Source organism: Coptis chinensis, chromosome 8 (assembly GCF_015680905.1).
Source record: "Coptis chinensis isolate HL-2020 chromosome 8, ASM1568090v1, whole genome shotgun sequence".
NCBI lineage: Eukaryota > Viridiplantae > Streptophyta > Magnoliopsida > Ranunculales > Ranunculaceae > Coptis > Coptis chinensis.
Genome location: NC_141463.1, coordinates 49,231,074 through 49,303,162, shown reverse-complemented (window position 1 = coordinate 49,303,162; position 72,089 = coordinate 49,231,074). Strand labels below are relative to the sequence as shown.

Genomic DNA, 72,089 nt, shown 5'->3' with positions numbered 1-72,089 from the left:
AAGAGTTCTTCCAAATCACGAGGTGGTTTCCTGGAAAGGGACCCGAATAAGGCGTTGTTTTCATCCAACACTTGTTTGCAAGTGATTATAGCAGTCTGTTCGTCACAAGACTCTATCTGGATTGAAATTTCCATAAACCGTTACATGTAAGATCTTAATGCCTCTCCGTCCTTTTTCTTAATGTTGAACAGTGCATCGATGAAGGTTCTAAACAGCTCTTTGAAGGACCAGATCTGCCGCTCAAGTCACCTGTGGTACCACTGGAGCGTGGATCCAGACAGGGAGGCTTTGAACTCTTGATACATGACGTGGTCATACTTTTCATATTGTCCCATGGTGGCACAATATCTGAATAAGTGGTCTACTGGATCTGACTTGCCACTGAAGATATTGAACTTCGGTTGTCTGTAACCGCGGGAATAGAGCTTTCTCATTACTCGTGATGAGAAAGGAGATCTACCTGTCCCCATTATAGCAGATTGAACAAGGGAGTCTTGCATTTTTCTTCCTTTACCAGTCAACCTGCGCATCTGATAGATCAGGTCATTTTTCTCAGTCTCCTATGCGCTTTCTTTGGTAGAAAGTTTCTTGTTCTAGATTCTTTTTCGGTGTCGGGGGTTGACATCACGATCCTGATCAGTTGATTCTGACTCTGATGCCGTATCCGAGTTCTCATCTGAATTATTGTACTCTGATTATGATGGTTCACATCGAACTAGATCCCCACGCCTTGGGTTCCTAGCTCGACCGCCCTCTGGAGGTAGTCTCCATCAAGATGGATGAGCGGCTCCTTCCCTGCAAATGCCTTAGCAGCTGCACCTCGCGCTCAAGGTTGCTTCTTCGTTGTTCCAGAGCCTATACCGCCTGGCTTGCCTTAACAGACTCTGGGTTGGTAAGAATAACAATCTCCCCATTTTGCCGTTCTCCTTGAGCATCATTTCCAGGGCCTGCACCGGGAGCAACTAGTCCGTCGGTGCTAATTACCTGTCCATGAAGGGGATTACTCGCATCCTGATGATCAACATTCTCCCCCTTGGGCATCGTCGTTTCTTCTCTCGACAAATGCGGCGATCTTTGCGGGTGGCAGCACCACCTTTTGTTTTCTTAGTTCCTGCCATCATAATGGTAAGAGTTTTTAAACTAATTAAGTCATTGAAACGAATGTTTACCTGCTTTCGTCCCCACAGACAGCGCCAAAAGATGTAGGGGATTTTCTGATATCCCCTGATCCTTTTATGTGCCTTGTGATTCAAAATCTTTTTTTTTTATAGAGAAAGGATGAGATGATGTAGTATTCAGGGTTGAACCGCCTGGCGGCTGTCTACGTATCTCCTTGTTTATTTAGAAAAAACAAACCCTATTTTGCGTAGTTCCTAAGAGCGAATTCATATTGCTTATATAAAAAGAGTCTTGAGAGTCCTAGGATTAGGGTTAACCTCACCACTTGTGAGTTCCTATCCATTTTTGGATTCTTCCTTCCTATTAGGAATCCTCTCCTTATGGAAGTCTGAATCTGGACCATTTCTTATTAGAGGTAGGTTTCCTTGTTGGTCATAATATCCCATCGCTATGGGAAGATATGTCCAAAAGGTAACTCTTAAAGATATGTCATTCTAATTCCTTCCTTATCACCAAAGATTGCCCACTTCAAATTCCTTATGTTCAGGAATAGCCTTTATCAGTTCCTAACGACTTAGAGAATTGGCATATTCAGAGGCGGTCGTCACATGACTAGCACATGCTTACGACACACTCGTGATAAACACAAGATAACTTATTCCCAGAACTAATCCGTTGGATCCTGTCTTAATCCAGGTATCCATAGTCCTAGGTTATTTTCCACACACGTGTCGTCTAATCAATGACCGGAAATCCCCCTTACAATATATATAATAGCCCCTCTCATATCTTATCCAACAAGTAACCTAATCTAGAACCTTCTTGTGCCTTCTATTAGTGGATAAGATCAAGCGTTGTTGGGCCCAAGCCCACGTCTTTGAGAATTTGAGCCCTATGGTCTTTTGAGGCTTTTGTGCTTAACCATTGTCTTGCAAAAGGTTGAGTCCTTGGTCCTTGAAGCCTTGGAGTGTTTCCTGAGCTTTTGAGTTTTTGGACCTTTTAGTTGACTTTGACCCTTGACTTTTTGGCACTTTTTCTCAGTTGTTCCATGTAGGGCTGTGCATAAAACCGACCAAATCGAACCGAACTGGTCAATTATGTTTATTATTCGATTCAGTTCGGGTCAGTCTATGTGAAAAACCAATAGTGTCAGTTCGGTCGTCGGTTTAGTCCCAAATCCTACCCGCCATATATAATATATACTAAAATATACATATTTAATAGATTAAATTTAAAATATATGAAAACCGGTTGGTACGGGTCAGTTAATATCTGTTAAACCGTAACCCAGCCGATTCTGTTCAGATATCAGCTCAGCTAGAATTTATTTCGGTTCGGTTTAGTAACTAGAACCCAGCCGTTCGATTCGGTTCCAGAAAAACATAAACCAATAAGGTCGATTTAGTCGTCGGTTTAGTCTCAAACCCGACCTGAACCGACCCGTGCACACCCCTAGTTCCATGAGGTCCCTTTTGTATCCTTTTTGGTTCTAAAACACGTCTTTTAAGATATTTGGTTCAAAAGAGTCTTGTATCCTGAAAAATTAATAAGAATATGAGTTTTCTATATTATTAGTCATATAATTTGAAGAAATTAATACATTAAAAGGGGATAAAAATGCATATTTGAGGACTGATCACCCTAACCAACATACCTATTTTGTGGGCATATATACACTTATATATGTGTAGAGATGTACATAATTGCCCTTTTCATATCTTATCCAACAAGTAACCTAATCTAGAACCTTCTTGTGCTTTATTTTAGTAGATAAAATCAAGCCTTGTTTGGCCCAAACCCATGTCTTTGGGAATTTGAGCCCTTTAGTCTTTTGAGGCTTTTGTACTTAACCATCGTCTTGCAAAGTCCTTGGTCCTTAAAGCCTTGAAGTGTTTCCTAAGCTTTTGAGTCTTTGGACCTTTCAGTTAACTTTTACCGTTGACTTTTTGGCACTTTTTTCCGGTTGTTCCATGTAAGTGTGTGTATAAAACCAGTCAAACCGACCGAATCGAACCGAACCAGTCGGTTTTGGGTCAGTTACGCTTTTTATTCGACTCAGTTCGGATCAGTATATGTGAAAACCGATAGGGTCGGTCCGGTCGTCAGTTTAGTCCCAAATCCGACCCAAACCGACCTGCCATATATAATATATACTAAAATATACATATTTAATTGATTTAATTTAAAATATATGAAAACCGATCGGTTCAGGTCGGTTAATATCAGTTTGGTTCGGATATCGGTTCAGCTAGAATTTATTTCAGTTCGGTTCGGTTCAGTTAGTATAACCCAACCGGTTCGGTTCGGTTCTAAAAAAACATAAACTGATAGGGTCGTTTCGGTTGTCAATTTAGTCTCAAACCCGACCTGAACCGACCCATGCACACCTCTCGTTCTATGAGGGTGTGTGTTGGTTAGGGTGTAGAATAAGGCGAAAAAAGCTTGTTTTGTCTCTAATGGGAACCTTTAAGGGCGATATTAGGGTTGAGAGGTAATTCAGTCATTTGCCAATAAAAATAGAAAAACATGCCAATTTCAAAAGAATTTAGGGATTTTGCAGCCGCACTCAGCACACCAGCTAAGGAGTGCAATGAGGGAGATGAGATTGAGAGCAACACACCAACAAGTGAGGATGCGGAACTCGAATTTGCTAAGTCGGTACTTGTTAAGAATTATGGAGAATGTTCGCTGGAGAGATTTAGGAAAAGGCTAGATCTAATAAAAGTCGGATCTGATGGGAAGGGGGAAATCAATCAAGATGGCCGCAAGATAAAGGAGGAAGCACTGGATATTGCACTAAATTTGAAGGGAGAACAAGCAACTAAAGAGAAGGATGAAGGATCAGCAGGAGAGGAGGACGAAGTGACAATTACGGGAACCGTAGATAGTCGGGAAGGAAAGCATAGCAACTCATCTACTGGATTCATCTTTTGAATATCGATTGATGAATCGAACTTTGGATGCTAAAAAGGGTGGAAATCAGATAGAGTTTATACATAACAAACTCATGGAGGTTTTTGGAGTGGGCAACAAGGAAGGTATGCAGGAGGGGTTTACAAACAACAAAAATGAAGAAGAACTGATCCAAGAGGCAAAGGATTTGTTGGTGTCTGTTGGTTATGGCATTGAAGCTACACAAGTGGAAGATGGTAGCTTTACTACGTATGGAGACCCAAAACAAGATGGGGTTGAAGGAAAGTAAATTACATCGGGTACAATTGAAGAAGGTGATGCAGGCATTAAAGGTGGGAAGAAAAGCTCATGGGTAGACATCCTTGGACGTGTGTTGGGCAAGAGACACTCAATTATATTCCACCAACTCTAGTAAATGGCAAGCCAGTGCTTCATGTAAAGGCTTCCCAATTCGTGAATGTCAATAAGAAATATGAGAAATTCATTGTGGGCAGTTTTGTGGGCAGAAGATTGGGGTTCAGTTATGTCAAATATATAGTTCAGAGAACATGGAAGGTGAAGAAGTTCATCATGAGAACCTATGGCGACAGCATGTTCACTTTTGAGTTTGAAAGAGATGAAGATAGAAGCATGGCTTTGGACATCGGTTCATTCCATATTGCAAGTCATTTGTTTGTAGTCAGACCTTGGAAACCTTTTGTTGAAGCTGAAGCAAATGAACTGAAGACCATTCCTATATGGGTAGTTATGAAGAAATTTACAATGGAACTATGGAATAAGGAAGGGTTTAGTAAAGTAGCAAGTGTTATTGGAATGCCAACGTTCGTTGATAAGCCCACTGAATCAATGGTAAGAACCTCTTACGCAAGAGTGTGTTTTGAAATAGACACGGATTGTACTTACCCTGAAGGACTACCAGTCATTGTGAATCAGAAAAGAAGTTTTACTATACCATTTGAGTGCAACTGGAAGTCGGTAAATTGCGCTTGATGTAAGGTGTTTGGACATAGTGTTTTGCAATGCCCAAAGACCGAACATGAGAAGAAAGTAAAGCATACAGTATGGCTGCAAAAGGAAAAGGCTACTCAATGCAAGGACACGAACAAATAATGCAGCAGTGGGGATGATTAGGGAAAGAAACTAGATGAGGATACTCTGGCTGAACAAGTGAAACAAATCCATAGCTTGGAGCAAACTGAAGACAAACAAGAAGGCCATCAGTGTAAAAACTCTGAAGAAGTTAAAGAAGCTCACAATGTCCAAGGTGATAAAGAAGGTGAGTGGGAAATTCCTAACCGAAGACACAGTGAGAGCCAGAGAAGGTCACCACATGATTCAGCAAGGGATGGGGAAAGTGAGAACAAATCAACAAACCCGAAGCACTAGTCCAAGAGGAATTATTGGAAGGGACTCGAGTCCTAATACAAGAAGCAACAAAGGAAGAGGGTCAAGTGGCGGTGTTTGCTCAGGTTCACTAGGTGACCCAGATAACACTAAAGGTAGTCATGTTAAATACCATCAATCTCATCAATGATAGATTCTGTAGGATGCACACTGGCGAAGGAAATCAGATTTAGGAGTATTGGGCCAGAAACAAGCCTATTAAATGAGAATGTTTATGTTTATTTCTCTTTAGTACATGTGTATAAGGAAAATAAAAAAATAGCAGAGGCACTGGTAGGAAATGAACCTACTGTGTGACTTTCCTAGATATTATACCTAGCTCAATTGCTGAGGATGTAAGAAAAATTGCAAATGAAGAGGCAATATGAATGTAATGACAAATCTTTTTATTATTAATGAAAAGGGGAAGGGGACATCTCTAAAAACATCGCTTGCCTAACAAAAACAAAAGTTCCATGAGGTCCATTTTGTCTCCTTTTTGGTTATAGAACACACCTTTAAAGATATTTGGTTCAAAAGAGGCTTGTATCCTGAAAAATAAATAAGAATAGGAGTTTTCTATATTATTGATCATATAATTTGACTAAATAAAAGCATTAAAAGGGGATAAAATTGCATATTTGATGATTAATCGCCCTAATCAACATACCTATTTTGTGGGCATATCTACACTTATATATGTGTAGAGATGTACATAATTGCCCCTCTCATATCTTATCCAACAAGTAACCTAATCTAGAACCTTCTTGTGCTTTATTTTAGTGGATAAGATCAAGCCTTGTTTGGCCCAAACCCATGTATTTGGGAATTTGAGCCATTTGGTCTTTCGAGGCTTTTGTGCTTAGTCATTGTCTTGCAAAGGGTTGAGTTCTTGGTCCTTGAAGCCTGGGAGTGTTTCCTGAGCTTTTGACTTTTTTTATCTTTAAGTTGACTGATAAGAGCCCAAAACTGTAGTTTTAACCCCTAATAATATTACATTTAGACCAATTATGTGTATAATAAATAAGAGTTAGTACTGTTTAGGTGTTTTTGTATATTTCTGGTATTATAGTCAAATATTAGAAGAAATATGTCACTTTTGCAAGAGAAATGAGCAAAGGTTGGTTGCTAAAAAGTTATATGTTTAAAGCCCAAGTTTTAAGGAGAAAAGACATTTTTAAATCTCAGTCAAAGATGAAAAGTCAAAGTCAACGCGGGTAAAAAAATAGCATAAAAGTCAATAGAACTTCCGCAAACCGTATCTTTAGACTCAGACCTCGAAATTGGGTCTACTATATGTCAAAACGACCGGCTCGAAAAGAGTTTTCTAATGGTTCAAATCTTAACCCAATCATAGGAGTAAAAGTGGACGAAAAGACTGTTGCAATAATTTCCTACATAGAAACCCTTTCTGGACTTAAGTAATTAGGTTTTGGTCTTGATTTAATGGCCCAAAACATAGCTCCAAAGCCCATGCACGAAATTGTAAACCTAACCCTCTCCCATATAAAGAGGGTTAAGGCTAAACAAAACTTGGCTACTCCCCTCTTTAGTTTAGTTTTAAATTAGGGTTCTCTCTCTCTCCCCCTTTTTAGTTTAAGTTATGTTTAGTTAATTAGTTTAGTTTGTAGCCTCCATTAGAACCTTTTAATAAAAGCTTTATATTATTCAATTTAAGTATTTTAATAAAGTAGTTCTTCATGATGTCTTCTTCTATTTATTATTATATTTATGATAGTCTCATGATTCATTGCTAAACCTCCATTAAAGGGGTTTGATGAAGACTTGATGTGTTAGTTATAATTATTGCTTATTTAAGAGTTTCACTCTAGTAGATTAGTTTATTCACCATGAGAATGGGTCAAACTTCCTCACATGCTAATTACTAGTTGGTAGAGATTGCCATGAATAATTAGGGATCAAATATTTATTCTTTATTGGTTAGGATTGCAATAATCTACACTAACATATTACGGATTTATCTAAGTGGAATCAAATTCCCCTAATCCTTTCTCCCTATTCACATCTTCATATTTAATTGCTATAGTATAAGTTAAAACATCTTAATTAGTTCAATCACCATATTAGTATAATTACAATCCATTATTCTCATTAATTTTGTTATAATTGATTAAACTAGTGAAACTTACATCTAAAACAACTATGAGTGGAACGAATTCTCTACTCCACATATTGCACGATAAACGAGAGTAGAATTTTGATCATAGAGTAAATCTATGTTTTTACTTATTCCTAGCATAATTAGTTAAGAGTAGGTAAAACGATAGTTTTTACATTTATCAAATGATGTCGCTGCCATCTTAGATTTGTTTAGATTCATTTCCTTTAGTATTTTCGATCCTACCAAAACCCTAAACCCACCCACCATTGTTTGGTTCTAACTGTGTTTGTTTGGTTCAGAAAATAATTTTTTCGAAATCTTTACATTGACCAATGGCAGCCTCTAGGTACTTTCTATTTCTAAGCAAGACCACCCTTAGGTTCTTGGAATTCATGTCGCAAGAGAGCACTTTGCTTGTGTATTATATACTTGAAGCCTCGCTTCCTTATACGAAGAAAAGCCCTATTTTAACACAGGTTAGTTATAGAACATCTTTTCGTTGGAAATTATTGTTTATTCAATGTTCCAAGCTTCTATAGGACACTGAGATTCGTATTGCAGACGCTATTCATAAGCGTAGCAAGTAGGCATTCAGGTTTTCCTTCTTTCACTCCTCATTTCTTCTGTCAGAGGATTCTATTTCTAGTAATAATCAGGCTAATTTTTGCATGCTCATTAGGAATTGTCTATTAGACTTAAAACTTGCATGAGATTAAGATCTAGTACGCATAAACCTGCCATATTAGTTTCTCGTAGACGCATAAATAATCGCCTATCTTGAAATTTATAGTTAGAATTTCATTTGCATATTAATTGTCCTAGAATATTTTTTTAAAACCAATATGACATATCAATATGTAGACCAACAATCATGTGGTTATTATGCAAACCCTTCACCATGTTCATACTATGGTAGTCCTTACCATTAGGCTTCTCATTGCCCATTATATCAAGAGTTTGAGCCTACTATATGATATAATAATAATTATGAGCCTCAATTTTCAAATTTTTATAGTAACCCATACAATCAAGAGTTTTCTAGTCATCCAAACAATACATGGAGTCAACCAGTGTCATCTACTTCTAGTTCTGTGATGAGTGTGTACAACGAACCAAGCACTTTTCTGTGCACAATTTGTTCAGATCTAGACCACACTGCCCATTCATGTCCCATATTTATTCAGCCTCAACCTAACCCATCACAATACGCAGTCAACGAGTCACTCAAAAGCCATATCCCAAGAAGGATTCATATCATATCCATTCACCAATAACTGTAACTATCAAACACCATACCAACCAGAACCACACAACCAAGTTTCCCCTCCGCTAACAACATTCGATGAAATAATGGCCAAAAATGAAATAATACTTCATAACCTAAAGATGTTAAGCTCACCTACGCCAGACATTTCCACCATACCAGAAATTCTCTACTCCACACATTGAACGATAAACGAGAGTAGAATTTTGATCATAGAGTAAATCCATGCTTTTACTTAGTCCTAGTATAATTAGTTAAGAGTAGGTAAAACGATAGTTTTTACATTTATCATTGACTTTGACTGTTGACTTTAACCATTGACTTTTTGGCTCTTTTTCCTAGTTGTTCCTTAAGGTCTTTTTTGTCTCCTTTTTTGCTCTAGAAGACATCTTTTAAGATATTTGGTTCAGAATAGGCTTGTATCCTGAAAAAATCAATAAGAATATGATCACCCTAACCAACATACATATTTTGTGGACATCTCTACACATATATATTTAGAGATATACATAATTACCCCTCTCATATCTTATCTAGCAAGTAACCTAATCTAAAACATTCTTGTGCCTTATGTTAGTGGATAAGATCAAGCCTTGTTGGGCCCAAGCCATGTCTTTGGGAATTTGAGCCCTTTGGTCTTATGAGGCTTTTGTGCTTAGCTATTATCTTGCAAAGGGTTGAATCCTTGGTCCTTGAAGCCTTCAAGTGTTTCTTTAGACCTTTCAGTTGACTTTGACTTTGATTGTTGACTTTTTGACACTTTTTCTCAATTGTTCCATGTAAGGGTGTGCATAAAACCGGCCAAACAGATAAAACCGACCGAACCGAACCAAACCGGTCAGTTTTAGGTCAGCTATGTTTATTAGTCAATTCAGTTCGGGTCAGTATATATGAAAACCAATAGAATCGGTTCGGTTCTTGGTTTAGTCCCAAATCCGACCCGAACCAACCCGCCATATATAATATATACCAAAATATACATATTTAATTTATTTAATTTAAAATATATGAAAACCGATCGACTCGGGTTAATATCGGTTAAGCCGTAACCTAATCGGTTTGGTTCGATTCCAGAAAAACATAAACCGATAGAGTCGGTTCGGTGGTCGGTTTAGTCCCTAATCCGACCCGTGCACACCCTTAGTTCCATGAGGTCCCTTTTGTCTCCTTTTTAGCTCTAGAACACGTCTTTTCAGATATTTGATTAAGAATAGACTTGTATCCTGAAAAAACAATAAGAATATGAGTTTTATAGATTATTGATCATATAATTTGACTAAACTGAAGCATTTCTAGGGGATAAAAACGCATATTTGAAGAATGATCACCTTAACCAACATACCTATTTTGTGGGCATCTCTACATTTATATATGTTTAAAGATATACATAATTGCCCCGCTCATATCTTATCTAACAAGTAATCTAATCTAGAACCTTCTTGTGCTTTCTGTTAGTGGATAAGATCAAGTCTTGTTGGGCCCAAGCCCATGTCTTTGGGAATTTCAGCCCTTTGGTCTTTTGAGACTTTTGTGCTTAGTCATTGTCTTACAAAGGGTTAAGTCATTGGTCTTTGAAGCCTTCGAGTGTTTCTTTGGACCTTTCAGTTGGCTTTGACCGTTGACTTTGACTTTGACCGTTGACTTTTTGACACTCTTTCCCAGTTGTTCCATATAGAGGTGTGCATAAAACCGGCCAACCAGATAAAACCAACCGAACCGAACCAAACCGGTCAGTTTCTGGTCAGTTATGTTTATTAGTCAATTTAGTTTGGGTCAGTATATATGAAAACCAATAAGGTCGATTCGGATGTCGGTTTAGTCCCAAATCCAACCCGCCATATATAATATATACTAAAATATACATATTTAATTGATTTAATTTAAAATATATGAAAACCGATCGGTTCGAGTCGGTTAAGATAAGTTAAGCCGTAACCCAATCGGTTCGGTTCGGTTCCAAAAAAACATAAACCGATATAGTCGGTTCGGTGGTCGATTTAGTTCCTAATCCGACCCGTGCACACCCTCAGTTCCATGAGGTCCCTTTTGTCTTCTTTTTGGCTCTAGATCACGTTTTTTAAGATAATTGGTTAAAAATAGACTTGTATTCTGAAAAAACAATAAGAATAAGAGTTTTCTACATTATAGATCATATAATTTGACTAACGGCTTTTCTACGTAGTTTTCCCTATTCTTGGTGCCTTTATAGACTTTGTTCACAATGATAACTTGCAAGCAACTATGTAGTCCTCACTAAAATTTGTGAATCAGAATGATTATCAGATACTGGAGCTTCACACTATTTGTAATGCGAGATTCCTATATTAATGGGTCAATCATTCATTTTTGGGAGAAGCAACCATTTCATTCATCCAGGTGGAAGGAGGTGATAACCCCGCCAAGTCAACTTTTCATATAGGAGCTACTCGGACTATATTATCTATTAAAGGGCATGGCCGAAAATATCATCTGATATATCAGCGATGTATTTCATTTTTTGAAGGGTCCGAAATAAATCTATTGAGATAAATCGGAAAGATATATTAACACAATTCGGATCTGATATATATTGGATTTTCCTATATATCGCTATATATCAATCTATATATTCAATATATCCGATTTTGATCTTTGACTTTGTTGCCTTTAACCAATTTTTTATTGACTTTTTATTATTTTTTCCGATATTTCCAATATATATCACTACATATCAACGATATTTCCCGATATATTGACACTATTTTTTTTTGGTCAACAAAAAGAGATATATCCACCGATATATCAATATTTTCGATATATTTCGTTTTTTTATGGGTCCAAAATATCAAGCGATTTCGAAATATTAGGCCTTGTTAAAGGGAAGCACTTTCCTCATCAGAGAAAAAATTCCTTGCACTTCTTTACCAAATCACGTTCTTAGCCCATCTAAAACTCAAGTAAAGTAATAGATAGTAGTACTCCATAACTATATAATCAAACATCTAGCAAGGAAGAGAGAATCTTAATGTGACAATTGATCTATACTACGCAGTTTACCTTAAAAAAAAACTTCTGGGAAGTAATGAGAAGACAACAAAAATGGTTGGGTATCTGCTGACCTGAATAATGGGGTGATAACAGATTTTACGAAATCCCACGTGTATCTAAACCTAAAATTGCTGGACTCTTTATCAACATTTGTGATTCCAAAGTCATCTTGCATAGTTAAAACTGCACAAAATAAAAGAAGCAAAGCAACATGAAAATAAGTTAATAAATGTAAGAGCAAGTGAAAGTCATCCAGAAACAACTCTGAACAAGCAATTGCTCAATGTGCTGCCTCAATAGGGACCTATTTCTACACTTACAAATCGTTTCCTGCTAAAAAGCGGCAAAATTGTACAACGTACAAATGCAGTGTCACAATGTCAAGAAGCATTAGGTCATAAAATAGCTCATTTTCAAGTAGCAGAGCTTTAGAACATATACTCCTTTTTGTATGGGCGATAGTATTCTGAAGGATCACGGTAAGACAGGAAGCTCGGTTTTGTTGAATGAAAAGAAGCTCACACGCCCATGCTCTACATTACAAATCTTGAGGGGGACACCATTGCATCTTCTTTCAAGATTTTCAATCTCAATTTTGGATGGTGGATCCCTACATGTGTGAAAGCCAACTAGAGATTTAGTATTGGGGAGAACTCGCGTTCCAAATGAACATAAGTTGAGTAAGTTAAAAAAAATCAGGGCAAAAAATCATAATTAAACTACGAAAATTTTGAGGCCAATGCAGCACTTCCTGATGCAAGACTTAACTCTAGCTACCATACCAGATATGAGCACAACATTCCTTGTTTCCTCTCATGCTACTTTTACACAAGATTGGCAAGGAGTGATTCTCACTCACAAGGAATAAGCTTAAATGTGCCATAAATATCAGACAATGTAACCTACTACAATTATAAATATACATATTATGACACTCCATTAGGCATCCCAACAACAATATAATCACGCAGAAACTTCACTCGCAGGGAATCATGCAGAAATCTTCACTAGCAAGGAAGGATAATATAAGATTATTCATGGAAGGAAAGTGAACTACCAAAAGTGTGTGTATCCCTCCTGACACAATTGAAGCACGTGAGGTAACAAAGACTAACAACTTCGACTTGCAATGGTTTTGCTTACAAGTGGAGTGTCCTCACACGTATCAATAACATAAGGAATGTGAATATATTTGCTCTCTTAGAAGAACTATCCATGCCATTCAATTTGACGGACAAGTATGCTTGCTCTTTTGGAGTATGATTCTTTATCTTCAACAGCATGTATGTCCAGTTATGACAAAGATAATTTTGTAAAGATGGTATGCTGCTGATGGAAATTACCTGGCTATACATGGCACAAAATTAGGATCTCCAAGAGATGATATTCTGAAATTGCTATTGGGCAGATAGACATCAAAAGCTGGCTTCAAATTGTTGATCTGCATACTTTGAAGTAGACTGCTAACTGAAGTAGTATCTTTCATTTCCCTGCCTGACACTGCGTCGCTTTCAGGAATGCCCTGAGGACGAGTAGGTTTACAACTTTTGTTATCATTCTTCGAAGTCCAAGGAACTCCATGCCGCGCAACAATATATCCTAGGGACTTTAAATGCCTAAAAGCTTTAAAAGATTCCCAACAACATCCATCATTTGCCTCTGCAACCATCTTATATATATCTTTCTGGGAAAGAATTGTATCTTTTTCATCCTGTAGAAGTAAGGCCCCTCTTTCAGCCAAAAACCTACAATCAAGTAAACAGAGAGAATCAGATCCAACAGTAAGAAAGCTTTAATTCGTAAAGGTAACAGAACTGGTCAACTTAAAAAATTCATAAAACAAACAAGTTACTTACAGAGTTTCCTCAATCGAGAAATAGTGCTTGCTCTTACGGAATATTCCCATAGTCTTCCACATTACACCTTTCTTTTCTATCACCTCCGCCATTCCTAACTCCGCATCCCAACGAGCCTTGTAATTATCCTTCCTGTCAAAAAAAAACGGTGAATAATAAAACTTCACCCAAAATAACAAACCCCAAGTCCCATCTCAAAACTAAAAGATATACCTGAACTGTAACTTGGGTTCCGAGTTTGACAAAGAGAGTGCCCATCCTCATTCATCTCCCAACTGATTTTTTCATTACAAAAACTCTCCCCACTTTCTTCTTCACTCTCTATCTTACCAGTTAGGAACGCACCTACGGTTGAGTTTGAAATATTGACATGAATATATCGGTCAAATATTTATGATATATCAAACAAAATCAAAATTTAAGTGGAATTTTTGTCACGCCCAAAGTTTCATAAATGACTTAATACCATAGACACGTGGCATCTACAGTCATTAGGAAACTCGAGACGTGATACGGATCAACTAAGCAAAACCCAAACTATACTAAGACAGAAAAATCCTACAAAAATTTCGGCAGAGTCTCCTCTGTATTTTTGACATTTCATAAACTTAATTCCTGTCATAACCTGAAAATCATAACAATATATATCTTATTGCTCCACCTAGTTACTTAATCGTCTCGACGAATGCCATAACAGTTAAGTAACCCTTACGCGTCAAGACAATTTAGTTTTTTTCCCTCATAAGGCATTAGTTTCTCTAGCGCTTCAAAAATCTAATAAAAAAACCATTTCATAATTTACATCAAGACTGTTAGTTCCTCTATATATTGTGAGGCGTCCTTTTATCAAAGTTAACCAACAAATAAAATAAATTTATCTTGTTCAAAAATCTTTTTATGGTAATCCACCCCTACAAGAAGGTTAGTGTACTTACCATCCTGCAAAACATATTTAAAACGAGTGAAACTATCTAACATTTATAATAATTCAAACGTAACTATATAATCTAAATTCATTATAATATTACACACAAATATCCCTAGCCACGACCACAATAGTCACCTTTACACATTGTTATGACTGACACATATATCCATCTGTGTATCCTTGCATAACCAACACCTCCTCCTAGTAACAGGCGACTATCTCAATCGGGATATTGACTCATGCCCACAAAACGCTGAGAAGACTGGATTTATGCGTTCGCGCGCTATATATCATATCTCTCGCCTACTCTTGAGGTCGAGAATTCAAAACAACCACTCTTTGGGCTAACGGGCTATACCTATCCACCTTGGTGATTAGCCAAGAAATTTTTCTAACACCTTGAACTTAACAAGGAGTTTTAACAGGCATTCTCATTAATGCGAAGCCCAATAAAATATATCAACTTAACAGACAGGGGTTGTTTTATGACCAACGGCTGGGATTCAATCTAACGAGGTATAAATCTAGGGTCAAGACTCAAGACACGTGTGGGAACAAAATTAGAAAAGAATTAATAATGAGTAATTAATTAGCACGATTAATTTGGTTCCAATAAAGCTTTATCTATATATATATATAAAAGCTCGCGCACATTCTCTCTCCTCACCAGATCGCTCTATTTTGCACTTAGAGCAATATGATTGGCTCCTAAAAAATTGGATAGAATAATAATTAGTCACACCTCCCCAGATTTGTTTAAATCTCCCTAATCTATTTTTAATTTTCTATGGACTCCTCAAAGTAAAAAAAAACAATAAATTAAATAAACCTTATACAACCTCCTTGTATTTGTTTAAATCTCCTTTCTCTATTAAGTAATAATATTTATCTCCCTAACAAAAAAACCATTAAACCCCACAGGCCCACACTACTGCAGAAATTGGAAACCCGAAAGTCAGAAACTCCGAAAAGTGATCAAACCTAAACCTAAAAAAACTCTGCGATTTAAACCAAAAAACTTTGATCTGAGAAAAATCCTTCTTACGCTCCGGCCTCCCAACTTCTCTCTCTTTCATCTCGGATTTCAGTTTAGTGGGTAAACTTGCGTAGAACTGGCTATATACCTCGGTGGTAACCTATCTCAAGACAAAATGGGGTTATTAACATTCCACCACCAATTCGAAAAATCCCCAAACATTATTCACGCTAACAAGACCATTACGGGGAAAAGTAAGCGAAGGTCCAAGATACTTTAGTTTGAAGATGTCCATCCTTCATGAAAATACCAAGCATACTTCCATTTTAGCCCGGACCCTACCAAGATAAGTATCATCGATAAGAAATTTCCAGTCTTGACTTTTTGGTTTGTTATTCTTTGCTTTTTCTTCTACTTTGGTACTACGACCAAATTACACAACAAACAACACATTTCAAGCTGATTTCAAACATCCGTATTTCATCTATATCCCCATTGTTGGTCTGTTACGGATGGCTATGGTGCTCATCGACACTTCTTTTCGGATGCATTGAAAATGAAGCAGAGATTGAGCACTTTCGGCAGCTTTCCCACCTTTGTCTTCTCTGTCTAATCCAAAATCTTTCATCCAAGAAGAACTTGAGAAACTAGATGACAAGCAATCAAGGGTCTTCATCATTGTTCGGTCTTCGTTAGAACTAGCCACCCGGATAATTCTGAAAAGAAAGCGATCTCATGGGAAGGGATTCAGCTGGATCACGGCGGACTTCGATTACAAACCAATTTGACACGGTTAACTCATTAGTTATGTTCTCCATGGCACGGAAGGCGTTATAGGAATCAGAACCCCTTTCTCCGAAACTAACTCTCGAAACTAACCGTCATTAAGACTTCTCTATAAAATTTCAGAATCTTTTTCGATCTATGTACCCTCAAGAAGACAACTCGAACATCAAATATATGCTCTCCATTCATATGATACACTTTCCACTCTCCTCCACTATGATAATTGATTAGAAGAAACAATTATCTTGACTCTGATCACTATTTCACTAAGTCTTTCTTGAGCCTACCAAGAGAAGTATCACCATCATCGAAATTTCTAGGATTGACTTTGTTGTGACTTTTCTTCCTCAAGACTTTGCAAACCGATGTTACTAAGGTATGTTTACAAGGAAATTACACAACTAACGACACATGAAGCTAATCTCAACATTTTACTTTCTTCTATATCCAATAATCTCAAAATAAATTGATTTGTAATATGTAGAAAACTGGCCCGGTATTCTATCCATCGAGTTGAGGTTGAAAGAGAATCCCACTTGAACCCGTGTTTTCTGCTATTTTTATGAGATGTAGGTGAGCAAAGGTATGTCTTTGTCTTGGAGGTGAAAGTCAAAGACATTGAGAGTCAGTCAATGAGTACTTTTGGAGTAAGGTAACAAATTGCTCCTTATAACTTTCTTGGCATGGAATTGCATATTGTTTCTGAAATTAAAGATGCATTGTTGAAAAATTGAAAATATATGTACAAAGTGTAAGCGTTGCATTACATTTTAAGAAAATGAGATATACCTTTCAACTTATCTCTTGACCAAGTCTCTCCGTTGGATTTATTTTCGGTAAGACCAAACTAAGTATGAATAAAAAAAAAAAGAACAAGAGAAATTCTCTGATCTTCCCTTCAATGTCTCTTGATTAATGCGTAAAGGTTGTCTTCCTTTCCCTTTAAGAAATTATGGAAATCTACAGTTAATTTTTGGCAAGTAGGAAAAATGAAATAATTTATTGTATACTTTTTGTGATGAAACATAGTTTTTAGTGATGAGTGTAGTGTTATTAGGAGAAGTATACATGTTGTGGTAATGTCTGCTTGAAAGCATACATGCATGAACAGTAGATCCCACCCTTTACTTGCAGTGCATGTATTAGTGCACCAAAGAGTTGAGTAACTTAAGTTCCTCTAACTGTGAGTGCCCTTATACATCCAATATTCATTTTCTATCTTTTTTTTGTTCATAGAAATTTCAGCACCAACGTTTTTATATCCAGTATGTGTCTTGGCGCCATAATCTATATCGTCTTAAAATTTGGTAAATGTTTATGAAAAAGATTACATGATTATTAGATTCTATTAAACTCTTCATGTAGGATTTGATTAGGATTTACAAAGAGACAAGAAATGGAATGTTAGGACCTGATTATTCAACAAAATTCTCTCTTTGGCTTGCATCGGGATGTCTTTTCTCCACGCCGGTGTTTGAGGAGGTAAGAGATGTCTTGGCAATACTTGCTTATTACATATTTCATTTCTTAATGATTTTAATCGGCTTATGAATCCCACAAACCGATGATTCAGTATTATTCTCTCATGAAGACGGAGATGATATTTTAACCTCTTAACTTTTGTGCAAAGCGAAGTTACTCTTAGTATATATTACTAACTTATTTGAGAACTTACGACAAGGATTTAAAGGCTCACGTGGTTTGTTTGTCATTTGTAAAATTTCTAAACATTGAAGATCTTCAAGGACACCAGAATGGTCGGTAATTGTTTTACTTTGCTTTCTAATGCAATGCAAATATTATTCAGATAGTTTGCCTATTTTCTTTTGCGTTCATCTATCCGGTTAACAAATTATAGATTTTTTGTTTTAAAGAAACTAAAGATTTTTCTCACTCTCTTATGGGTAAAATAGCTTTAATACGCAGGATACTTGCATCTGCACAAGGTCAAACCTTATTAGCAGCTCAGTTTGGTAGTTAGTTGCAAGAGTAGTTGCATTGAGTGGTGGAATTCCATGACCATCTCTAAGACCACCGAACCGGGGTGCTAAGGTTTGTCCTTTATCTTCGTTTAACAGAATCTTGGTATTTGAGCTCATATATTGGATTGAAGCATTGCTCGTTCCACCGAGCGTGATGAATTGGTATATCCTTCTTGATTAACCCCTCCTTTGTGTGGAGCATTACGTGTTCCAATTTGAGGTAGCGTGGTAGATCCTTTCGCATTACCCGTTTCAACAAAAGTAGTAGCATAGAGTAGTGGACCTCCTTTACCTGCGGTGAAACAACCACTTTCTAGGATGTGGCCAATAGTACAAACTACAGAACTGTAAGGATCACTCCTAGAGCCTCCGGGTTCAGTACGAACTACAGAACTGTAAGGATGACTCCTGGAGCCTCCGGGCTCATTACGAACTACAGAACTATAAGGATGACTCCTGAAGCCTTTGGGTTCATTTCGGCGTGGACTGGTATTTTGAGTACGTAAAGGTCCACCAGCCCCTTGAGAATATGTTGTGGGCGGTCTAGGCGGTCTACTGCGTCCTCTTCTATAATTGTGGTTTCTCTGTGATGTGTTGTTATTAATTGCATCTCCAGTTACAGATTCTTTTGACCTATCCATCCTTAAAAACAAAGAAATAAGCTCTAGAGCCTCTCAGCACCTCTTTCCAGACACTAGGAGAATCAGCCTCAAGTAGGAAGAACTCTGCAATCAGTGACATTTGAAAGAAAAAGGAAAAATAAAAAACCATCTAATGGAAACTAGCATAAGGTGTTGCAGTAAAGAGATTATAGCTCCTTCAGCTTTTTGATTCAAAATATACTCTTTGATTCAAGACTAATTGTCTGTAGCATTCTTAATAATGGACACATGATGACCTGACCCATCTAAAGCTAAACTTGGATCTGAAGTTTTAGTGGCGAAAATATGAAAACTAAGAAAGTATGAATTTGCAGTGTAGAACCTCTCTTCGTCCAAGCATGGGTTCTTTACATTTGATTTGTATACGGTTTCTAAAAAGCAAGTGTAGTTCACGGGTAACCTGTTTGGTTCATTTACTTTATTTTTATTTTCAGCTTTCTCTTCCAACCAATTGTTCATGTAAAAATCTTCAGTTATGATATGTTTATTTTTATTATTTATTTTTGCTTCTTATAGAATTTGTATTGCAGGGAGCCCACAGTATGCACAACATTCCAAGGGTGTAGGCTTAAGACAATGTACTTATGCATAATGTACTACTTGGACGACTGAGAATCTGTTGTTTGACTACCAGTTTTGCAAGACAGGGGTACTTGATAATGTCAAGAAGGATTGGAAGAGGGTTGCTATCCTCAAGCATCATCTTTCTCATCTTCATCATTATTAGTCATTCGACAAAATATTTGCAAGTATGTCTTCCATTACTTTTGTTCTGTCACAAAATGATTACTTTATCCTTATTTTCAATTCATAAACAAAACCTTTTCTTTTCAATATTTTGTTTATTTTATTCAGTATTTATATATGTTTTTGCAGCTGATATCAAGTTTGTATTGGCAAGAACATCTAGGGACTATTTCATGCTAGGTGTCTTATAGTCCCCGACTTCGTGTCAACTATTTGTTTGAGAAAAAATCTTAAGAGATGTCTAAAGATGGGTTTCAATTTTGACTTCGTATTTGCAAAAAGACAAGGTTATTGGGTGAGATTTTATTTTTCTTTTTAGAAATTCCAACACCACTTTGTGTAGACACCAAGTATATCAATCTCACATGCATGCTTTTGTTGTTTTGCCAAATCAAAAGTTCGTTTATAAAGTGTTCCCTTTCTCTTTTTTTTTTTGCTTTTTTTTCTTTCTTTCTTTCTTTCTTTCTTTAGTTTTCCCCGGGACCAAGGATTATATATTCAACAAATGGATTTAGTATGTGCAATAAAAACTGCATTATATGTGGGCGTCAAAGTTAGGACACAAAAAAAAAAAAAATGCAACTTTCTAGATTACACCCACTTCTCTCCGCGACTTTGACATACAGGTTTGACTACTTCACTAGACCTCTTACTTTGGTCTTCCACTCTGACTCTCTATTTCCTCTATTGAATATATGATTAATCACTTCAACGCCACCTGCCTACTTTTGTTGTTTAATATATGTTTGTGTTCATTTCTTGGTTTTGTTGATTTCTCAATTTTCAATCATTATTTATTTTTGAGTGTTGGAAACTGACGTGAACAAGTGATCCTATTTGCAAATTGTTGTTTTCCTCATAGACTCATCAATTATTTATTAAGGTTTTGTTCCACACTAATGAAACTAATGAGTCACTTCATGTGATTTGTTGGTTAACGAGTAAATGGTCCATTTGCAGTTAAGATTATCGACCTATAAATTGGACTTATCTGAGATCAAAGTTTAGTCGTTAGGTTGTTGTTTGCCCTGTTTGCTAGCCTATTTGATTTTTGTGTGTAGTGAGACCTTGCAAGTGGAAAATGTTTTCAAGTGATTTTTGGCTTTAGTTCTTTAAGATTTAGGATTTATTACCTAATAGTTGTGTACCCCTTTTTGCAAAGAGAGAATGATGAGTACCGATGCTAGCATTATCAAACCGCAAAACACGATCTCCTCACTTCTCTTAGAGGCTTTAGGTATTAGTCGTGATTATCTTTGAACACATTGAATAGATGAAAAGTGGGTCATTGCTTGGTAACTACTATCCCGCACTTTTTCGAGCCGGATCCTACTTTAATCACTATTCTTCTACAGTTCTACTGATTCATCATCAAAGTCAATCGGTGGATGTTCCTCCTAGGCAAGGAGCTCTAATAGTGAAAATTAGGGATCTTGTACAGGTATGATTGTACATAGATTCTTGGAACCTTTACATTCCAAAACTTACCTGTTTGTTGTTTGTCAATTATGTTCTTAATTAAAAATGACAAGTTCAAAAGTGTGGAGCATAGAGTAGTAGTTGGACACTTTGTTGAAGGTTTTGGTGACATCCTTTTCTTTTCGAATGGCACTTGAATCACAAGTATGGGGCTATATATGGGCAACGGGCCAATAAAGGAATCTCTTTCATAAGATAATCTATCAGAATATAGGGAAAAACAACCCTACCTGATTTTAAGATATGTCCACACCAGTGTGAGAATAGCCAGGAGGATATACAAATCAATTTTTGTTGTTCTAAACATTACACAGATAATGATTTTTGTTTTAAACTTTCTTCATAGTAATAGAATTTGAAAGTGGTTGATCAGCCAAAAAACTAAAACTCGGAGTACAAGAGTATAACAAGTAGCTAGAATATGAGAAGCTGAGTTTGCAGTTCGTTGATACTGGTACACACATTGGTAAATAGATTTTTGATGCTCCCTATAATAATTAGCAGGGAGGAATGGGTCGTGAGAAACTAATATAGGTCTTTTTGCATGAATGAGATGGAAATTTTTGTGCGATCACATGAAGAGATGATTGTGAACTTAGTATGTGTTGGCTTTCTTTTCTGCAGGTGTTACGCAACATGCAACCACAGGAAAGAGCTTTTGTAAAGGCTTTGTTGTCACCAGAATCAGAACATGCAGTACGTAGAAACAGGGGTGGTTGTGACTTCTATTCCAATTGCCCCTTTTAATTTTTCAAGGTACATAATGGAATTCATATAATATAACGATTCAAGTACGCTCATCAACTCTTATGAGTGACCTGAACCAAACCTCAATTCGTTTAGGTTTGGGGTTAACAAGTACTTAACCTACCATAGTTATGAAAAACAATGACTTAATTAAAGAATTGGTTTGCCAGGTACATGAACAGTATGAAAGGGAAAATCATTTTTACATTCTAGGTACCCCGTACTCTGTACATGAAATTACAGCACTAACTGATGGGTTATATGATGTTTTGGCTCTCCATATTGAACATTTACCTTACTAATTAAGAGACAAGTGAATGGATGAAAGTATAAGAAAGTTTGTGCAATCATTGAGCCATGTAGAATATGAGTCTATCTCACTAATACATTGAAATTGAACTATTTTAGGTGGTTCAGCATGAAGGTTGTGATTGGTTATTTGCTTTGATTGGTGGTACTGGAACAAACTACAAGCATTCGTTATGCAACTTAGGTGGTATTCGAAGGTACTTTGAATAATTGTGTATATATCTGCAATCCATATAATTGATACTTGAAATAAGAAAATCATTGTTACAATGTAAATGATGGTAGACTATGTAGTGAGAATCTTTTAGGAGTTTCAAGGCACAAACTAAAACTTCATGTTAATGAGTTGCTTCTTTCATCATCAAGAACTGGTGGTTAGTTGCATTCTCCTTTGGCATCTAAGCATGTGTTCTTAAGCATGTGTTCTTGGCCTTTTTCAGACACCACAAGAAGAACACTGCATCGTATACGAAGCTGATGCATTACAGTTTGGTGGTGATGAATAGTGATGGTGAGATGGTAATCGTCAATAAATGTCCATTGATTGATTAGGGTGACAATACTGGGAGAATCTCCACCGGTGCTACATGAACTTAATGTGAAGTTAAGAGATATAAAGGCGGAGCAGACTAAAGAGGATTCGTGAAGACATAAATATTCTATCACGAGGACATAAATATCCTTACTTCATTATCAACTATAACCTTTTGTTTTGATTTATGTGTTGTGCCGGACCGAGACTGTACCTAAAATCTCAAAGATATGCCGACATTGACTTCTTAATTGTATCAACTCTCAACTAGACTCCGGTGAGATCGAGGAAATTTAAGTCTCACTTTGAGGCTAGGGAGCCAATTCTGCTAAGGTTATTGCATAAATTAAATCTTGAGTGAGCTTTTCCATGAAACTATGCTTTTGTTTTGATGTATATTAGATTTGACTTAGAAAAAATCTCTGCCTAAATATCCTTGCACTTTCATAGAGTTGTGGCTTAACCGAGTTGCGTGTAAGTGTGTGTTTGATTAGGATTAGAGTAAGTGTGTTTGATTAATCGGTTTAAAAAGCAATTTGATCGAGCTACTGAGGATTGAGCGAGAGAAACATTCACCAGGGAATACTTGGCTCAAATCAACGGTATGATTACATGTATGCGTACTATCTAATTTGATGTAACACCCGTGAGTAGTTCTTGATAATCAGCGACGATACATTTGAGGACAATGAGAGGCGAGAAGAAGTCATAGATAAAATTTGTCAATGCAAGCCAATGATCTTCAATGACTTTTGGTAGCTACTTTGACTAAACCTTGAAGTGGTGAGAATTGGATCCATGGGTCGTAAACATACCGAGAACTTCGCACAAAATTATTTGAGTGTTCCACGTGGAAAATTACTACATTTGTTTGCAAGTGCACTTGGTAGGGATGAATGACTAACCAATAATTTTTTATTTTTTTTACATATATTTTTCACAGGTTCTAACTTCAATCAAAACACTTCTTTAACTTTAACAATTTATTAAATTTCTGCAACAATGAATGTGCAAACTAAGATCCTATATGACTCTAAACTCTCAATGTGTAAGTTTGAAACTTCTCATTTTCTCCTTGCAGACTTTGCCCGACAATTCTATTGAGTGTATACTGCAAATGCCTCACACCTGTATAACTGAATTTCATGGATATCCCCAATTAACTTAATCGGGCTTTCTCATAGACTCCTAAAAAAACACCCATTCATACGAATCCTAATAAAATAAAAATTTTAAAACCTACTAAACCAAAAACTCGACTTCTTATATCAAACTCACTCTTCTCAAAACTTAGCAAACAAACTTTCTTAAAACTCTCAAACCTAGCAGCCGAGTTAGATTTTGAAAGCTATCAGCATTCAGAAAAACAAATTATCAGCCACCTTCCTATTCATGTAAGTTGTTCTTTAACACATTGTCAAGCTAGGTAATAGGGAATACACTTTGGTAATATATTGAAAGCTACTTTTCAGTCTCTCACACCACTAATTAATTGATGTTATGCCATATAGCAATTTTAATATGCACACATATATATTATAATTGTATTATGAGGCTGTCAGGACACTAAACTACGAATAATGAAATCCTTTTCATTTAAATTTGGTGGTGATTTTATAGATGTACAATACAAAACAAGACAAATTCAAAGCATACCAGGGGGTAAAAACGAAGAGTCAAATCCCAAAAGATGGTATACCCACCCATGGCTCAGCATAATTTTTCTTTTTCTTCTAATGTAATAAATACCCCACCCATGGCTCAGCATAATCTTTATTTTTCTTCTCATGTAATAAATCTGACGACCATCCGGAGAGGGGAACACCAAAGTTATATTCACTAACTTTATCTGGTTAGATGGAATACCGTAGTGGCATCGTGGGGAAAAAAGAGTAAGAGACAATTGCCTCGGCAGTTCCATGAATCAAATTCCAAAAGGCGGTATACCCACCCATTGCTCAAAGATAATCATTCTTTTTTATCCGGTTAGATGGAATACGAGTGAAAATGAATTTTGCCTACCATCGAAACAGGACCTTTAATGTTGAAAATAAAGAGAGACCAAACCAAAATTACATAGCCCATTTCAAAGCTCATAGACAAGTGTTTACAATATGTCTTATTTTCAAACCCAATGAAAAGTTACACCCACCCACTAATTTAACATTTTGGCCTACTATTTAAATCTATTGATGTGTCAAAAGTCCTAATCATTGATTTACATAGAGATACATGTCCGTGTGTATTGCAATGCAAACCAACATTATCCAAATAATCGGTCGCAATAGTATGTCTAAAAGGAAAGTCTGTGTAACACTACTCCATTAAAAGAACTGTTGAAAAAAAAATCCAAAAAAATATCATGTAACAAAAAATTGGAAACTGGATCAAATGCATTGAACTAACCTAAAAACTTAATTAAAATGGATGCAACTATACTTAACTTAACTCAAAAAATAATTAACGAAAAATCGGAAACTTTATATAAATGCATTGGGTTTTTTTTAAAATAAACAATGAGGCCAAAACGATTTTATGGACAACTCGATGTTTAGACGACTACACCATCACAAAACTCCAACCAATTAATGGACCATGGGCCAAAGTTTGGGTTTTCGTAAAGTACATACATATTTAGAAGACTTTGGGCTTTTGACGTTATTCGTATATTTTTTGGGCTTAATACACTATTTATACATACAAAATACACTCTAACGCTTTGTTCAAACAATGTTACAGCATATTCAAACAACATTATGCAAAGTTGCATACATGTTTGTAATATTTTAACTATAAATTCCACAAACGTTGACAAATAATAGTTCGGTTAATACAAGTTTTATCGTTCCAATTCTTTGATTCTTCTTCCATCACAACTTAACGATTCAATAAGTGCAAGTTTATATATCAATAAAAAGTTCTTAATAAATAATACTCAGACCAAGGACACATTTAAAAAAAAAAAAAATTAAACTCAACCACAATTAAATGAGTTAACAAACTTTATTATAGGCTATGTCTAAAATGCAATATAGCCCTAAGAAGTGCACTATGGGCCTAAGCGATAAAATTGGATTGTATGCATCAATTTAGTTCGTATTACAGATTACCAAATGGGCTTATGACTTAAGTACACATTTGTATACAACCCACATTTTAATATAGTTTTAAAGTAATATTTTTTATACATAATAATAAAATGGAAAAAAAATCATATAAAAATGGTCCCCGTTCGTTGAACGGGTCCAAAAATCTAGTTTATTCCAATAAACCCTTCGAGTTCTCCAAGTTACTTTCTATCTCTATACGCGTTTACTTTCTTCAACAAAACATCTAACCAAGAAGAAGAAATTAGAGAAATAAATTTGCACCATTAGAATTAAAGTCTCTTAATAAAGTTCATTGAAGTAAAGCCCAACGATCTCTATGCATTCAGTTTCAGTGCGAATGACGTTTTTTTAAGAGACTCTACAACTTCATCTAACAAAATATAGTTCTCCTTTTTTTCTCATCTATTTTGGTTATGACAATCTCTCACTCTTAAAACCCCAACGTGAAGATGAAGAGAACTTTCTTGGAGAAGTTTAAAGAAAACCCACTCATTGCTCGGTACTCTAGCAATTCTCATGTAAGTTTCTAAATTTTTCATTTTCATTTTCTGTTTTTCTTTATAATTTTTAAGGAAAAAGGAGGTGAAATAATCTTCAATCTTATACCGTACGCAGATTCTTGCTTTTGGAAGAGAAAGACAAAGGTTTGTTCATACTTTCAAATATGGTTAATTAGCAGTATTTATAATACGCTTATAAAATTGTTAAGTGTTTGTCTTTCCAAACCTTATGGGTTCAATTATCACTTCTTGCAATTCTCAAGTTGGATTTTTTTTTATCACTTATCTCAGCCTTTGTGGCTCTTACACCTCTCTTTTCAATAGGTTTCCCTCGGTTCATAAGAACTTTTGATCTTTATAAATTTATATCCAGTTTTTAACATAGTTGACAGTCATCATCTGTAAATAGTTTTCAATGGATCTTTTGTCGCGGGTATTTCTTTCTTCGAGGGAGTCAATTGGATATCCAAAGGAGATGAGACACGGTGACATGACATGACATGATAGGTTTACGTGTATTTAAATAATCCTGCTAGACAATCTGCGTATTTTTTTCTTATACATGTATTATAATTTTTTTGTATGTTGTTTTGAAACTATTATGCAGGTCATGTGGAAATTTTGGTGATTAGTGATATTCCCTTTACTGCTTCGGAGAATCCTCATTTTCACCTCTTTATCCTCAATCAATTTCTGCAACCCAGGTATGTCTCATTAATTTTTTATCTTTTTAATTTTTGCACAGTTTTAGTTGAACATGGATTTCAGTTTTATGGCCAATTGAATATTTATGTCTTCTTCCGAAATTTCTACAGCTCTAGCCTCCTAGCCCTTAAGGTAATTGTTGTGCATTCTCTGATTTTTATGAACTTTATAAGTTGAATTTTCAACAAATGACATTCTATCTAAAACAAGTAGACTTCGAGTGCATATTGTTCTTCTGGCAATTGTATAAACCATACACTTGCTTGCCTCGAACTATAGTTGCATGATTCAAAGTTAAAACGTCTAAAGGGTGGCTGAGCATAAAGGAGTTTAACCAAACTTTGGTTTTTTCTGCAGGCAATAAAACCTAGAGAAGAAGGATCATTGCCCAATTGTCTAAGTTATGTTTTGAGTCTTCGTCCAATTGCCGCAACGCTACTGAAATTGTGCAATTTTCAAAGGTATATTGAGATTATATAAGTTTTGGGTTATCGTCTTCATCCATTTGTATCAAATAGAATAATGAATTGTGAACAATCTTTTTAGATAGCCCACCTTTCTTATGAACAACTATGATAGAAATATAATGATGTATAGAGTCATTCTAAAAAAAATCTCGCAGCCAAGAGAACTAAGTGTTGTGAATTCTATGGCTTCAAACTCTATTCCATTTTTTGAATCATTTTAATAAACCTTTTCAAATTGTCAGTTCACCCTTGAATTGTTTGGAGAATAAGCACGGTTGGAACATCATTTTAAGCCAATTATCAAAAGTAATTTTGATTTCATGCTTTCTTCCTTTTGAGAGCGCTTGATTTTTCATGCATTTAGGTTGTATTAGCAATCATATAGCATTGAGCTATACTTCCCTATTCATAATAAGAAACATAAATAAACTTTATTTGCTCTATTCATCTGTTATCAGTTTGTTTGTAATGGGCATTAGACATAAGGACAAGAGGTAATTAGTCAGTTTATACTTTTAGCAACCTAAGTTGGATCATGTACAACCAGATTAACAGTTTAAATCGGACAATTGAAATAAGAAAAATGCTCTATATGAACTAAAAAGCATTACACAGCTATTTCAAATACTCATCTATCATGTGATATCTTTCCGATCGCTCGATAATGCATAACAGAGGCTTCCAGGTAGGATTGTAGGAAACATTGAGGACTCTTGATACCCAATTTCAAGAAATTGCTACCCATTTGCTTCCATAAGTATGCATTGAATACACTTGAACCTTTGTATTAGCGATTGCCAACTAATTAGGCACTTCATTTATTTTACTAAATAAGTGAATATTGTCCTTCATCAAGTTATTGGCGCTCGCTCTGTTGCTCATAATTCATTGTAGTTTGGCCTATTTCAAATAAAAGGTTATTCCCTTTACAAATAATTCTTTCTCATTTATTCTCACCATACTGCATTTTTCCTTCTCCCAAGTCCAATCTCTTCATTTTTTTTTTATTATTTAATTTTTTATTGTATTAATTCAATGGTGACTGTGTTTGAATTGATTTCTTATCTCATAATTCGCTTGGTTTTTGCTGACTTTGCCTTTTCTGATTGACCGATCATTTCTAAAGTTACATTTTTTTAATCTTCGTTACACATCCTAATTTTTTAAAAATAATAATAATAATTATAGTTTATTGTTTTGGCAAGATATGTGTAGGACGTGTCAGTGGCTTTCTACGTGTTGTTAATATACAATAATTTCTAAGAGGTAATGAATGGCTTTATAGTAGTTTTGAGCTCACGACAAACTTTCCGTGGATGAAAGAGTGTCATTTCCTGATAAACAAAAAACAAAGTGTGTCATTCAATGTTTTCAGTATATAGAAAACACAACTTTATCTGTGTAAGCAATGGTTGGAAACTTTTTAAAATGTAAAGTAGGTAGATGATGGCCTTATTTGGGTGCACATCACTCATCAGTGAAGTAAGAATTTATTTTTTACTTTGACTCAACTTTTTTGCAAAGAAGAGGTAATAATTATTCAAATTTATCATTGATCTATCTGTAAGAATGATAGTAGCTTTTGAACGTTTTCCAATTGATCCTTGAACTGATCGTTTACTATAATACATCTCGTTTTGTAGAGACCTCTTCGCTTGGATTATATTATTAGTTCCCGGTATGTGTTCAACACTGTCAACGTTTATATCCTTTGATCATCTGCTAATTGTGTTCAACATCTAATATCTTTGCAAGTGATTATTTCTTCAATGATTTAGGTAAGAACTAAGCCAATTTAGTCTCCTGTATATTAAGACCATTATCTTGCCTACTTTGTGTTAAATTATTTTGCCTAAACTAATTAAGCCATAATATTCTGTACATATCCCAATCACTAGATGGCATTCATTTTTAGATTGATTGGGTCTTATGGCTGAGATTAACAGTTCAAGTATTTGATGCCACATATTGTTGTTGTAACATTTGCACGATAGGATTTGTTGGGGATTTTCAATATGGGTGTTAAGGGGTGTGGTCTGCAATTGATGTCGCGTTGGGAAACCCTTCTTCTCCATATCTGACTTAATCATTTAATTGGATAGCTAGGAAAGCTAGAATGTATCGGGTGTGATATTCTTTTTCCTTCTTATTATACATTTTTTTAATGTGAAATTGTGCATTTGCACGCAAAGTTCTTCTTTACTAGCTCTAATTAATTTTGTTGAGGATACATATGTATTTGTAGGTTTATGAGTCTTGGATTTGGATACTGGGTTAATTTTGCAAATAATTATTGGGTAAGAGGGAATTGTAGACAAGTCGTTCACTCTCACGTCTCTACTCCTCTTTGCACAATGAGTTGAACTTGACTAATTGGTAGGATTATCAACAAAGTTATGTTGTACGTAACTGAAATAATACTTGAATATTATTTGGTCCATGATTTACTTTTCGAATTTTATTTACATGTACAAGTAACTAATTCTATGTTTTGTGACAGTTTCATCTGGGTCGAGGTCTTTGTGCAAACTACTCCTCAAAAATGTCATGCCTATCTTCAACTTGAGATCTCACAAGTTCGTGAAAGGATGTGGCAACAATGGATCCTTTACATCATACATGTTGGAGAAGCTTAAATAGTCATTATTTTTGAATATATGTCATTTTAAAGTCTTAGGTTTCCCTTTATACAAGGGATTTCTAGAGTTATTTATGGCTCCTGTTACGGTAAAAACGTCCAATGTTTTCCACCAAAAAGATCTCTTATAACACATAAGCCCTGTTATGTATATATACTAGTTAATGTCCATGCCTTCAGCACGGATTTCATGAAGTTATAATATATTGTAGCCCCCTGAGATTATAATTAGGCAAAGGAAGAAATTTTTTTTAATTTTTTTTCTTGGCTTTTACACTTACTTGCCTATGGATAGACTTCAACTTTGCAACAACATCCAAGAGCTATACCTCTTCCTCCGAACACGATAGTAATTAACTATTAGAAGTAATTAAAAAAAATTGAATCAGCAAATACTTGAACATCACTGAGAACTGTGTACTCTTCACAAAGTACTATGTTTTATAGCAGTATGTAAAAGATCATTATCTTCTTTAGTTTCGTTACTTTTTGCATCTTAATCAGTAACTCTTGGTGATTTTCCAAGTAATTCTTTGATGCTATGTACTTATAAGTTATGTTCATTTATGTCTACATGGTAAAATCCAGCTAAATATTGTATAGTGATGAATTTGTGCAGAAGGCCCCAACACCTACAGTGAATATCATCAGTGGTTGCTAGTTGCTGGTACTGGAGAAGTGTAGATACTCTCCATTGTTCCAACAGTTGGTCTGTGTGATGGTCAAATACAGTAGCATGTAACCATTCAATTGCTCGACAACTTTTCACAGACTACAGATACATTCAAATCTTACAAAAAAAAAATCACAGAATAGAGATTGAGTTGAGCACAAATTACACTGGATCTCACTCACTAACTCACATTTTAACTATTAAGTGCTAGCAGTATCTGTATAGATTAGCAATCATACTTTTACTCTATAAATCAATTTCAAAGAGGAAGCATATTTTCAGGTAGCAACGGCAGTACCAGCCCCAACACCAACACTACTTCCAATGCCGATTCCAATACCTCCATCGCCAACGGCAATGTGAAAGGTGTAACAATCTAGTGAATATATTTGATAATAGTATGCCAAAGTACCGAAGTCAGAACCAGCAACCACCAAAATCAAAACAAACGACAACGCAATAAATGCATCATTTTAGACTGTTAGATGAAAACAATATATGAACTAAGTAGCAATCAAAAGTGTAACATATATCAATTTATTAACTGTGCCTATATTGCTAGCAGCATAGCTATCAAGGATCAGGAACAAATGCAACAACATATAAGTTACTTGGTCAAGCGGTTTGATCTACAAATTGTGTAACATTTCACAGCAGTGCAAGAATTTTTAAGCAATACACTATGCCCCAAAGAACAACCTATAATATGCCTCATTTCCTTGAATTATTAAAATGAAAAAAATGGGAAAAAAAAATATTTGCCATGCAATACAACGTGTCTAAACCTTAGCAAGAAGCAAGAATAACAAAAACCAAACAATATGCAAAAAAAAAAATCCTATTAAAGACCATATATGATTCTTACTATGCAAAAATGGAATAAACATCCTTGTTAACCTACACAACTTTCATCTAATCATTGCGTGTGTAATGCGCTTAGCTAAGATAGTCTTCACTAAAAGAGCGATGAAATGCTTATAAATAGTCATGCCAAGTATACATAGATTGGTGTCTTGGCATCAATAATGTTAATTTGATGAACATAAAATCAGTGCACATTTGCAATTTGGTCGAGTGGCTTTGCCATACCGCTATAAGTGTACGTTTTTCCTAGGCATTACGACCTTTTTTATGTATTTGCACCTCCATTTTAAAACACAACATGAAAATAAAATAAAATACCCGAATAAGGTGTACCTTTGTAGCACCTCCTTATTGTTTATAGAGCAATACAAACACCATTCACCGGTGAAAGAATTATAAAGTACCATACAAATGGAAAAGAATAGTAATAGAAACAACAAACACAGCACGAAAACAAAAATAGCGAAAACACACAAATACAAACAAACAACGATTTCTCAGTTGGGAGGACAAAGAACTAAAATTAAGTACATAGAACTTAGATTACTTTTAGAATTAGTGTGGAATGATTGTTGGGTCCACTTGGGATTGACTAAAGAAGTTACACAATCGGATGTAACTAAATGAAATAAACAAAAGCAGATAAAAAACCTACAATGTAAAACTATTACAGTCTAAAAACAGAGATGAAGAAACAAAGTGCAAGGTTAAGATAAACAAAGTGAAAAGTTAAAAAAAGGCACTGGAGCATTAATAGCGTGAAAAGGATATTACATTGGTGCAGACGTGCAGTTGACCCAAATGAAAGAGATGTGACTTCAAAGTTCTGCAATTGGCAATGAAATCATATTCACCTAAGTGGCCTAAAATGAAGGTACAACCCGTTAAGCGCGTATAAATTTTAAAGGGATTACAGAAAGGTATAATACCTCAAGTGTAATCAATGTCTACCTCAATGACATAACTGAAAGCCAAACAAAAATATTGACTAAATTGGTATAAATCTTAACACACACGATTATGCAATAAGAAATTAAGTTTATTACAGAGTCCAGGGAACAACATGGATTTACAAATTTCTTTTTTAGGAGGGGAAGGTATCAAAAGTTAAAAGAGAACAAAGTGATCGACATAGGTAGTTGGAGAATATTTCAATTCAACATGAATGTATATGCAATATTAGTATAATGATACCAGTTTGTAATGCCCCAAATCTCATGCAATTACATACCTAAGATACGTGACTTTTCTAGTAAAATTTTGATAGAGTCTCCTTTGTATATTCGACATTTCATAAATATAAACCTATCATATAACCTAAAATTTTAATAAGAATACATCCAAACCAAATATAAAATCTCATACCTCAGTCGTAAATTCAACTACTAAAAGATATACTAATTCGTAGAACCAGCTACTTAACCATCTTGACCAATGCCAGTTAAGTCAAGTAACCAATCCTCGAATAAGAAGAAAACTATAAATATACAACATCCCAGAAACCCTAATACACAACTTATACAGTGCAACTAACATACATACATCTCCACGTTACAGATACATTCAAATCTCACCGAAGCAAAAATAAATAAATAAATAAAATTTAAAAAAAAAAAAAAAAAAAAAACACACACACACACACACACACACACACACACATTTCAAATTACAGATTGCACTGAGCACAAATTACAGTTGATCTCACTCACTAACTCACAGTTTTACTATTAAGATTGTGCTAGCAATATCTGTATAGATTACTCTATAAATCAATTTCAAAGAGGAAGTAGATTTTCAAGTAGCAATGGCAGTATCAGCTCCAACACCAACACTACTTCCAATGCCAATTCCAATACCTCCATCGCCAACGGCAATGTAAGAGGTGTAACAGTCTAGTGAATATATTTGATAATAGTATGCCAAAGTACCAAAGTCAGAACCAGCGACCACCAAAATCAAAACAGACGACTCCTAAACCTAAGCAATAAATGCATAATTTTAGATTGTTAGATGAAAACAATATATGCACTAAGTAGCAGTCAAAAGTGTAACATATATCAATTTATTAACTGTGCCTATATTGCTAGCAACATAGCTATCGAGGATCTAGAACAAATGCAACAAAATATAAGTTACTTGGTCAAGCGGTTTGATCTACAAATTGTGTAAAGCATAATAACTGTTTCTATGTATTTGTGGATCATAGAAAGAGTTTTTAGTTTTATCAAATTGTGTGCAAATTTGAAGAATATAAATGGAATCTTAAGTCAGTTTGGCCTTCTCAAAATACATACACAGTTCGAATGAACAACTAAGGCGGCATCACAACAAAGAAAAAAATGGAGTTTAAGGAAACGACATTCTTAGAAAGTCAGAATATATACTATATGGAGCTTGGATCTTTAAGTAGCTAGGCTTACAGATGGATGCCATTAAGCTTAGGAGAAGGTGGGCGAATGAGAAACCAAACTAACAGAATTTTCTATGAATGACTTTATTTACCACCTATTCAACTAAATCCCTCCATTCAAACTCAGCAACTCTATATATATAAGCATAAAGTCAGCATAACTCAATTTGAAAATCACAACAAAAAAAGAATTAAGAAAGATTAGGAAACATATATTTTTTTATATAATTCCATACAATGCAGATCAAAGTTAAAATTTTCAACACAACAGCTTAAAGATAACGTTATCTTATTCTGATATAGATAAAGTGATAAACATGGTTACAAATTGCAAACCTATTTCAAAAAATGTAAATAAACCCCAAAGTAAATCTTCAATGAAAAAAACCCCCAAATTATGTATGAAAAAAATAAAAATAAATAGAGGAAATAGAATGAAAAAACTTACCAGCTTCGAGTACAATGGGTTGCGCTGTAACAAAAAAATGGTCAACCTGATACAACAGATTAGAAGAGATAGGACAATGGTATTCCAACCCATCAGAAGCTTTGTAGACATCTGATATTCCCCAATGAATTATAGGGGGTATTGTTTTGTGGGTTTTGATTGAGCAAAAGGGTTTTTAACCCCTTACAAGCTGAATAAGTTGTTTTTAATCTACAATCTAAACGAAACAAAACTAATAAGAAAGAAATCACAAACATTAACAAAATTGAGAGATGGTTACCAGACAGGCATGAAATGAGAGAGAGAGAGAACATGTGTACATGAACGCAAGTGCGAGGATGTTAAAAGTACGAAAAAGCATCGAGTGTCTTACAACAAAGAAAAAAGATTACAATAATGGAACATGCATATTATACACTGTTCATTTACTGACCGGAACAAACATTGTTCGTTTACTTACAGATGATATTCATCAAACTACATGTGCAAACATTGATCTAGAGAATCACCAATAAGACAATCTGATATTCAAGAGAAATTCATTTAGCCATGAGAAACACACAATTGAAAATAATTAGAAGATTAAAGAAAAATACTAACCTGTTATGTGAAACCTGATTACAGACGCAGCAAGAAGCACTATATTAGAAAAAAAAAATGAAAACTATGAAGCCAATAGCCAATCCAATGAAAGCCGATCAACTGTAAGAATCTCAAAAGTTGATTTACAGAATCCAAACAAATAAAAAAAAAACATGCACAATTTCAACTCAACAGTTTCACAGTTTTAGCCAAATAAAAAAGGCAATAATTTGGGAAAAAATAACAACTGAAAAAAAAAAAAAGTGAGGAAGATAAAAATTTTACCTTGAAATGTGTGTGTTGGCTTGGCGTGATAGAGAGTGTATATACACAGAGATCAAAAGTGGAATTGATCAGGAGTAGTTTGGAGAAGACGAACAGAGAGAATGCTGGAAGCATATCGAATTCGAGGAAGAAGAAGAAGTGGGAGGCGAAAGGAGAACATATTTATTATTTGTTGTTGTAAGGGTAGAGTGAAAGAGACGGGAAAAACTTTGGAGAACAAATGGTTTTGAGCTATCCGTTTTTTTTTTCTCATTTAATTTTAGTTTAAAACCTTTGAGAGTGAGATCGAAGGGTTTGCCAATTCTTTTCCCTTTTCACAATTAAGACCACTAATTAATTAATTTCTAACCTCTCTCATACTGTGGCACATTGGGGACCCTCGATTTATACTCCCTGGAAACGAATCCCAACTGCGAGTCAAGAAACTGAGTTGTTTTGTTAAGTTGATGGGGATGCTACTATCTGTGTTGACTATGGCAAACCCGATCATATTAAAGCTAGACGTTCCAAGCTCTACTCACATTTTATCTGTTAAACACTTCTAGATGATCCTCTTTTACTTCTGCAATTGTTGAGTCTCCAGATTCCAAGTGTACTTTTTCTCTTTCGCCTAATAGATTTCAAATAACTCCAAAACTGTATTAATGTGATACTCAGAGATCATATTTGCCCCCAGGCTACTACCTCACCATAAGCTGTATATACTATTACTTCATCAAGCATCTCATCTTCCTTCCATATCAACTCAGGCTAGCAGTGTCTCCTACATTAATCAATAAAATGCAACACACCATATGAGGTGAGACTTGGTACTTCCCATCTACAGTACTGTCTTTTATACCGCGCCAGGTGTGCTTTACTGATAGTTCACTTACACCTATCACCAGCAAGGGTAATGTCTGCTTGTCCCTTGATGTATCATTATATTTCATTAATCATGCTGCTCGGCTTGCCTTAGCCCTTAAGCCTTCTCTTTGATAGTTAAGTGATTTTTCCCAGACCACTGTTCTAAGTCCAACTTAGTCTACGTTTGATGTCGTTGCAAATTTTGCAAAATATTCCTACATAGAATTTGAAGAATAGAGGTGATTTGAGGACATAATAGCCAAAGGTGAGATTTGGAAGTTATCACTCAAAAGCAAAGCTTGGACTCAATTATCATCTTCTTTGGTATGTAATTAATGGTGGAACAACCTACCATACCCTTGAATAAGTCCACTCTAATTCTAAAAGATTTCTGTTCTTTATCCAATTTAAAATTCTTTGACAAAAAAATTCCAAAACACCTTCATTCTCAAATGATTCTAATTACCATGAATCTTTAGATTCATTTCACCCATATACTCTATCTATAGGAACCTTTAGATTCATTTCATCCATCACTTCTTACATACTATCCTTTCTACTATTCCACCTTACTCTTCATACAACGCTTACCCAAAGAAGAGATTTAACCTACAACATGAACCCCAACCCTGAGATATCTGATAAATTAGTAGTAATTTCAGTTAATTTTGCTTTTTCTAGTTATGCTGCTGTTAGTATGACATCACCATAAAGAACACCACCTCAGCTTTTGCTTTTGCGAAGAGTATCAAAGCAAGAATGCAAATTGAGTATACTACAGACAAAATCACAATTGTATAAGAAACTAAAAATTAATGTTTTCCATATTGATATAAAGTTGAATCGCGGATAATTATAATTCAAAGTAGTTTTACCAAATTTGGTCCAAATATGTTATTTCTATTGTTTATACGACAAAACGAAACAATTTTGAACAATTCGACCATAAAACTCAAATCAATTATATCGAAGGATAGACTTACTTGATCAAAGTCAGCGGCAATATAAGATCAAGCCTCATAGGCATAATTAAAATCTAATGATTCCCTAGGAAGAGAAATTGAGAAATGAAACCTAGATACGTGTAAGATATTTTAACAGTTAACTGTGGCCTTTTCTGGGTGGTCTTTTGGCTAGTTTCAAAATTCGAAATCTAACGCCTTCACTTTTGAGTTATCCATGTGTGACGAATTGAAGCGTGAACCTGAATACTACTTTACATTATCAGCCTTGCCTAAACTAATAATAAACAGGAAGCTTATATAAGATAAAAAATTAAAAATGATACTTGTATTAATAGCAAAAAGGTTGTGTTACATAGTGTTAAAAATATATATCAAGTTTCAAGGAGAATTAAAAGGAAGCTTTGTTAGACTTCACTCTTTTATATTTAGCTAAAAAATCTAAAATAAGTGAGTCCATCTTGTTCGGAATCCAGGCTGACCTTCCCACCATTGTGCAGTTCCTTTGGCCATGGCTTTGATGCATAAGCCCTCTTCAAGTAAGGCTAAGGAGTGCATGAGCTAATCTAGTAGTAGCAGATGCGTAATACTCAAACATAAGTCCATATTTGGCATGAGTCAATAATTCCAATTAGAGTAAACTAACCGAAAACAACATATCAAATTTCTAATATAATAAAGAGTTCATGATAGGGTGGGCAGTAAAACTCCGAGCAATTTGAATAATATCATATCATTAATAGGAAGATATTAATTAATGAGTGAGTGGGGGCTGCTGATCTGACAATTATTCCAAAAAGAAAGAAAAATAAAACATGAAAGCTGCCTACACGAAAATGCAAAAGGAATAATGTTAAGATCCAACTATAAAGTCATACCTAAAGCCACAAACTCATACCTGTAGAAGGCTACAGACTTTTTAGACTAACTGCTGAATCTTGATTAAAATACTATGATCTCCTTATATTACGCAGTTGCGTTTATACAATAATACCCATATCAAGAAGTTGCTCCGTAGGATTATGGATTGTAAATCAGTGCATGATAAAAACAGGTAGTATTGAAGTTATGAACACATTTTTCTACACTCGCAAATACCAAATAATATCAACGACATCATATTGTCCCTAGAGGAAGAATATTATCACCTTTTTTTTTTTTTTAAAAAACAATTCAACAGATAGTGTATGGTTTCGACGTGTTTAGTCGACCAATACCATAATACTAAAATTTTAATTAAAAGGAAAAAAAAACAATTCAGCAGACTACCTATAGTGATGAGACAAACTTTACCACCTCTCCTTTAGTAGAGTTGCCAGTCTGCCATTAGCATACCCTAATTCTTTCTCTCAATAAAAGCTAAAATTTTGATAGTAAAATATTTGACTGGTTCTCAGTCTATGACCTTGTTAAAAATGTTCGCTAGAAGGGACATGAAAAAAATGACAAAAAAAATCTACAATACTAATCATACACCCTATATACCTAATTAGAATAGATAATATCGACCAATATGAAGATAAATATTCACTAAGAATATTTACCCATTGAAACATCACATAACTACACAATAGCATTTAACAAAAATAAGCAATGAATATGATTGCTTTCTCAATAGTGGGAGCATATTTGAACACCTTCACACAAAAAGAAGGGAGAACACAAATGACATCCACAAAAAAGCATTAGACATTTCATACCTAGATGTTTTCAATTTATTCAAGAATTCTTGCAACAAAAGATTTGTCATCCTGAGTTCAATGAAGAATAGCTTAATCAGTAATTCAATATAGATTTGATTGTGGTGTGGACTTTCAGGTGAAAACATAACACATAAGAGGAGATTACTTACTTGTGAGAATACCTTCTAACAATGGATTGAGATAAATTGCAAAAGAGAGGGGTGAGATTTGATCTAAAGATAGACTACTTGAGAAAAATTATGACTTCAGGGTTCAGGCTTTGAGACGAATTTCAATGAGGAGATTGTAGAATACAACTCATTTCCAAAAATAAATCAATTGCAGATAAAATAGAGAATTTGATGAGAACAAAAACGAAAGAAAGAGAGACACTTCCAATTTTATTCCATTCTTAGTTCAGTCTCCAATAAAACAATGAAAGTAAAAGGACAATTACAGAGCATGACAGTAAAGAAAGATAAATTACCTGCCTGAAAGAGGGGGGCTTCACAACTGAAAACAATAACAATGAAGAAAAAAGAATAAATCACTATTAAATAGAGGAGATAAGATAATAATATTCGAGGGAAAAGAACAGTACCTGAGTGGAATACAGAGAGAGGTGTACTAATGGTGATTCAAGAAAGATAGCAGAAGAGTGGGAGACAAAGGGTTTTTAGACTTGATATAATTATGCCTAATTAATAAAAGAACTTTTCAATTATATAATCGTTGATAATTTCTAATCTTGCACACACTCACTATAGTGCGTCCTGGCCTTTGATTTACCCACCCTTACCCTTGGATGGAATCCCAAGGGAAACTTTTCTCTTTGTTTGGATTCCATAATTAAGACTGGTAATTAATATATAATCCAACCAGCTGGGGAGAAGTAGCAAAAGTGAGAACCTAGGGTTTGCACTAAAAAGGGTTTCACAATTATGACCTTTAATTAATTCCTAATCCACGTGGCGGAATGGTGGCCCTCGATTTATACCCCTTGAAATCGAATCCCAGCCGCGAGTCAAGAAACAGCCCTGTTTTGTTAAGTAGATATTCATTTTCTTTATTTTTTATTTCGAGGCCTTAGTTTGTGATTTTCTCTAAACATAGTTTGAAATGTTACGAATTGCATTATATTCCCATAGTTATGTGCCCATCAGCCCGTGGACAAAACTTGCATTCAAGTAAACATATAAGTGTGATTTGAACTATATTAATATAACATAATAGAGTAAGGCGACAACAAAGATAAGTCACACTGATTTAGACTAAGGCCACAAACAAAAAATGAAAGTAAGCTCTTGGATATGTAACAACAGAAAGACAAACCTCACATAACAAATTGCTTTTGCACTTAAGCCCTCGATCAAACAAAACTCACATCTTGCGACCAACGTGCAATTTAAGCTGCAAAGTTCAAAATTAAAATTTGATAAAGCAATAAGGAATAAGGTTACCCAAACTGTTACCATCGAATTTCTCTTATCAACCAAAATCGAAAGGAGAAGCCTACTCATACATCAACTATAGAGGATCGAACCAAGTAAAATAATTAGTCGTTCATAAGTCATAACTATAGTAGAATTATTGGAATGGAAAAACACAAAAAGTGGAGAACGATGAAGAATGATACCTGGTTAAGATTTTGTGGAGCTCACTTGATCTCAAAGAACCCAAAAAAAAAAGAATGGGGATTCCATTACTTCATTTTTAATTTCTATTGTTTCTAGTTGTGATGTATAAACCGATTGTAGAATCTCTCCAATTGTGGACGATGAAAAAGAGAAAGGAGGCGCACACTATTTGGGAGGGAAAGAGAGAGCGAAAGGATAAGCTAAGCATAGTACACGAAGGGTTTCTGCCATTTATTGCCCACAGTTAAGTTTCTAATTAATATCCTAATTAATTTCTAATGGGCTCTGTCTCTCATATTGTGGTGCATTCAGGACCCTCGATTTATACCCCCTGAAATTGAATCCTAGCCGCGAGTCAGGAAACTGAGTTGTTTTGTATGTGAACTGATGAACAACAGTCCCACAGCTGAAGTCATAGATTAAAAACATAGTCATTCATCCCAAAGGACGGTGATTCCACTCTTTCTCTTTAGACCCTTGATTCAGAAATCATCTTCCAAATGTTGGAACACCGTAGCCATTTGTTTTATGATCTAATTGAATAACGAATTGGCATTTAGTTATTTAGAAAGAACATACGGTTTTTTTGACAAATGGCAAAATGATATGGTTTTTTATGCTAGAAAATCTCATACATTTGGGATTAAGAATTATTCATGTTCTGTTGAAATGTAAGGAAAACCATTACATACCAAAGGGAATGTTAGTACACTGTTCCTAATAAGGCATGATATTCTAGAACCCACAGCACCCTCACCATAACCTTGAACACTGCCAAGACCTCCAATTGCAAAAGCCTTGTATAGAGCCATGTCCCCAACAATTGACCCACTTGCTAGGCTGTCAAAAGAAAAGGCAAGAGAAACGAATAAATTGAGAGAAAAAGTGGTTCCCCTAATCATCTTCTCAAAAAGCTAAAAAAACATTACCTTGTCAAAAAAATTGCAGGCTCGAGTCTAACAACCTTTCATGCAACAAATTTGAACCTGTTGAAAATAAGATTGAATACTCAACTGGAAAACATAAAACCTCTTATAGAAGTTATCTAACTTTAAAGTGGCAAAACAAATTTGAATAGAGAGTGATGAAACAATTATATTACTTGAGTGAAACTGTGATCATTGGCCTTTGCATAGCGTGACTCCTGCTTCAACACCACCATACTATCATGGGTACCTCTGCTGCACAATATTTATTTAGAAGCATCAGGAAACATTTGTATGCATAAAGGATAAATCTACGGTAGAACTTTCTTGACTTTGAAAAACTATTAACGTTCTTCAAACTCTTAAACTGCAAGGGTTTTTGTTTTGGGAGTTACCCAATGTATTTTTTCTTCTTGCAATTGGAGAGGAGGAGAACTGATGAAGATATAATGATCTCTGCAAGTACGCGCCTTTATTTTATTTTATTTTTGCCTTCATTGAGAATTTCGAGCTCTGGAGAACGAAGGGTTTTTGTGAGCTTTGGAGAATGAAGGGTTCTTTTGTTAATTTTCACGATTAAAGTTTTGGAGAACTCAACCGAAGGTTTTTTTTTTTATTTAATTTAACAATTAAGCTCTTTAATTAATTCCTAATCCACGTGTCAGAACCGTGACCCTCGATTTATCCACCATTAGATTGAATCCCAGCCGCGAGTCAGGAAAGCGAGCTGTTTTGTTAAGTTGATTATCAGGGCATACTGAATCCTTTTCTTTTTTTTTTTTTTCTTTTTTCTTTTCGATGAATTGTAATATTGAATCATTAAGGATTGAATTTATTGATAGTCTATGATGTCTCGCAATGTTGTTGTAAAAAGAAATATGTTGGAAAAGTTTTACTAATTTTATTTCTTTGATTTCTTTATACAACCCAAAAGCAATACGTGCCGAAGGCACGAGCATTAACTAGTATAATAACAAAACCAGGAGTCGTGGTGGACTAAGGACAGCACACAACATACAAAATTTTCTTATACGGTATATAAAAGTTCAAGAAAGAAAAGTCCATAACTTATATCAAGCCATTAAGCAATCCACTTATAATTAAAATTCTCAAGGAACCAAATAACCATATCACAACAAAGTAAAATGAAACCAATATATATACCGATGCCATTTCAAGCCTTTTCAGGGTATACTTACAATATCCATTTATCTATACACAATCCAAGCTTCATCAAGCTTCTTTAGGTATATCATTCAATACCCATTTACAAATAATAATACAAGCTTCATCCATTTCCATTCATATATCCTCGTCGGAACCCCTAAGTTCCCGTGGTAACACCACCACCAATAAATATTAAATTTCCACAAAATCCAAACGTGATCACCATCACATATAAATATAATACCACAAAACCACCGTTTAGCTTAAACAGTTAAAAAAAACAACAATACTATATAACCCCTACGTACATCAAGACGAGTAGTTCCTCTTACTTTTCGAGACTCACGGGATAGAGAGGCATATAGTTTCTTGACTCGTGGACTCACAGGATAGTTTCTAGTTTAAGTAGAGGCATATAGTTTCTTGACTAGTACGTAAAACACAAATTCATATACAAATTCATTTACGGATACAACATCCATCGCACACATATATCGGTCGCAAAAACTAAATATATAATATGTATTATAGTGGTTGCACCTTTACATAAGGCTGCCTACGTATCCAATCTTTCAAGATTAGAATCAAGTCTTATGTAGCTCTTAACCAAAAGCATAATTTCAATGCAAAGCCATGCTCACAATAATCATTATTCTCATTTAATATATATAACATATCATATTCGGAACCTCACATGTTCCCTTGGCATATCTGCCACTAGCACAGTGCAACCATTCCCAACAAATTAAATGAACAATCATTATCAATCATTTGTCTTATTTCAATTCTAGAATGGTTTTGGAGCTCCTATTGGAACCCTAAATACAAGGCAACCTATAAAATATACGTACCAAATCCAAACAAGATAATTTATCAAGTATTACACTTAAAGAAACCAACAACTTACACTTGATAATATCATAACACTTACACTTAAAGAAACCAACAACTTAGATTATCTCAAAACGAATAAAATAAATTTCAAATATTGCCACTATAAAATAAATGAAGTTCTAGCCTTGGTGATACAAAACGAACCTATAAGTCAAAATTGGTCAAAAACGGATTTTACTATACTTTCGGATCACCAAAAACTCTTATGAACCATATCATTCCAAATAAAAAACCACTATCTACAAGTAGGTTACAAATAGAGTACAAAATGCCAAGGAATTATTTAAGCTCTTAGCTCATTTCTAGAAATATTCTCTGAAATAGGTCTGTGCACTTAGAAAGAGGACATGATAGGTTTTCTATAGCCAACTTGTCAAAGCAATAATTTTTCCTACCTTCATCCAAATGACATGCAAGTTGATTATTTATAAACTAGGATAGGTAGAGTTGCTATTTCATGTAGGACTCGAAGTCCTAACCTCAGTACATCCAGAAGAAAACTTAGGTCGGAAACAATAAAAATTTTGATTTTCAGCAAACTAAATTTCTGACAGACTATCTTCGGGATAGCACAACTCTTTCCACATAAATCCAAAAGCAACTAGGCTTTTTGCGTTGTAAATATAATACATAGACCTTACTTTTTAATGTTTTACAAAAATTCTCAATCTCAATCTAAATATGTTTAAACGGGGATCGAACACAGTGCGCAGAGACTGATTTCCGACACTATTTTTCTGCCAACTTAACTTCTAGACACCGTAACTATCTCCACAGACCTCGGAATGTGACGAGGCCAATTGGGATGGAAAGAAGACTCATAAACCTTACTTTTTCATGTTTAAACACAAACCTAAATCAACACTTAACATATGAAAACATGAGTGCACTGAAACTGTTTTCTGCAGTCAGAAAACTCTGCCGACCTAATTTGTCGAAACCCTAACTTTCTCCCCACACATCCAAATGAGTTGGGGCTTTTTGCGTTGAAGAAAGGACGCATTGAAATTTCATTCCGAGTTGGATTCAATGAAAAATAACAAACGTTCAATTTTATACGTAATATCAAAGTCAGAGGCAGAAGCATAAAAATTCTAGTTCATCCTTAACACTTTGCACTCAATTTAAATTCAACAACTACACAACACAATCAATCTGATCTTAAACATGTTCAAATAATATAAAAACAGAGTTAAAAGATGATTACTCACTTAAAATAGCAAACTCCCATCTCTTACAATCCACACTGAGCTCCTGAGCTTGGGTTCAATTCCGTCGAAAAGCCGTCGAATTCCCCGTTTTCTTCTTCTTTATATTTTCCTTTACATTTTATAACTTTCTCTATCTTTCACTCTAATTCTCCTCCTTTCTATTACTCATATCAATCTCCTTCTCTCCAGGGGCGGCCTTGAGTTTTGGGGGGGCCTAGGCAAGATCCTAAAGTGTGGCCTCTACCGATAAATGATGAAAAATATAGAAGCCAAATTTTTTTCGTATTTGATCACAAATTAAGTCCAAATTCCTTCGTATTCTTTCGAAATCAAATGTGTGCTTAACATCAATAAATTCACACCAAAATTTAATTACAAAAACTAAGCACTATTGAAAAGTTAGTCTTCTTATATTTCTAGCTGTGAAATCACTAATTAAGTCTTCATAATCAAGTTTTTCTACTAAAGACTTTTTAATAGATAACATAGCTAATCCATTTAATCTTTCTTGATACATGTTGGATCGAAGGTAAGATTTGATCAACTTCTTCTTTGAAAAACTTCTTTCTGCAGATGCGATGGTAACTGGTATAGTCAACAAAAGATAGAGGAATGGAAACCATGGAGTGCAAGTTGGAGAACTGGAGAGACCGGGAGATTGAGAGAAGTGGAGTTATGGAGAACAAGCCTCTGTACAGTTTAGTATCGATGTTTAATGACTTATGTTTGGGCCAAATTTGGAGCCAATGTTGGGCCGAAAAAAGAACAATAGGATGTTTGTTTGCTAAAGTCTTTTTGGGCCGAAAAAAAAAATAATTGACCACAACTGCTTTCAACTATGGGGGCCTTAATATTTGGCCAACTTTCAGGGCCCCAGCCGGTTGCCCGTGTGGGCTGTCCTCAGGGCCGGCCCTGCTTCTTTTTTTTTTTTTTTTTTTTTTTTTCCTTCTGAAACAAATCCCTTCTTGTTTTATTTTAACATCCCTTACCTTGTTAAATTTATTACTAGATCCCTGTCAAACTAGAAACTTTACAAAATGTCCTGAAAATTTAGTGGTGTTAGTTGCTAGTTAGGTATCTTTTAAAGCTTTTAGGCATTTAAAGTCCCTAGGATATTAGTATAAATTCCACGATTTTGTACTTAGCAGGATAGGGTTCACTATTCATGCAGTTACAGTGCAGCTGGATCAATAAATAAATAAATAACCTTTTTGGGGGAAAAAATAGTTTGTGCAGTGTATGCCCATTATATTTTGAGTTCTGCTCTATTAAAATTCCACATCATTTTACCAACTGATTTTTTCATTACAAAAACTCTCCCCACTTTCTTCTTTGCTCTCCATCTTACCAGTTACGAACGCACCTTCGGTTGAGTTTGAAATTTCATTTAAAGATTTTGAAATATTGACATGAATATATCAGTCAAATATTTCTTATATATCAAACAAAATCAAAATCTAAGTGGAATTTTGTCTATTTCTGGCAATATATGTGAATGTCGTATGCAGACCACCCATTGATACATAATACAACACAATCAAAAACAAAGATTAGATTAAATAGAATAACCCAAAAAATTAAGCCGTACGAGTATGGAAAGTAATACTAAATATGAATATTCACTCGCTAGATAGTCTAAAGCTATTAGTGAGTCAATTATTGACATATAATATGAGAACATTAAGGTAAACTACAATCTTTCATATAAAGATGCAACATTTGGCCATGATTGACAAATAATTATACTAATTTATTATCGAGGTCGGCCCTAAGTTTCAAGGGGCACTATGTGAGCTCGTGAAAATGGGGTCTTATGTAAAAATAAAATACAAAAATAACTCAACAAAATAGTTTTTGTGTCATAGAAAAAATGAGAGAAATATTGCTCTGTGAATTTGAGAATTGGAATCGACCTTCAATTTGAAGACAGAAAAAAAATGTTAAGTTCAGTATAGATAGTGAACACAAGCTTTGGGGTTTCAGTTTTGAAGAGTGTTTTCTTATTTTATCGTTTTTGTAACCATAGTTTTGTAAAAGTAGAAAGGTGTCATTGTTTTCTATTTTTAAGTGGGCTTTTGTATGGGTGGGCTGGGCCTTCTAATTCAACTTGATCCAATTTTTTTTGGCTCAAAAAGTTTAAAACAGTATAGTGGGATTATGCTAAGCTGGGGCCCTAGTTTTTAGTTTTCATTTGGGTCGGGTCCTATACAAGGCCTTAGACTGCATAGGCCCAGGGCCGGCCCTATCTATTATTAACACTCACCCTAATAATCTTACTAGAAATTGGGCTCTAGACACTTTCTATACTGTCATTTTTTTTTTGAGAAACGCCAAAATTTTCTTTTGATATTACTCCAAATTTTTGTGACATGTCAAATTTTAGTATATTAACGAAATCTTATTTTTCTTTTTTACCCCTGTCCTTGTAACTGCCAATTTTTTTCGCACATCAAAAAAGAAAATTCTTAACCATAACCACGATGCTCTTTTATCCCTCCCAAAATAAATTCAAACAAAAATTAAAATTTCAAATTTGGCAGTTTATTTTCCCATTATACTGCTGGAGTTTCACAAAATTTCATTTTTTTTTTATCTCAATGAATACATGAATTCTTCTTGAGATATCGTATTCGATCTAATTGCAATAAAAAAGGAGGTAAATTGTTAGAATTCAATCTACTATTGTTTGATTTTAACGTTTTCAATTACTTTTGGTTATGTATATGTCTTCATCCATATTCGTATTTACAATTTCTTTTTTTCCTCAGACTTTTTCTTATTGTTTTGTTAATGGACTTTTCAGTGGTTGCGGTGACATTGTATAAGAATGAAAAAAATTCTGTTCGAATTGGGTTGGATTCTAGGATTAGTGAAGTTAAAATCATTATATGTACAAGATGGCTTGATTTTACTCCAACGACATGTAACTTATATGTGTTTCGTGAAGAAAAAAAAACGTTAATTGACACTGATTCTGATCTGCAATCTCTAGCATGTTTTGTTTATGCTAAAGGATATGGTTTTGTGGAGATGTATGTTGGCATGGTTGAACAACCACTTAGATTAAGGATAACAACAATTATCATAAGAATACCAACTACTCCGTTTCCAAAAAAGCATTGGAACTTGATTCAATCTGCCAAGTGCAAATATTGAACTTAAGACTTAACTTCCAAGTGCATATATCTATCCAATCCCCTATTCCTCCGGACACAAATAATAATAAGAAAAAAAATTCAGCTACATCCTTCTTTTCAAATATCATTGCTTTTATTTGACTTTGAAGGCCAACTTCTGTACTTGTCAGACAAGATCTTGTAGGCAAATTTTGCACGAGTCTTTTGGATTTTTTCTTCAAAGTTGCCTTCTTGGAACAAGAACTTGTTTTTTTCCTTGTATGACCACTGCATGAAGTTGCATACATAAACTGCACTGTCTTCCCTGTGAAGAAATTGATATTAAGTCCAGTTTAGAATAAATATATTTTAATTATAAAGTTGTTGAGTTTATCCTCTTACGGTGAACATTGTTGTGGACAGTCCATAAGTTGAATTGGGGAATCTGTTGGCAACAATTTTTTGCCTTCTCTATAGCGTCGTTTGTTCACCAACTCAGTCACTTTATGTCTCTGTAAATTCAATTATTTAGTTAGAAGATGAAATAATACAAGAAACAAATAAGTGAATCTCTATCTACTGGGTTCAAGTAGGGAGGACTTGGTCACATGATTCGCAAGGAGAGGCCAAAAACAAACTATTTGGACTTTGTGAAGATAAGTTTTGAATGCAATGCTTTAAGGTTAACACAATGAAACATAATAATGTATTTAGTTACAATGTTAAACCACACAAAAAGAAGCAAGTAGAGGTGCATTTAATAAGGTCACTAATCATTAGTTTAGCGTCTTTTTTATATTTGTCTTTTGAGGTCTTTCCTGGCAGCAACGCATTGAAATAAATCCACTCCCAAGTGTCATAGTCCAATCTCAGAAGTGTCCAATGGTAGTTGTCCCTTGAATTTTTTGTTTTGGGTGTGTTAATCGGAAAGAAATAGAACATGACATCTTCTTCAACTTCTTCCAAAACATCTTCTAGAAAGGATCTCACATTTTTTTTTTTTGTTCTCATCTGTTATAAATGTCTAGAAACAAGATGTAACTATTTTAGTTGACCCCAAAAAAAAAGGAAAAGAAGAAGATAACATAGATAAAAAAAATATGGAATTGGTAGAAAACATTTAGCTTACACATTGAATGGAAGAATTTGCTCTTTACAGTATTTTTGTTGTTTTCTCTCAAATATGACATGAACCAATCAATGATCTACATGATTCATGAAAACAATAACAGGTCAACAATAGTTAGTGCTATTGCGATTAAATGCTAATCATTTTATGGGGAGTTTTACTATAATGCATTGTCAAACATTACCTTGTTACTTAAAAATTTATTAAACATTAGATCTTCAAGTACAATTCCTTTAATGTTGAAATCATCTCATGTCCATGCTATTATGCTGCCATAATGATTGTTCAATATAATGTTAGAAAACTATTTATAAACAAAGGAAAATAAAGCCAATAACCCAAAAATGGCAACGCAAAAACTGAACATGGTACTCCTTATTTTCTTTGTCCATATTATCCTTCTTTATATTGCTTAAGATTACTGACCATATATGCAACAACATTGGCTTGTGTATCACATGGACTAGGCAATCCTTGGAAAAAACTGAAGTTGGATCCTCTAGAGACCAAACCAAACTAGGCCAATTGCTCTACCTCTAAGGGTCTCGGTTCTCTATTGTTTACTACTCTTATTTTATTTTTGGACTCATTTACGACACACAAGCTAAAATAAATGAAAGAATTATGACTTAAGCAAAAGCAGTTAAAGCATCATAACCAAACAAAAACATGCGACGGCAAGGTACATCTTTAAAATATATAAAGCTAACCTAGAAAAAAATAAAAACCTTCTACATAATATTGTATTACTAGGTGAAGTAATAAAAGGGTATGCCATTCTTATTCCATAAACTATTATCAAATACCTTTTAGAAGCTTGATTGAAGAAAGTTTGCACCGCAGCTTTTTGGTCATCATCTAGAAATTTCCATAGTGGGCTTGTAGCAACGTCTCTCAACTTGTCTTTTGTTAGATTCTCCAATGGCATCGATTCTGACTCAACTTTGATTGTAATTTTCTTTCCTTTTCCCTTTGCATTTGCAGGGTTGTCATTTGTATATTCTTTTCTACATGTTTGACACTAAAAGCCTAGATAAATATAGTCTATTTCTTGTCGCTTCTTCCCCATTCCAATCATATTTTCAGTTACACTTTCTTTATTGCTCATTGCACCTTGTTTGTCTTTCAGCTCCATTATTTCCTCATGACACAATTTAAGTTGTTCTATCAACACGTGCTTTTGGAATTGCAGTTTTCCAATAGTAAGTTTCAGTTCTTCAATATCTCGATTGTCACTATCTTCTTTTGTTGCCTCTTCTTCCTTTTTAACATCTCCTTTCTTTCTATCCTCTTCAACCTTAATATTTTGTTTCTTTTTTTTTTCCAACACATTCTTCAAAATCAGAGTCAGAATTGCATTCCTCTTCTCTGTCAAATAATACAATTGTCTTCTAAAAAAAACCCATCTGTCCTTTCACAATTTCACAATTTGAATTACATCAAACAAAGCTTAAACATGTTATTCAAAATTATCAGAGATGCATTTTAAATTGCTAAAGTTGTATTGAAATTAGTTGTAATCAACATACCTTTTTTCCGTTTTTGAAATTGATGTTTTCCACATTGTTTTGGTCTCCCCAGAAATTCATCTCACTTTTAATTGGAATTTTGTAGATTTCGGATGAATTTTAGTTATTTTGATTAACCCACTACTCTTTTGGTAACTGATTTAGTTTGTAGCCTTTTTTTTGTTGGTAGTTTGCTTCTTTAGTTGGGACTAATAAAAGAGGTCAAAATTGTAAAATTCAGTCTAAAATTTGAGACAGATGTCAAATTTCAGTTTTTATGGAGGAAAAACGAAAAACAAAGTTTGATATTTCCTTTGAACTTAAGAAATTTGCGGCTGTGTACCTATACCCAATTTTCTGCATAATCTTACACCTAGGTTTTAAAGGCTTCTTGGTTAGGTGAAATAAACCTAGGGAAAAAAACTCGATCCTATTAACTAGGATTTTAGAGATGACCTTGTAAGAGACATTGCAAAGGCTGATACGACCACTGGAACGCTAAGGTTGTATCAAAAGGAAATGAAACAAATATATGATGATGGATTGACAAGGAGTCATACTAGGAGGCTTATTACGGGGCTCTGGAGCAATATGAAACTTGCGATAGTTGCGAAGAATTTCACAAATTTCAGCTGGGCATAACCTTCTCATTTGTGCTTCCAAAAGTATCTGCTCAATGTCTGCAAAGACGAAGGAATTTGGAACAGGATTGGTTGTAATAGTAATAAGTTGAGGTAGGCAGAGAAAATGGACCGCAATGATGGGCAAATAAAAAAGGTGTCGCACCTAATTGATTACCCAAGGCATACCGCTGATGCTATGTCATCATCAAACAACCAAAACCCAAAGCCCAAGTGAGGGTATTTTGCTTGGACGTGAGTTTTTCTTTTTTTCTTTTTTGACCATTTTTCTTATGTTGAGGAAGAATAACTAACATATCCTTTTCACGTGCTTTTATCCAACGGTTCTATGTGAGCTGGGCAATTTTGCTGAAGTGGCCAATCAATTCTGAGGTGGCCAATTTTGCTAAGCTGTAAATAATTAAACAATTAAAGGATTTAAAAAATATTTATTAATAAAAGATAACGATAAATTTGGACGGAAAGATAACGGATTACCCATATTGAGGAATTATTTAAGTACGTTACCCTAATCGACGAAAAAAAAAGTATGTTACCTCAATTGAAATTTTATGATAAGTTTGTGTACCTTTTTGGCTATTTTTTCCTTAAGCAAAATAAACTAAGATATATGAAGATAGATAAGGTAATGGAGAGAGGAACTCCACTGCCCAAGATTACTTCATTAATAGACTAATTTAAACTTGTTTGCAATACAAAGGATTCATTCTACAACCAATTGCTTTACAACCTAATTATATAACTCACTTTTGTATGATTCGCTTCAACTTACCAATTGTTTTACAACCCAATAAGAAGAATTAAACCATTTAACTTATTCACTGAATACCAATTGCTTTACAACGTAATATTGAATAAACTAATCCCCTAGATTGAATTCTCTATCTCTATGTCAATTGAATATAGGCATGTATAACTACTAAGTCTTCTATCCCTATATGGATCGGATTTAGTAACTCATAGACTGACCTCCTACTTTCTATCTTTATATTAGCATGAGGAAAGTCTTAATAAAAATAAGCAAACAACTCTAAGTTACTCTACTAATTTAGTCCTCACGGGGGCTTCATTCAACTCCCCATTAGGAGGTGATTAGCTCATGATCATTGGACTAAAAACAATAATGAAAAAGAAATACATAATGGGAAACATAACTAAATTACTCTAGAAGACAATAATGGAAATTAAATTAAAACTAAGAATTATTTTCTTAAATAAAATCTACATATGTTGCCAATTTTTCACTACCCCTTTTATAGAGAATAAAGGGGAGGAAGTACAATGCCATAAACATGGCTAGATACATTCTTAGGAGCTAAGCAAAGAGGATGAATGATAGAGTAAGACTCTTCATCCTTATTATTTACCTTTATCTCCAGTCTTTATCTTTATCTTTCATTGTTATTTTCTTTTGACTTCTAGAAGATCCCAAAGGAGGTAGAAACCCTAAAAAGGATGGGCTTTGTGGGCCAATTTTTGCTGATTTCGGACCTGTACAGAATTTCGACCAAATGTTCTGTATTAAACACTATTTTGTGATAACTCATAGCGTAGATCTCTTCATGTTGATGATTTTGATAGGTCACACGCCCCAAATGGAGTTACGGTTCAAAAGATAAGCAATTCGGAAGTTTTGCCTCTTTTTTTCACATATAAGGACCAGTTTGACCAAGCTTTTAAGGCTTTACTTTGACTTTCTTGGGCTTATCTTGGACATTTTTGCTGGTAGGCTTGGCCTACACCATATTCCTTACTAAAATGTTGGATTTTGTTGTAATTTCACGGAATGAAATATGAAACCTACAAAAGCAAAGAAATTGTGTTTATTCATTATATTTATTCACATAATTGGTCTAAATGGGCCATTATTAGGGGGCTAAATAAGCATTTATGGGTGCTTATCAAACAAACTACCCCCAAACAACACTTTGCTTGTCCTCAAGCAAATATGAGAAAACATATAAGTGACCAAAAATGTGTCCTAATCTAAATTTTGTTTCACGGAATGCGATTGCATCGACTGTATGTAATAAGGCCTTAAACCACTAGGAATTCCCTAGTTTGCGAGTTGTAGCCTCTTGAGGGTTTTCCAGAGAAGATACCCACAAACTTTGACTATAATACAACGACTAGATAATCATGACTTTTTCCCCTATTATTCTTAGAAATCCTACATCTTTAGGCTTGTGGACTTAAGACTTAACTTCTTGAAAAATCAAAACTAAATGGATCATAATAACTAAAGCATTCAATCACAAGTCTCAAGACAACATCAGCCAATGCAGCATGCATGTAATATATACTTCTGGAACTCTTAGAAAAGACTCCTTAACTTGGGTTCTCATCGGGTTGTGTTTGGGCACAAACACTCAATTTTTCCACTCAAGTTGTGATCACTCGGTGTGCTAAGGCACAACCAATCTTCATATACTCATGTGACTATCCAAGGGAGCCGAGGTCGATTATCAAGTCAAATACTTACTATCACACCATATTTATTTCCTAGTTGAGCTAGAGGTATTTTATTGGGTTATGACTTAGCTTAGGTGGGTGATAAAAGAAATGGATATGGATTGTGTAAAGGTTATATTTCGTTTAACCTTACTAGTGTAGGCAAGTTGGGGGAGAAGGGTTGATTGATTGGGTTTGACCGAGTTTGTTTGGACGAACTGCCTACGTATCAAGTTCTCTCTGCTGGGGGGAGACTTGAATCAGGTCAGATGTAGTTCCTCATCCTCTTTATATAGGCAAGGTGCCCACGTCTCGTGCACTCCCACGTCAAGTCAGATCCAGGTCTTCAGGTCACTCGCCAGCCATGATGGTGAGTTATGGACATTTACTGTGATGCGTACCTGAAGCTTCGATCTTGATGTCAGTCATAAAGACATTCGTTACTAGCCATTGAGGGACGGGGAAAATGAGTGCTGAAGAGATCACTTCTGAGTGAGATCATATACTCCACTCAAGTCACTTTGGAGCAAGATCGAAGGACGAGTACCTGAGGTCCGTTGGATGTGATATCGCTTTGAGCGCGAGTTGCATAGGTCACTTGCTTGAGTCGAGTTGCTATGAAGTGAGCTTGGAGGACGAGGATATCAGGTCGGTTGGTAGTTCTGTATATGCTGGACACGTGTGTGATATTCACGGGATGTGAATATTACTCCCTCACACAGCCCTATCTCAGTGGGTCGCTTTTTGCTGGGGAGCGACCTTCTGAGAGAGAACGATAACACGTGTTTTAGCACATGTGATGATGCGAATAGCTGTGAACAGAAATAGCAACCGCCTCGTTTTACAAAATTTGAAAAGACACTACATGAGGGTACGTGTCAGTCTAGGGCTCTAGTAAATCATAACGTGCCTTGGGAATTGAAGGGTTTTTTCTTGAACAAAACCGCATCTAGAAAACTGGAGAGCCACTGTTTTGTCATTTTTCAGAACTTGCGAATGGTTTAGAGTATCCAGATTAGTCTTTCCGCCATTTTTTGTTTTCTTTTCTTGCTTTGAAGGTTCTTGTTTGTAGTATTGTTTAGGTTGTTTTGTTGTAAGAAAAGAGATAGAGAAAAAGTGAAACATGTTTGACTCAGATGACACTCGCTCTAATGAAGTAATAGAGGAGTCGTTAGGGTTTGAGAATGAGGAGGTGGTAAAATTGGACTCTGTAATTGCTATATCGAGCAGTTCTGGTCATGAAGAGGCTTCTGTTTCAAGTGGGTTCCCCCCTAGAATCGTAGATAAGCGTGCTGTTAAAAGCTTTGTAGATTTAAGGGAAGCTTATGGTATAACGGTTAACGAATGGAAATACACGAACTGGGGGAGGATGTGGACGTTTTTAGCAATGCATTCGTTCCGCTGGGTTACAGGGTTGTTATATGTGAGGGGCAGTTGCTAGCTGGTATGAGGATACCTTTCTCAAAACTTACATGTGAAATTTTGAATTTCTGTGGGAAAGCACCCTGCCAGTTCGTTGGCAACACTTGGCGTTTGCTTAGAGTTTTTGATTTGTTGAATGAGAGCCGGGAGTACCGCATTGGGGTCGCTAATATTATTGAGCACTTCACTGTGAAGCGATCTCGTGCTAATAATTTTAGCTTGCAGACGCTAACGAGGAAATCGAGCCTTCTGGGCGGTGTGAGCAACAAGCCTTGGGAGAAAAGGTCGTTGTTGTTAATTGGAAACTATTGTGCTAGTGGGTTTGTTGTGCATACTAGGGTTTGCAATTTTGCTAGTATGTTGTAGTGTTCTTTGTTTTGTATTAAGAAATACTTGTTGTTTTGAATTGACTTTTGAACTGCAGAGGTTGCTATTGCTAGGGGGACCAAGCATTATGTTATTGAGAAGTTCGCCCGTCTTAGCCGTTCTAAGAAGCAAGAGATACTTCCTGAAGTAGCTCACTACTTCGTTGAAAGGGGAGGACGGGAGATCAGGCAAAGAGGAAGAGTCAGAAGAAAAGAGCGCGTGCTTGAGCTGATCGTGAATCTTCAACTGAATCTACAATGGATAGGGGAAACTACGGTCTTGTCACCAGGGAAGAGAGGAACAGAAATCGAGGTGGGGGGTCGGGTTTTGGAGGGGGGTCATTAAGGCGACCTAATGGGGGATGGTATGAGGCTGTCCCCAGGGGGAGGATACCTGAGGGTTGCCCAGTCGACGTGGAGGACATCTCGTTCATTCCTCATGATCGCAGCAAATCACTGAAGAGGAAGGCCGATGGGTTTAACCCGAGAGATGCGAAGGTCGCTAAGGGGTCTGAGCATGCTCTTGGGACCAGTTCTAATGCTGGGGATGGTGAATGAACTAGTGGGAAGGCAGCTCGGGTGTCCAAGTCGAGAGCACAGGTCAACTTCGGTTTCCTTGGTTTTGGGGGCACTGAGACTGGGCACCCCGTGATTTGTTAAGGACGATGCCGGTGGTAAGGGGAAGGAGAAACTGACTATCAGGGAAGTTGGTAAGGGTCTGTCTGCTAGGGGTAAAGACGACTTGGAACGCAACCTGGTGTATATGGATGAAGGGACTGGGAAGAAACAACTTGTTAAGAGGTCGGACTGTAGTTACAAGTCTGCACCTATATCGACCTATTTGCAGGAGGGGATGACGCTGGATGGGGACAGGAAGGACCTTGATTCTAAGGACCTGGCAAAGAACCTAAGGGTGATGGACCTAGCCCAGATACTTCACAGTTTGATTTATCCTGGTTATCTGTGTTTCTTGTGTTTGGGTGTGTAATCATGTGTAATTGGTTGTAGCTTATAGCTGGCTACCATAAACTGAAGACGACTGCTCAATTTGCTAAGATAGAGAAAGGTGAGGTTGAAGTATTGAAAGGCGAGTTGGCTAGTGTTCGGGAGGTGAAAGAGGCTGAGAAAAAAGAGTTGGACGCTCTGAAAGCGCAGGTCATTTCATTGACTTTGGAGGGGACGATGGCGGCTAATGAGTTAAGCGAGCTGAAGGGAAAGATGGTCATGGTTAACGACTTCGCCCAGAAATGAAAGGGGATCACTTTACAGGCAAAGGAGGTGTACAACGATATGTGTCGTGAATTGTAAGAGGTGGAGCAAAAGCATGAGCAACTAAAAGAAGAGTAGGAACATGGGGCTTTGAGTGGACGAGAGAACGACTTGGCCGAAGATGCAAGTAATGCTCTTGGTATGGTGCCTGCTGTTGTCGCTTCTGTCTCTGTTGATCTACCTCTTGTTGGTGGCGAACTGGAAATGAACAATACTGTCCCTCCTGCTGCGACCTCCAAAGAACCAGTCTCCTTTCCTTTGTTGGACCCTCTGCAAGACCTTTGATCATGTTGTCTAGAAAGTTTATGTAAGTAACTTTATTTGATTGGCCTTGGGCCGGAAACAATAGAACTGGTTTCCCGGGGTGACCTGGGCAGTTCGTTTTATTTATTGTTACATGGCATGAGCCAGATACATTAAAAGATGATAACCTAGGGCAACCTAAGTAGTTTGCCTTTATTATATGCTTTTAATTTTGGTACTTGGATGAACTGGTTTCCTAGAATGTTCTGGGCAGTTTGATACGCTTTTACGATCATGCTAACCGAGCTGGTTTTTTGGGATGTCTCGACAGCTCGGTTAGTATATGAACTAGGTTCCTGAGTCTGTTCAGGCAGTTCATAATTGACATTTATAAACTGCATATGTATTTACTTTCGTCTTTTTTGCTTCTGTGTTGAATGTGATTGCCTTCGATTGTGATATTTGCACTTAATTTGAACTTAGAAGTGTATATTTTGCAAGAGCAATAAGATTGTGGCTCTAGAGAGATTTGGGCTTGAGTGATCGAGTTGTTGTGCAGCTCTTAAAGCTGGAGTAAGTGTTTTACTCCAGTGATCATTTTAGCCTATGTAAGAATGTTGCTTTTAGTGGACTTTCTACACGTAGTTGACCCTAGATGTGTAGGTTTTCAACTAATGAGCCGTGTTTGAGCTATGTAGTTGGTGAGCTCGAATGAGCGTTTGACCGTAGAGAACATTGTAGCTTTCGAGAGCATGTTAGTTCAAGTAAGCATTCTGACTGCTCTAGATAGCGTTTTATCATAGATAACGTTTGAGCTCTGGAGAGCGTTTAAGTTCGTTTGAATGTTTTGCTCCTAGAGAGCGTTCTACACTTAGCTGACCCTAGAGGTGTAGGTCTCCAACTAGTGAGAAGTGTTAAGGTTGAATAGCTTGTGAGCTATGTAGCCCTAACCTCGAGCGTTTTAATGTGGAGAACATTTAAGCTCTGGAGAGCGTTTTAGTTCAAGTATGTGTTTTGCTATTTAAAGAACGAGTTGTGCGTCTATTTGATATCATTGAAAGACTGTAGTGCATTGATGCGAAATAAAAACTATGTGTATAGTGTTAAGAGTAAGAACTCATGGAACTTTTTATTGATAAAATTTCTTTAACAAGAAAGTATTCCAAGGACGTGGTAATGCCTGTCCATCTTGGGTTTTGATCTAATATGTTTCATTGCCAACGACTCGTTCCACTATGTAAGGACCTTCCCATGTTGGTGCTAGTTTCAAGTCATCCTTAGTCTTTTTCAAGACTAGGTCGCCAGGTTGAAAACTTTGAGGGTTAACTCACTTGTTGTATATCTTCCTCAGAGTTTGGTGGTAGGATGCTGATAAGAGCCCAAAACTGTAGTTTTAACCCCTTAATATCATTACATTTCAATTATGTGTATAATAAATATGAGTTAGTATTGTTTACGTGTGTTTATGTATTTCAGGCATGGGAGTCAAATATGTGAAGAAACAAGTCACTTTTGCGAGATAAAGGAGCAAAGGTTGGTTGCTAAGAATTTCTACGATTAAAAGCCAAGATTCAAGGAGAAAAAGCTTTTTTAAAGCCCGGTCAAAGCTGAAAAGTCAAAGTCAACGCGGGCAAAAATAGAGCAGAAAAGTCAACATAACTTCCACAGGCCGTATCTTTGGACTCAGACCTCAGAATTGAGCCCATTATATGTCAAAACGACTGACTCAGAAAGTGCTTTCTAATTGTCCAAGCCTTGACCCAATCAGATGAGCATAAGTGAACAAAAAGGCTGTTGCAGTAATTTCCAGCAGAGAAACCCTTTTTGGACATATGTAATTAGGTTTTGGGCTTGATTTAATGGGCCAAAACATGGCTCCAAAGCCCATGCACGAAATTGTAACCTAACCCTCTCCTATATAAAGAGGGTTAAGAACAAAATTTGGCTACTCCCACTTTAGTTTAATATAGTTTAGGGTTCTCTTTCTCGCTCTCCCTTTGTAGTTTAGTTTAGTTTTAGTTAATTAGTTTAGTTTGTAGCCTCCATTAGATTAATAAAAGCCAAGTTATTGTTCTTCATTATGTTTTCTTCTTATTCTTCTATTAATGATAGTCTAATAACTTCTAGTTAAACCTCCATTAGAGGGGTTTGATGAAGTTTGATGAAGACTTGATATGTTAGTTAGAATTATTGCTTGTTTAAGAGTTTCACTCTAGTAGGTTAATTGATTCGCCATGAGAATGAGTTGAACTTCCTCGCATGCTAATTATTAGTTGGCAGAGATTGCCATGAATAATTAGGGATCAAATACTTAATCTTAATTTGTTAGGATTGCAATAATCTACACTAGCATATTAGGAATAAATCAAAGTGGAATCAAATCCCCCTAATTTCTTCTCCATATTTTATTCAAGTAATATTCAATTGCTTAGTTAAATTAGTATAGGTTAAATTCATATATTTAAATCGCCGCCTCTTTGCCTGGCCGACGGGTAGACTCAGCAGGAGTCTCCTGTCCAGCGGCCCGGACAATAGGAGCCAGCTCGTCGGAAGTAGTGGTTCTTGACCGCTTGCTTGGCGGCCCATCAGTGGATGCAGCCACCACAGAGGGAGAGATCTCCATTACTTCATCTCATCATCACTTTCAAACAGCTTCATCTTGGAGAGATCCATGTCTGCGGAGGGAGAAAGCGGAGGAATGTATTGATCTTCCCAGGTGGCAATGGATTTGTAAGAGGGGAGAGGTTCTCGATCGACTGGAGGGAGAGGGTCGCTGTGTACCAGTGAGAGGAGGTAGAGGAGTCTCGGGCAGGGCGGCGATGAGAAGGGGGTGGACGGGAATGCTTTTTGGGAGGAGGCGATGCCCTAGGTTTCCATTCTTTAGGAGGGGGTGGACGATAAAAGGGACCGGCCAAATTTGAGATATTGTGAAGCAGCGGAGACTCCAGCAGAGGGGTGCCAGTGGTAGGGTGAATGTTCAGACGATTAGCTTGTGCAGGACCAAGATCACGGAGCCTATCAAAAACAGGACAGATAGCGCCGGCGTATATCCTCGATTTAGAATCAGATCGCCAACCTGCAAGGAAATATAGCCGGGAGAATGTTAGTTTGCAGAGTCAAGGCCGAAAGAGACAAAATCAGCAACGGAACTCACCACTAGATTGGAAAACGAGATGATTAAATATCAGCCCAGTGGGAGGTCCGCGAGCAAGAAATTCCCGAAAACATACAGTGGATAGTGGTGCCACTGTTTATCAGACGTGGTGATGCGGAGTAAGAAGGATTTCTTTTGGGGACGGACACAAAAGGATTGGTACCCCACGCCAACATCCTTGGTACTCTTCTTTATGAAATATTGGGAGACAATGTCGCGGCTTGTTAGTTTGGGATCACCAGTTCTGTTGTAGTAGTTTGCGGCATACATTACTCTCCAGAAATTGTCGATGCCTTGGCAGGGAGGGATATTGAAGTGATTGCACACCTCCACATCCAGTAAGGTGAGGGGAAGCCGCAGTTCGGCAACAATCTAACCTATTGACACTACTAGGAACCCGGGCCGCGGTGGAACTAAGTGGGGGTAATGGGTGACCGGGGGCATGTGCTCCATCAGAATGTCAACTGGAATGCCGTAGGCAGCCCTAATTGCACTCAAATTAGGTCTACGATATCTAGATGGCGGCGTTAATGGGAGGATGAATCGGCCAGAGGTGGACGAGGCCGCCGTAGCAACCACGGGAGGCGGAGAGGCCACCTCAGTAGACCGAAAGGAGGAAGAGTCGGCGGAAAGAGAGGGGGAAGGGTTCTCGGAGGCCGTCACCGACATCGAGGGAAAGATGAACAGATTTGAAGAAGGAAGAAAATACTAACAGTTGCAATGTAAAGAGAGGGAAGATGATAATGCAATCAATAAGATAAGGAGAACAAGGACAAAGAGAAATAAACCTAAACCGGAGCCCAAAGGTGACGAAATCGGACCAGAGCAAACGCCAAGGGGTGGAGTATTCAAGTGAGTGAAGAGTGAAAAGGTTTTGGAGATGGAGAGAGGTATAGTGGGAGAGGAACTGAATGGATAAAATGAGGGAGAAAAGAGGAGCGGGAGTTTAAATAGTGCGGGGCGAAACCGTAATTACCCAGGTGCGGAAACCAAAGGGATGGTAGAGGAACCGACAAGAGATCAACACGTGGAGGTTCAAAACCCGAGGGGGTGCGGAAACGGCGCGCATGATGAGTGTCCTGCAATGCACACGAATACCGATGAAGGGTCAAAAGATATATCCCGGTAAAAAAGGAAAGCCGGTTCTCGACCCTGGGCCTATTAGTAAAGGTCGCGAAATCGATAAGGGGCATCTGTAGTGGTGGGGTCCGCGATATCAAGGGTCAAAGGTCAAGGGGGGACAATGCAAGCCACAGTAATAGGAATCAGGGAGTAGCAGATCCCTTTGAAGGGAGGGCCCGAAGCGAGATAATTAGAAGACGCGGGAGCAGAGTAGCATACCGCGGAATGTAAAGGTACAGTGAAAACCTTACACGTGGGAAGTGGAGAAGCGATGGATGTGAGGGCAAGTGGACGGCTGTGATATGAAAAAGGTAGTATAAAAAGAATAGTGATAGAGAGCGAAAGGGGGGGCTTTTCATTCCAAAGGGGGCGAGACCTAGAGGGAGAAGAGGGAGATTGTATGTAATAGTGTTGAGCTCCAACAGTACCCCTATATATATATATATATATATATATATTAACAATACAAAGTAGTATAGGGCCCGCAGGGCCCCATCCTACGGCTCTAACAATGTTTTCTCGGCTTGTGACATGGAAAATCTAACTCATACCGGACCGTGTGCTGCTTTACATAGGAACATCCGACCCCGTTGGATTTATCTCAGATATTTTGTTCCACCTCTCCCGATCGTCTCTCTCTTATCTTTCTCTTAATATATAGCTTTTAGTTAGTTGCTCTCGCTCTTCACTTTCTCTCTTAGATTCATGCTTATCAGGTAATAAGCTTTTGATGTTCCCCAAGCTTTCGATTTTTAAAGTTGGGGAGAATGGGAACTGGGTATCGAATTTTGTAAATTATTTACCACAAGATGAAGTTGTTGCTACGGGTCTTGGTGCTGAAGATGGTGCTTTAGATCCAGTTGAGTCTCAGAGAGTTGTTGATCTCCTTAATCGTGACTTGTCCAGGTTGCTTAAGTTCAACCCAAAAGATTTCTGGACAGAAGGTTTGTTTCCTTCCTTTTTATCTCCACATTTACCGTAATTGTGTTTCACTTGATCATTAAATTATATGTTTTTTCGGTCAGTGGCGAGCGACACTTCATTGCATGCATTTTTGGATAGTTTTCTTCAGTTTAGGAAAAGATGGTATGACTATCCTCATCATGGAACCAAGGGTTTAGTTGCGGGAGTCATTGTTGGAGAACTCGAGCTATGCCGTAGAGTGTTCATGGCTTTGTATCGCATGTGAGTTTCATTTGTAACATCATGGTTTTAGGACAATCTTTTTTCAATGGTGAATGTATCATGTCAAGCACTTAACATGCCTTTATTTTTTAACAGATCTTCCAACAGGGATCTGGGTGCGCATGCAAGTCATAGTCTCAGCGCAAAAGAGCATGGAGGTATATGTGTGTTTTATTTATTTTGTTTTAACACCGTAAACTGAAAAAAATTATCAGGTTATATAAGACTACTAGGAGGGAACTTGAAATTCATCTGCTTAATTACTTCCCTTGGTATCTTGCTAAGGTGTGTTAAGGGGGACATGATTTGGAGATGAGAGTAATGAGACGATCCGTTCTACTTATATTTATCATATATTACTGATAAAGTTTTACATAACAAAACGAAAAAGAAAAGAAAACTAGGGGGCGCGTGTTAAAAGACAAGCTTTAATATATTGTTTATAACTATTGTTTTGTTATAGCGTTGTTGATTAGAGTTGATAATGAAGTAACTCTTTCTTCTTGACAAACCCTTACTAGAATCTATCTTCTAATTTGAATAACAAAAACAGTGCGCATTTTAAGTCAAGATTGCGTCAAAATGTGCATCTCAAGGATTAATGACTTAATAGTTTTTTCAAAGAGTGATGATATCACAACTTCGGAAGTTATTATCTATATCTGTTTTTCATGAGGTTGGTTTTTTTATATCTTCCGTATGAGAAACATCAAGATATCATATCTTCCGCATGATATCTTCAAAAGTTATTGAGCACAGATGCACGCCTACTATCAGAAGTAATTTTTGCGTTTTTAGTGTTTTGTCATAGATTCTAGATCGTTCTTATTCATTACATCTATTTGTATCCCTCTTGCAGGGTAAAAAGCTACTTGATTTACCAAAGTTGCTAGATATATGTGCCATCTATGGACATGAAAACGAGGAGCTCACTATGTTACTGGTAAGTTTCTCATTCACCTCTTGTATGTAGAAGGAAAATGTTTGGCTTGTTCAGTACCAATTCACTTCGCAACATTGTAGTAGTACAATGTTAGACCTTGGAAGTTGAGCACCCGAGGTGTTTCTCAGACACTTCTCTCACTATCTTTACTTTCTACGCCTTTTAATTTATAACTTCTAATTTTTTATAGTGATAATATCTATTGATTACTTGATTTAGAATTTTTGTAATGGTATGGGTTTTCAGAAATTCCAATATACATTACTGAATGTAGGATCTGCAGTCACTACTATTGACATTAAACATATACAATATGGTGCCTCCCCATAAACTCAGTTTGACTACTGTAATTCTCTTTATCTTTAAAAGGAATTTCAGTTTTCCACACTATGGTATATGGATGTCATTATTCTAAAATAGCATTGAGATCTAATTGCTAACTTGGGTTTTAGGTTACCAACGCCATGCAAAGCTCAACCAATGCTTTCACGAAAATCATCTCTTTGTAGTTTCTCATTTTTCGAAAGTGTTGTCCAAACAATGCATCAACGTTGTGATTCATTGGTGGAGGTATTGTATCATTTGTATGTTAACTAAATAATCGCCATTTGATTTCTTTATTAATAGATTTAACATGCCGGTTCATAATTAATCAATCGAGTTTGTTTCAATTCTCGATATACATACTTCATATTCTTCCTCGAGGTCGCGGATGATCCCGAGATGGTCAAATTCATGCGGATTTGTTTAGAGAGAGTGTCTGCAGAGGCTGGGCATATGCTTCATTTTATACTGTAACATAATGCTCTCTCTCCCTCTTTTCAGGTCATGGACTTCATTAATGACGCAGTTGCATCATTGAATGCTTTTGTTAACGCATACAACCCTACAGCTGTATACTTTTCTTGTCCTGTTGAAATGAGGTAGCATGTTCATTTCCGAACCTTGGACATTGCATAATCTATTGTTGCATTGTAAAGTCGGTAATCAATGAACCTCAAAAACATAGTATTAGGATAGTTTGCAAATAAAGTGCTCATATTTAACAAAAAGATAGCGATGCTAGTATCTTACAACGCATAAATATTCAATTAGTACCATGTCTTCATTCGGTTTCATCATTTGCCTTTTCCAATTTATTTTCTTTTTTTAAGTATTGATCACTTAGCATTCTATGCATGTGTAATTAGACTTCTTCTTTTTTGGGTCATCCTCACAAGTTGGAAACAGTTGTTTATTTTTTTATACTTGCAAGAATTCCTTCTGTGTTTTGTCAGTAGAAATATTTTAGTTTTATATATATACACGAGGTAACTACTTTAGCTTTAGAAAAAGATGGCATCCGTAATCCATGCAGACGGGGTACCTCTACTAATATTTGCCTTAAACTTTACAATTGTGAAGAGTCATGTCCCACTCTTTGTAATTGCATAGGCATAGATGCTTCTTGAAAACGTATTGATGACAACTTTAAAACCTTGCAATTATGGGAGTGGGGAACTACTTAGCACCCTGGCAAGGTTGCATGATTCATTGCTACCATCTTTACAACAAGATTTTGGGCATGGGTTTACAGCTAAAGATGGAATTCAGAACGCTGGTGGCTCACTTCCATCAGAGCACCATACATTTTAACTGGTTTTCTTTTGATGAAATATCTGATTTTGGTCGGTACTCAGATTTGAATTTTTGTCTATGAAAACTATTTTATAATTTTAGTGTTCCTTTACCCCCACAAGCTTGAATTTTTAATTTCCACAAGTTTGCTTTTGTGGAGTCTACACATTCAACACCAACCATAAGGTTTGTGATAAGAGCCCAAAACTGTAGTTTTAACCCCTTAATAATCATACTGTTAGACCAATTATGTGAATAATAAGTAAGAGTTAATACCGACACGTGTTTTATGCATTTCGGGCTTCAAAGTCCATTATTATGCGAAATGTGCCACTTTTAGCGAGATAAAGGAGCAAAAGTCGCAGAACTTCGAATGCCATATCTTTGGATTCAGACTTAATTGGGCCTACCTTATGTCAAAACGACCGCTTCTCGGAAAGAGCTTTGCAATGGTCCAAGCCTTGACCCAATCAGAGGAGCAGAAGTGGACGAAAAGTCTGTTGAAGCCGAATCTAGCTGAAGAGGCCTTTTTGGACTGAAAGAATTGGGTTTTGGGCCTGATTCTCTAGCCCAAAACATGGATCCAAGCCCATGCACGATTTTTGGATCTGAAAGTATAAAAACAAAAGCTTAGCTCTTTGTTAGGAAAAAAGTGTTAATGGTAGATGGATGATGGTAGATAGTGAGACCTAGATTAGTTAGCCTCCATTAATTGTTTTAGATCTAGTTTTTTTTTAATTCAATTAGTTTTATTTAATTAGTTTCAAATCCTTGTTTAGATTAAACCTTTGAATCCTTGTTCTTCATTTCATTAGATAAATAAATAGTTATTATTATTCAATTTCATTTTTGTCATTTACAATTTATTAGATCTAATTTCAATTCTTGTTATCATTCAATTCTTAGTTATTAATTAGATTCCATTATTGTTTAATTAAGTAAATTTCAATGCTTTATATTATGTTTAGTTTTAATCTAAATGGAAATGATTGCGGAATGATTCAAGGCTAAACCTCCATTAGAGGGGGGGTTGAGAAACCTTGATGAAAGCTTGATTCCAATTATCTGGAGATTGTCGTAATTTCCTTTCCACTCTAGAAACGCGTTTAGATCACCATGAGAATGGGTTTAATCGCTCACATGCTAATTATTAATTGGTAGAAATGCCATGTGTAATTAGGGATTAGGAAGAACCGATTGTTCAGCGTAGCGATTCAATTCGGATTCTGACGACTTCGCCGCTAGTGGATTAAGTTGAGTTAAGGTGGAATCAATCCCCTCTAACTCCTTATCATCGAATCAACGTAGCATTCCCTTTAGTTATCCTTATAGTCTACTAAGTTGCATCGTAGTCTAGTTGTCTTTTTCAGTAAATCTCTCATTAGACTTTTAAGAAGAATACTTACACGCGTGAGAACACAAAGATGCGGAAGGACTAGGAGTGAAGCGAATCACACTACTCCACTATATCTCATAGGATTGAGAGTAGAATCTTTGATAAACATAGGCACATAAGATAAGTTTTAGTTTCTTTACGTTTTTGAATTCATCGCTTCATTTCGTCAGAGGTAAACTACTCATTTTATGCTTTATCAATGGGCGCCATTACGGGACCGAAAAATTCGGTTTTCCGCGAAGTTGTGCCCGGTTGTTTTGGTTTGTTCAGAGCGTAGTTTTGAGATGACATCTCCTATAATAATACCGAACAGTCTTTTCGAAGATTTGTTCCAAAGCACTACTTTACGGTGCTTGGTTTTCATGAGGTGATCACATACGTTGGTGGGAACCTCTTATGGTAAAAGACGAATTTGAACTTTATTCTCCAAAGACTTGCATCTTATTTTTATAATAACTGCATTTTCTTTGAGAGACCGGATGGAGAACAAGTATTCTCCATCAACATTGACGATGAACCAATGGAAATTACGTGTTCTTGCTAGCATTTGTTCTTGGACTTGCTATGCCATTTGAGATACAAGACCCATGGTGCTATTAGGTCGATAATATGCATGTCTACACTTACGAAGTTTTTGCACGAGGCTTATGGGGCGGGCATTTTCCTCAGATTGAGGACCAAGGGGACTATAACGTTGCCCCTTGGTAGCCCCGGGTCCATGAACATAGAAACTGTTATGTTTTGGATTATGCTAAACATTTTAGGGGAATGGCGTTTTTTCTTACGTGAATGACGCCACTTGCGGCGTTTTCCTTGCTTTAGCCACGCGGGGCCGGGTCTATGACCTTCCTTAACTTTGATGTCTAGTTTAGCACGAGCCCATACCATGAGGCATAAGTACCTTCTTATGCCCGTTCTAATTTCACGTATTATGCTATGTTTCTTTCCTATTTTTGTACACGTTTCACGGATTGGATTAGGGTAGACACGGTGCGACCCACCAATAGTATTATTCGATCTTTCCGCAATGACTTGGCAAAGGGGTGCGGATAAACCTCACAAAGTTGCACCCTACACCCCATCGGACAAGTGGCACTTAATAGGTTAGCAACCATAGATGATAAATGGCGTGAAGCCCGGCAAATTATCATAGCATGGCAGACGCCGAAGGAGCCTTTACTTCTTTATAGAAGTAGAGGATGACGAAGATGACGAATAATGTTTGGAGTGGAGGTAAGTTTTAGTTTCGTTAGTGTCCGCTTATGTCCCTAGCAATTTAATTTGTTAACCCCATAATGGGTGGAACTCTTATAGAGTTCGTCGGTTTTATTTCCTAAATTAAGACGTTCTAACCTTGTTTTTTGCGGATGTTTTCAATTTCACGCGCTTCAATGGTATTTTTCCTACCCTCTTTATTTAAATGCTTTGAGGACAAAGCATGCTTCTTGTTTGGGGGCATAGAAACACGTGTAATTAAGACATCTGCTAGGATATAAATATATATAATATACATTTGTTTTCTAGTTAAAATTTCAAAAATTTAAAAGTATAAATAAATAAGTCCATGCTATACACTTAGGAATATTGGTATTGTTTTCTTTCTCTATGCTCTTAACAATCTAGAAGTCTCACATAGCTTTTGCATCAAAATAATTGTTAGAAACTTAGGTTAATATGTAGGTAATAATCTTTGCATCTATCTATAAATATATTACCGAAAGTATCTATGATTGTTAGCGATAAGTTTCTCAAATCTAGGCTAGAGTACTTATTCTACAAATCCTGTGAGAATATAGCCTAAAGCCTTATATGAGCGAAACATTTGAGAAATGACACAAGGGAGAAGTAAAATCCGGATAGAGAAATCACACGTCCACTTGTTTGATCACTAAACCATATCCTAAGCGAGAATTTAGGCCCTTTTTGGATCGATATAGCTAGAAATTCTGACCTAAGTATATTTTTCGCTAGTCGCCCCACTGAGCCTTTCATTAGGCCTTCCATAAACTACAATTCCTTTACCCCTGTTAAAAAAAAAAAAAAAAAAAAAAAAAAAAAAAAAAAATTTAGAATAAGTCCGAGAATAGAATGAATGAAGAAAAGAAGAAGAGAAAAACCTATGTAAACAAAAATTAGTTAGTTGCTTCAGAAAATAAAGAAAAGAAGTTTCCATCCAAAGAAAAGAAAAATAGAAATAGAAATAAAATAAAAACTCCAAAAATAGAATAAAAGGGAGTCAAAAGCCAAAGAAAAGAAAAAAGAAAAATATGGCTAAGGATGGAAACAAAGTGTAGAAGCAAAAGTAAATAACAAGGTTTTCTCTAGTTACATAATATGAAGACTCTATTATCTCAGACTTGTCCTTTAGAATATCCATTTCCTTCCTTCTTAAACCATCTCCTAATCCCCGTAACACCTAATAAAGACCTCTAGCTCAATTAGGAATAGGTTAGTGTGATAGTAAGTGGCGGGATGTGTTTGATCGACTCGCTTCTCGTGTGTCATTGAGATTGTAAGGTAAAGTGTGCCCACTGTATTAATCGGAGTAAGTAAACTTGAGTGGAAAAATCAGAGTGTTGTTTCTTGACTATTATTGTGAGAACCTACTTAAAGACGCTTATTCCGAAGTTCTTAGAAAAAAACCCGCTAAACATTTTATAGTACTACTCATTGTGTATATGTTTATTGTAGATGATAGATTATTATACATATATTAACTTAGGTTTCGACTTGGTTATTCTTATTCAATTGCTAGAGAGATGTATAGATAGTTGAGCATGAATAAGGAAACAATAGTTTTATTTTCTTAGTCGTTTGTAGTATAGATGAAGTTTGTGAGTACCTTCACTGGAAAACTCTCACGAGGCTATAACTTCGTCCACTAGGGAATTCCTAGTGGTTTAAGGCCTTGTTGCATATGGTCAATGCAATCGCGACTCAAATAAACGAGAGTAGTTTGAACTCCATTTTGGTCACTTATTCTAATTTCTCATCTTTGCTTGAGGACAAGCAAAATCTTTGTTGGGGTGGTTTGATAAGAGCCCAAAACTGTAGTTTTAACCCCTTAATAATCATACTTTGTTAGACCAATTATGTGAATAATAAGTAAGAGTTAATACTCGATTACGTGTTTTATGCATTTGGGGCTTCAAAGTCCATTATGTGCATAAATGTGCCACTTTAGCGAGATAAAGGAGCAAAAGTCAGCAGAACTTCCGAATGCCATATCTTTGGACTCAGACCTCAGAATTGGGCCTACCTTATGTCAAAACGACCGCCTCGGAAAGAGCTTTGCAATGGTCCAAGCCTTGACCCAATCAGAGGAGCAGAAGTGGACGAAAAGTCTGTTGAAGCCGAATCTAGCTGAAGAGGCCTTTTTGGACTGAAAGAATTGGGTTTTGGGCCTGATTCTCTGGCCCAAAACATGGCTCCAAGCCCATGCACGATTTTTGGATCTGAAAGTATAAAAACAAAAGCTTAGCTCTTTGTTAGGAAAAAAGTGTTAATGGTAGATGGATGATGGTAGATAGTGAGACCTAGATTAGTTAGCCTCCATTAATTGTTTTAGATCTAGTTTTTTTTTTAATTCAATTAGTTTTATTTAATTAGTTTCAAATCCTTGTTTAGATTAAACCTTTGAATCCTTGTTCTTCATTTCATTAGATAAATAAATAGTTATTATTATTCAATTTCGTTTTTGTCATTTACAATTTATTAGATCTAATTTCAATTCTTGTTATCATTCAATTCTTAGTTATTAATTAGATTCCATTATTGTTTAATTAAGTAAATTTCAATGCTTTATATTATGTTTAGTTTTAATCTAAATGGAAATGATTGCGGAATGATTCAAGGCTAAACCTCCATTAGAGGGGGTTGAGAAACCTTGATGAAAGCTTGATTCCAATTATCGGAGATTGTCGTAATTTCCTTTCCACTCTAGAAACGTTTAGATCACCATGAGAATGGGTTTAATCGTTCACATGCTAATTATTAATTGGTAGAAATGTCATGTGTAATTAGGGATTAGGAAGAACCGATTGTTTCGAAGTAGATTCAATTCGGATTACGACGACTCGTCGCTAGTGGATTAAGTTGAGTTAAGGTGGAATCAATCCCCCTCTAACTCCTTATCATCGAATCAACGGAGCATCCCTTAGTTATCCTTATAGTCTAGTTGGCCTTTTTCGTAAATCTCTCATTAGACTTTAAGAAGAATACTTACACGTGAGAACACAGCATGCGGAAGGACTAGGAGTGGAACGAATCACTCTACTCCACTATATCTCATAGGATTGAGAGTAGAATATTTGATAAACATAGGCACATAAGATAAGTTTTAGTTTACTTACGTTTTGAATTCATCGCTCATTTCGTAGGTAAACTACTCATTTTATGCTTTATCAGTTTGTCATTTTTCACATTACTGAAATACGCCTCGGTCCTTCGTCACATATGTATGATTCAAGACTTCACTGTGTTAACATCCACAATTGCTTTGTGCTAAACTGCTAAGCTCAGTATGACAAAGGTATCACACCTAAATCACGCCTAAGATATATTGTTTCAGCTGTTCATGAACAGTAGTCAGCATGATTGCTTATGAGGAGTCTTTAGAGCTTCCCAGGGACTTGGGTGGTAATTTGGGAGTGAGAATGAGAACCATCATACATAGTGAGCATGACTAAGGGCATACTAAGTTCAATGAAATGTTTAAATGCAACTGGATAGGCGTCAAGATGTGTCTTTGCACCTTCTAACGTTTAGTCCCTCATCCTCTATCGTAAGAATCAATGACTTTGAACTGTGTTTAGGTTCTCATACTTATCACTTGATGCTCAATTATATGATCTATAGGGTTTGCTCGTGCCCTACATCACTGAATAGCTTGCCACACCGTTTGAATATTGCACCTTTGACTTTAGGTGTGCAAAGGTAAACTATATATGATTTGCTATTGGACCATTCTTTAGCGCAAAAGGTTTTCCTGCCTTCTTCTTAATAGCCTCCCAAATTACGGATAGGGGCAAGCACCCCATGAATCCTTCTGAGGATCCTTCGAACCAAAAGAAGCGTTATTCTGGTCCAGTCCAAGATAGGTTGAACCTTCAACCACCCCATGCCTTTCAACTATTACTTCAACTTCTCACGAACTTCAATGATATGGTTCTAATATGGTAATTATTAATTCTTTTTTCCTTCTTATGTATTAAAGCAATCCAACCGACCAAATGTGGATAAGGGCAAGCGCCCAATGCACCCGTCAATAAAGACGTATTTCTATTCCCCCACAAGATAGGCTGATTCTTCAGCCACCTCATGGCTTCTAAGTGTTACTTTAGTCATGGCTTACTATCTGTACAACATTGTTTTGTTGCATTGCAATTACGTCTATTATTTATTTATTTTATCTTTCGTAATTGTTCAGCGCCCAACGGATAACATTCCCCCTCTTTTCTACTGTCGTCTGGCGCTCAAGTAAGAATTGAATTGAACTTTCGCTATTAATATTGTCAAGCGTTTTATTATACTGTTGTCTTGCTTTAAACTTTGTATACCCTAAAGTCTTGCTTTTTTCGGTTCAATGTGTAATTAAGTACTTTCTTTTTCTAATTATTATTATTTTTTATATATTGTGTACATCATAAATCTGCTTATTTATTTTGGGTTTTGTAGTTTTCCATACAAC

At 36.0% G+C, this 72,089-nt stretch overlaps 1 protein-coding gene and 1 long non-coding RNA gene across 4 annotated transcripts; one reads left to right on the top strand and one right to left on the bottom strand.

Annotated features, from left to right (window-relative positions):
• Positions 1 to 5,801: 5,801 nt before the first annotated feature.
• LOC147481782 (uncharacterized) lies at positions 5,802 to 14,056 on the bottom strand. 3 transcript variants are annotated; one of them, XR_015205828.1, is made up of 6 exons: positions 13,898 to 14,056; positions 13,685 to 13,816; positions 13,172 to 13,573; positions 12,149 to 12,438; positions 11,900 to 12,011; positions 5,802 to 5,966 (listed from the first exon to the last, which is right to left on the bottom strand). XR_015205828.1 is itself a non-coding variant. In XM_086580218.1 (4 exons), exons 2-4 carry the CDS (start codon positions 13,774 to 13,776, stop codon positions 12,303 to 12,305), a joined length of 630 nt encoding a protein of 209 aa, XP_086436344.1. In that variant the 5' UTR covers positions 13,777 to 13,816; positions 13,898 to 14,041; the 3' UTR covers positions 12,029 to 12,302. The 3 variants fall into 3 exon arrangements, 1 of the variants encoding a protein (XP_086436344.1); XR_015205827.1 differs by lacking the exon at positions 5,802 to 5,966 and adding an exon at positions 8,155 to 10,024 and having other exon boundaries at positions 13,898 to 14,054; XM_086580218.1 differs by lacking the exons at positions 5,802 to 5,966; positions 11,900 to 12,011 and having other exon boundaries at positions 12,029 to 12,438; positions 13,898 to 14,041.
• Positions 14,057 to 21,091: 7,035 nt separating this feature from the next.
• LOC147481781 (uncharacterized) lies at positions 21,092 to 22,864 on the top strand. Its single transcript, XR_015204386.1, has 4 exons — positions 21,092 to 21,206; positions 21,869 to 22,000; positions 22,400 to 22,497; positions 22,741 to 22,864. It is a non-coding gene; the product is annotated as an uncharacterized LOC147481781 (long non-coding RNA).
• Positions 22,865 to 72,089: the final 49,225 nt, after the last annotated feature.

What these genes read in the sequence shown, in the direction of transcription:
- LOC147481782 (XM_086580218.1), bottom strand. Translation starts at nt 13,776, where the DNA reads ATGGCGGAGGTGATAGAAAAGAAAGGTGTAATGTGGAAGACTATGGGA. An exon ending in TTCTCGATTGAGGAAACTCT is followed by an intron (nt 13,574 to 13,684) that starts GTAAGTAACTTG and finishes ACTTGATTGTAG; the next exon opens with GTTTTTGGCTGAAAGAGGGG. An exon ending in TTTGTGCCATGTATAGCCAG is followed by an intron (nt 12,439 to 13,171) that starts GTAATTTCCATC and finishes TCACACATGTAG; the next exon opens with GGATCCACCATCCAAAATTG.